At 42.1% G+C, this 52,112-nt stretch overlaps 16 non-coding genes across 16 annotated transcripts; 9 read left to right on the top strand and 7 right to left on the bottom strand.

The window, feature by feature from the left end:
- Nucleotides 1–7,097: 7,097 nt before the first annotated feature.
- Nucleotides 7,098–7,169, top strand: trnaw-cca (transfer RNA tryptophan (anticodon CCA)). Its single transcript has one exon. It is a non-coding gene; the product is annotated as a tRNA-Trp (tRNA).
- Nucleotides 7,170–17,671: 10,502 nt separating this feature from the next.
- trnaw-cca (transfer RNA tryptophan (anticodon CCA)) lies at nucleotides 17,672–17,743 on the top strand. Its single transcript has one exon. It is a non-coding gene; the product is annotated as a tRNA-Trp (tRNA).
- Nucleotides 17,744–20,413: 2,670 nt separating this feature from the next.
- Nucleotides 20,414–20,485, bottom strand: trnaq-uug (transfer RNA glutamine (anticodon UUG)). Its single transcript has one exon. It is a non-coding gene; the product is annotated as a tRNA-Gln (tRNA).
- Nucleotides 20,486–21,977: 1,492 nt separating this feature from the next.
- Nucleotides 21,978–22,049, bottom strand: trnaq-cug (transfer RNA glutamine (anticodon CUG)). Its single transcript has one exon. It is a non-coding gene; the product is annotated as a tRNA-Gln (tRNA).
- A 362-nt stretch (nucleotides 22,050–22,411) lies between these two features.
- trnas-uga (transfer RNA serine (anticodon UGA)) lies at nucleotides 22,412–22,493 on the top strand. Its single transcript has one exon. It is a non-coding gene; the product is annotated as a tRNA-Ser (tRNA).
- An 8,895-nt stretch (nucleotides 22,494–31,388) lies between these two features.
- Nucleotides 31,389–31,461, bottom strand: trnav-aac (transfer RNA valine (anticodon AAC)). Its single transcript has one exon. It is a non-coding gene; the product is annotated as a tRNA-Val (tRNA).
- A 2,228-nt stretch (nucleotides 31,462–33,689) lies between these two features.
- Nucleotides 33,690–33,762, bottom strand: trnav-aac (transfer RNA valine (anticodon AAC)). The gene has a single exon. It is a non-coding gene; the product is annotated as a tRNA-Val (tRNA).
- Nucleotides 33,763–36,076: 2,314 nt separating this feature from the next.
- On the bottom strand, nucleotides 36,077–36,149 carry trnav-aac (transfer RNA valine (anticodon AAC)). The gene has a single exon. It is a non-coding gene; the product is annotated as a tRNA-Val (tRNA).
- Nucleotides 36,150–36,390: 241 nt separating this feature from the next.
- Nucleotides 36,391–36,462, top strand: trnad-guc (transfer RNA aspartic acid (anticodon GUC)). The gene has a single exon. It is a non-coding gene; the product is annotated as a tRNA-Asp (tRNA).
- A 1,754-nt stretch (nucleotides 36,463–38,216) lies between these two features.
- On the bottom strand, nucleotides 38,217–38,289 carry trnav-aac (transfer RNA valine (anticodon AAC)). Its single transcript has one exon. It is a non-coding gene; the product is annotated as a tRNA-Val (tRNA).
- Nucleotides 38,290–38,530: 241 nt separating this feature from the next.
- Nucleotides 38,531–38,602, top strand: trnad-guc (transfer RNA aspartic acid (anticodon GUC)). The gene has a single exon. It is a non-coding gene; the product is annotated as a tRNA-Asp (tRNA).
- A 1,753-nt stretch (nucleotides 38,603–40,355) lies between these two features.
- trnav-aac (transfer RNA valine (anticodon AAC)) lies at nucleotides 40,356–40,428 on the bottom strand. Its single transcript has one exon. It is a non-coding gene; the product is annotated as a tRNA-Val (tRNA).
- Nucleotides 40,429–43,158: 2,730 nt separating this feature from the next.
- trnal-aag (transfer RNA leucine (anticodon AAG)) lies at nucleotides 43,159–43,240 on the top strand. The gene has a single exon. It is a non-coding gene; the product is annotated as a tRNA-Leu (tRNA).
- A 1,566-nt stretch (nucleotides 43,241–44,806) lies between these two features.
- Nucleotides 44,807–44,879, top strand: trnat-cgu (transfer RNA threonine (anticodon CGU)). The gene has a single exon. It is a non-coding gene; the product is annotated as a tRNA-Thr (tRNA).
- Nucleotides 44,880–47,244: 2,365 nt separating this feature from the next.
- On the top strand, nucleotides 47,245–47,318 carry trnat-ugu (transfer RNA threonine (anticodon UGU)). Its single transcript has one exon. It is a non-coding gene; the product is annotated as a tRNA-Thr (tRNA).
- A 1,117-nt stretch (nucleotides 47,319–48,435) lies between these two features.
- Nucleotides 48,436–48,509, top strand: trnat-agu (transfer RNA threonine (anticodon AGU)). Its single transcript has one exon. It is a non-coding gene; the product is annotated as a tRNA-Thr (tRNA).
- Nucleotides 48,510–52,112: the final 3,603 nt, after the last annotated feature.

The following is a 52,112-nucleotide window of genomic DNA, read 5'->3' as shown; positions in this document are numbered from 1 at the left end:
GAAAACCATGTTTCAACTGGCAACCTAATAAAATGGAACTGAAACTAATGATGACTGTGTGTTTACTTTACTAATGACCTGTATGGGACAAGTGGTGAGCAACCCACTTGTCACACACTCCTCTCCCCTCTTAAAAACGTACTCATCAGAGTCAAGCAATGACATTCTTCTTTCCATGTCTGTACCGAACCTGAAAACGATAGGGCTTGTAAAGGGAAAATTACATTTAACCAATGATTTTCATATTAATTATCATGATAAAATCTCCAATGCCTCTCAGATATATGACTTCTGTTCTGTCTATGTGTGTGTTCCTTGATGGGAGACAACGGGTTTGTTATGACACTTCGGTGAAGAACAGATGACGTGGAGCGGACAGAAACAGTTGTCTAAAGCTGTGTTTATCAAGCAGGTCCCAGGTCGAGACCGTAGCCCATCTAGAGACAAGATGTCTTTTTCAGCTGAGATAGAATGACCGGTCAAGAAACTTGACACACAAGGGGCAGGTTCAGAAATACGTAAGAGCTCCAACTGTCTGCCTAAGTTCCACTAATTGTTGTGTTTGAGATTAAACTGTTTTCCAAACAAGGTTTATTTTCCTCTGGGGGGCACTGGATATAAGGAAGTGTATTACGATTGTATTCACCAGAACTGTTGTCACTCTGTAACTTGCATTGTGAGAGCTGTTCTTGTCATTTTTCCAGGCCTGATTTCAACATCTTTGATGCTGCTGGAATAAAAATTAATAAATAAATTATTTGATATTAGTTAACTATAATGGGATATGTAACTGAAGGAAGAATCACCGGGTCGTCATGGATCTAAGAAGAGGGAGCCAACTCGTGAGGATCTGCACCGCCAGTAAACTGTATTTTTCGAAATATCATCCTTCCCTAATGCCTTTGCATCTTGGATGCTTTTCTGTTGTTTAGACATGGCTACATTCAAATAAAGTATCCAAAGTGCACAATACTGCACTGTAATCCGTTCAGGTGTTTACACGAGTTCCTCCAACATGGCCGGGCATCTGGGTTGACACCCAGCGGTGCTGTGGCTTAGTTGGTTAAAGTGCCTGTCTAGTAAACAGGTGATCCTGGGTTCAATTCCCAACAGCACGTTGTTGTTGCAGAGATTACTCTGTTTGCATCATTGCTACCCATTAAACCCTGGTGCAAATGAAAAAGGCTGTTACGTTAACACAGACTAAATGATAAATTAAATTCGAGTTTAAGTCACAAAATACACAAAGTTCATTCATCAGCCATTTCTGTTCATTTGGCCTAAGTATGTTGTTTGTACACTGTGTACACTGTACACTGCAGCCTCTGCTACCTCTTGAGTAAGCCAGAGATCAAGGTTGTCTGATCTGGCCTCTTTTGGCAGGTGATTAACTACGCTGGAAACATTACTGGCCAGTGGCGCAGCTCCAACCCTCCGGAGGCTCGGGCTTGCTCATTAGCTGTGTGGCATTCCTTGATGTTGGCAGGCTCAGGAGGCAGTTATCCACGGCTCTCGTCAAAGTTTTTAATGACATCCACTTAACACAGATAGTGGCAAAATTTCAATCTTAGTATTACTTGATCTCAGTGCGGCATTTGACACGGTAGACCATGACATATTACTAAACCGATTGGAAAACTGGGTAGGACTTTCTGGCTCAGTACTAAACTGGTTGAATCCTACTTACAGAATAGGGATTACTTTGTGACAATAGGTAATTATACATCTGAGCATACAAATATGACGTGTGGAGTTCCCCAAGGCTCTATTCTGGGGCCTCTTCTGTTTAACATCTACATGCTCCCACTGGCCCAGATTATGGAGAACAACAAAATAAGTTACCATAGTTATGCGGACGACACACAAATTTACATAACCTTATCACCAGGGAACTATAGTCCAATACAAAACTGACTAAGTGCATCGAACAAATTAACGGCTGGATGTGCCAGAACTTTCTGAAATTAAATGAAGGAAAAACTGAGGTGGTTGTTTTTGGAGCAAAAGAGGAACAATTGAAAGTCTGCTCTCAGCTTCAAACAACAATGTTAAAAACAACAGACAAAGCCAGAAATCTTGGTGTAGTCATGGACTCAGACCTGAACTTTAACAGCCACATTAAGACAATTACAAAGTCAGCCTACTATCACCTTAAGAATATATCAAGGGTTAAAGGACTTATGTGTCAACAGGACTTGGAAAAACTGGTCCATGCTTTCATCTTCCGTAGACTTGACTACTGTAACGGTGTCTTTACAGGTCTCCCTAAAAAATCAATCAGACAGCTACAGCTGATTCAGAACGCTGCTACTCGGGTCCTCACTAAGACCAAGAGACTGGATCACATCACTCCAGTTCTGAAGTCTTTACACTGGCTTCCTGTGCCTCAAAGAATTGATTTCAAAGTACTCTTGCTAGTTTATAAATCACTTAACGGTTTAGGTCCAAAATACATTTCTGATCTGCTACTACACATGAACCCCCCAGACCTCTCAGGTCATCTGGGACAGGTCTACTTTCTGTCCCCAGAGTCAGAACTAAACAGGGTGAAGCAGCTTTCAGTTTCTATGCTCCTCTATCTGGAATAAACTCCCAGAAACTGTAGATCCGCTGCTACTCTGTTCTTTTAAATCAAGGCTGAAGACCTTTATTTGATGCTGCCTTTCTTAAATGACTGCTCATTTCTTTAAATTTCTTATGCTGCACTGTAACTTTTATTCTTTGTTTTATGTGTCTATTTTTTAACTGTCTATTCATGTGTTTTATCAGTTTTTAATGCTCATGATTTTTAACTGTTTTTACTTGTGTTTTATCTGTTTAACTGATTTGTGTAAAACACTTAGAATTGCCCTGTTGCTGAAATGTGCTATACAAATAAAGCTGCCTTGCCTTGCCTTCCAACAAGACAATGATCCCAAACATACAGCAAAATCTACAAAGGAATGGTTCACAAATAAACGTATCCAGGTGTTAGAATGGCCAAGTCAAAGTCCAGACCTGAATCCAATCGAGAATCTGTGGAAAGAACTGAAAACTGCTGTTCACAAACGCTCTCCATCCAACCTCACTGAGCTCGAGCTGTTTTTCAAGGAAGAATGGGCAAGAATTCAGTCTCTCGATGTGCAAAACTGATAGAGACATACCCCAAGCGACTTGTAGCTGTAATCGCAGCAAAAGGTGGCTCTACAAAGTATAACGCAAGGGGGCCGAATAATTTTTTCAGTTTTTTTTTGCTAAAAAAGTTTAAAATATCCAATAGATTCGTTCCACTTCACAATTGTGTCCCACTTGTGGTGATTCTTCACAAAAAATAAAAATTGTATATTTATTTTTGAAGCCTGAATGTGGTCAAAAGGTTGAAAAGTTCAAGGGGGCCGAATACTTTCGCAAGGCACTGTATGTTTAAAAAAAAAAAAAGATAAATTGTATCTGTGACTGTAAGTATTGTTGGCATATTACAATAAAAATATTACAAAAAAAAGTTATGTAATGTAAGTAATGTAGTCAGTAAAATTAAATTAATTATACCGGGATCCTGTGTGCATTCCATGCCTCTGTGACTTTTGTGATGCCAATCCTAGCCAGCTGGTATGTCTTTGTTTGACACATAATATTTTGATGTTTTGTCATGTTGACTTCCTCTTGGTCCCCAGCTCTACCAAAGCTGTCTTCAAAGGGTAGTTGACTCTGGGATTCACCTACCACCACATTCTCTCATTCACATGGATCTGTGCAGGTTTTTAAGGATAGTGTAAGTCTGCCAGCCTTCATTAGAAATACAATTGCAAGAAACCTGGATTAATTTTTAACAAAACATTCATCTCACCCTTGTGGAGTCTGACGGTAAGGCTGCCTTTTAGTATTGTGTCTGTATTCTGCCAGCTTTTCCTGTATGAATAATGCCAGATAACTCTTTCCCACAGTCAACTCTGACCTGATCCCATAGTCCATAGGAAAGTACAGCAGGTCTGAGGACAAATCACAGACAAACCTAAAATATTACCTAAACATAACATAAACAGCATTGGTCTAAGCCATAAATCCCTAAAGTGCCAATTAAAAGTCCAAAGCATTTCATTTTTATCTAGTTACACACACACACACACACACACACACACACACACACAACACACACACACACACACAAGGCAAGGCAAGGCCAGGCAGCTTTATTTGTAGAGCACATTTCAACAACAGGGCAATTCAAAGTGCTTTACATAAAATCTGTTAAACAGATAAAACACAAGTACAAACAGTTAAAAATCATAAGCCTTAAAAACTGATAAAACCATGAATAGACAGTTTAAAACAAAATAGAAACATTAGGAACATAAAACACAAGAAAAAAGTTACAGTGCAGCATAAGAAATTTAAAGAAATGAGCAGTCATGTAAAGGCAGGCAGCATCAAAAAGGAAGGTCTTCAGCCTTGATTTAAAAGAACTGAGAGTAGCAGCGGATCTACAGGTTTCTGGGAGTTTATTCAGATATGAGGAGCATAGAAACTGAAAGCTGCTTCACCCTGTTTAGTTCTGACTCTGGGGACAGAAAGTAGACCTGTCCCAGATGACCTGAGAGGTCACACACACACAAGGTGGTGTGACACTATGGGCTTTTTTTTTCAGACTTGTTTTAGTTTTGCTGAAGCACATTCATGATCCCTAATACCTTTCTAAACCACTTCCTGGTCCCTGACCCCTGCCCTCAGAGCTGGTAGCTCAGTTCCTCAGCGGAGCAGGTCGGGCCCTCTGCTCTGGCTGACTGGAGGTCGGCGGATTCAGACGAGGAGGCCTCAAAGACCAACTGCTTTTGCAGCATCTGGTCCTAGTCTTCTGGCAGCGAGGCCTCCAAAGACCAACTGCTTTCGCAGAGCCTAGTCTCTGCCGAAGCTTGGCCTCCAGCTGCCGGAGCAGAAACCTGAACTTAAAGACTCAACATGGCTTGTATTATAAGGTCCTCTATGGACGTTTTGTGACCTCACTGATGAGGTCATCGTGAACTCACAGCTGATTGGCCAGTAGTTCTTTAGATGTGTTATAGAATGCTGTGATGTCATACACGTAGACAATTCCAGTCTATAAGACTTATCTCATTATTTTTATTTATTTTGAGGGATGAAAACAAAATATATTGTAATACATTATGAGAATATACACATCACACATAAATGTGTAAATAATTAACGTGTTTAGAGCAGAGATATTTTCACCTGTAGGTCGGTAACTAGTTTATTAAACCAAAACTAGAGTTGTGATGGTTGGAGAAGTGAAAAGACGACCCAAACGGCTTTTATAGTTTTATTTAGTTTCTTTCGACTTTGAATGAAGTGCGTGTTTTACGATGCTAAAATTACTGTTTATTTATGGAGTCTGGTAGATTTAGCAATTTTAATTACGTGGATTTTTTTATGTTTAAAAAAGAATCTTACTCTTCAACAGAAAGGTCGACCTCCTTAAAATCCTTTCCATAAAGTTGTCAACAATTTAGAATAATAATCAGAGCCTCTCAGTGGCAAAACAAGCACTTTTGTGAAGGTATACACTAGGGGGATCCGAGTACCCGGCGAAACGAGTATCTGGTACTGATAAAGCACTTTTGCCAAGTACAAGTATTATCGAGTAATATGAGTCAATATCCATGCTCGGATTGAATAAAACTCCTCAATGGCCGCGCAGCGTTCTGTGATAATCACAGCGCCCCCCCACCCCCCCCGCCTACAAACAAGCTCAGATCAATCACACACACACAGAACATGGAGAAATTCTCTCTCTCTCTCTCTCTCTCTCTCCTGCTCCCTCAGTCAATCAGGTCTGTGGGTCTGTTCCGTTAACGTTTAGGGTTTCTTCAGCTTCAGGTTTGTTTTTAACTTTGGTTTGTAGTCCTCACATAGTAACCAGTAGATTCTGGTGAACGTGGGTTTGTAGTCCTTACATAGTAACCCAGTAGATTCTGGTGAACGTGGGGTTTGTAGTCCTTACATAGTAACCAGTAGATTTCTGTTGAACGTGGGTTTCAGACATGCTGCTTGGTTTAAATGCAACTCCCGTTGCGTCTCTGCCATCAGAATTTTTTTTTTTAACTGTTAGCTGACTCCACACACACACACACACAACACACACACACAACACACACCACACACAACCTGTGTGGAAATAAAAAAAATAAAAAAGACCAAAAACAAAAAAATCACACTGATCGTAAAAAATTTAAAGTTAAAAAAAGAAAGTTATATTGAGTATGAAAACTCTTGTTCATTACATTTTAATTCATAATTGCAACCGCATGTGTTGTATTCATTGTTGCAAAACGTTCTGTATATAGTTGTTTGTTACCATGACAACCACCATTGATCTGAAGCTCATGTAAATAGTTTCTAATCAGCAATAAATATAACAATTTCTGATCAACCCATATCAATTGCATGCTTTAAATAACATACCGGTTAAAGCCCCGCCCATTTCAAGACAAACCGACCACTTCCGGGTTAAATCTAACACTTCCGGTCCAGTCCGAGTACGGATACGGATACAGATAATTCATGTGGTAAACAGATACAGATAAGATAATGCTGTACTCGCTCATCCCTAGTAGATACAAGGGGACTTTTCCTCTTTAACTCATATTGTAGCTTGTTTTGTCGCTGCCGACTGCAGCGTTCTCGTAAGACTACACCAGTGTCAAAGATTGTTATCTCTCAGTCACTTAGACACAAAAACATAGGAAAATAGGGTTCAGGTTTGAAAAATGGAAGGACATCCCTTGAAAGTCCTATATTGTAAAAAATGGAGATGTCTGTGTCTTTATTTGATTCAAAACCAGGCTGATATATAAATACTGTGAAAGTAACAAAACGCTTAATTCACACAGCCAGTTTCTAGAACACTGTGCCTTTAAAGAGACGTCATGACTACACTTTAATGTCAGGGCATGACCTGGAAAAGCCTGATACTATTGTTATGTCTAGGGGGCTTCCAGAGTGATGATGTGTATATGCATTAATCTTAAGAAAGTTGATGTGTGTATGCATTAATCAAAAGAAAGTTGATGTGTATATGCATTAATCTCAAAGAAATTAATGTGTACATACATTAATCAGTAGACCTTGTGGCGCAATGGTAGCGCGTCTGACTCCAGATCAGAAGGTTGCGTGTTCAAATCACGTCGGGGTCAGATGTTTAGGGTGGCAGTAGCTCAGTCAGTAGGGAACCAAGAATGCCTCGGCGCTACCTAGTGTTCTTAAGCAAGGCATTGGTACCCCTCCCAACCTCTCAGGGTGCTGGCCAGCTCTGACATTTCTCCATTTAGGCATGAATAGGTCCTGAGCATGTATGTGTTTTTCAGACCTGTGTGTGATTACTAACAAAGAGTGTAAATTGTGTCAAAAAGTAGTATACATATTACATTAATTTTCAAAAGAAAAGAATGTGCATTAATCTAAAGAAGGTTGATGTGTTGTGCATAATCAAAAAGAAAGTTGATACACTTACACACTGTACTACTACCAGCCTTTAAATATGTCCATAATTTCATTAAACGTGCCCCCCCCATGTGCAGTGATTCCTTCAGAGTAAACACAATGAATTTCATTGCAGTAGATGTGAAAGAAATGCATAAAAGTTCGTTATTCAGCCAGTGCACATACCTCTGGTTATTTCCTGTTTTCTGGTGAAGTCCACACTAGTTGAAACACCCCTTTCTGTCACATCTACAGCAGTGTGTTCATAAGAAGGAATAACTGCACATGGCTAGGCACTGGTAATGACATTTTGAACATATTCAGAGGCTAAAAACAGGTTTAAAACTGTCCCTGTTGAAGCCTGTTGGTGCTAACTCTAGCAGGAGGATAAAAGGGGTAGACACCAGCGATTGGTTTCATTTTTCTCTCCACTGACAGACCTCCTAATGTACAACTACAGAGCTACGTGTTGAAATTAACTGGAATTCTAAGTCCATCTTCTTTAAAAAGATGTCTGCGGTCCCGGAAAATGTTAAAATTGTCAATGAACGCAGAGAATGGACGGTAGATTCAGTTGAAAGCCATTTGTTTACCAGCAGCAAGGTACCGACGGGCCCAAAGGGCTTCAGCCTCTGCTGGGAAGAGGCAAAGCAGCGGGTGTGGGAGAAGTTCGGAGAAGACATGGAAGAAGGACTTTATACTTTACATTGGTGGAGTGCTGGGGCCATCAAGAGTGCCACATTTGCATGTAATGAAAGCTTGTTCACTTTATATGAGTAATGTTGTATGTTAGTGTAACCAGCTACTCAAAGGCTGACCACTTTTATAAGATAACCAATAAATTTACCTGACAATAACAGATATTTCAGCTATCCAGATGTTCGGGATTGGCCAGATCAGAAGATTATAGGTTTGCTCACTGAAGCCAAAGGATTGAATTACCACAGTGAAATAACACACACACATCACAGGAGAAGTTTAACTGTATGTATTAATTGCAATAACTAACAGGTAAGTAGCATAATACATTAACATTATATACATCAATTGAAGTAAGGTGAAAAAGTGAAAAAGTGGGATCCCATATAAAAAAGTAGAAAGAAAATACAAAGTATCAAATAATAAATGTTCAGTCCAGTTTAATCAAAATAAATTAGACCCGGGTCTACTAAAACACTGTTCTCACTTCCTTAAGCGCAAAAAGGATATTTGTCCTCTTTCAAGGAAAATGAAGTGTGCACACAGTTCTACCTGACCCCTTGGCCAAATAGATCAAGTTTCTCCGCTGTAAAGACTCTATGTTGCAACCTCCTGGCTACAACCGGCTCTACATCAAGTGGGCTTGGCTCGCCATCCAGTTTCTCTACGCTCTGCTATGTTTCTCTGTTGATTTCCACCGCCGGTCTAGACTCCACCAGACTGCGATCCCTCAACTTTGAATCGAGCAAAAGAATCTGACCAGTACAATGAGACAGCTCATGAGCTTGAACCTGCCTTCTGAATTAGTCTCTCTCCAGTCTTTCACACTATTTAGTTTACGTCAACAGTCACACAACTTAACATTAGCCTCAAAATGTATAAGTTTATGCTGCTACGATGATTCAGCTTTTCTGGAGTCGCTTCCAGTCTCAGTCAGTACCGCGAACGGCTGAGAGGCGGGCCTAAACACTCTATTGGCTAGGGTGTAGTAACACTCAAACTTTATAGGCTAATGCCACGATAACAATATGCCTTGTATGGATTATGTCTATGTTAACAAGCGATCATGTCAATATAAAGCATTATTTATACTTATATATAGTTATCACATGTATTGTATAATCACTTGTATATATATTTATTACATATTTATAGGACTTATTTATTCTATTTATTGCCCATTTATATGTGGGTTACATTAGTCTTTAGTGTATGTAAGTATATGATTATTTGTTGCAATAGTAAGTTATAGTTGTGTTGTTTGAAAGGCCTTTTCTGCTTTGTATTGATGCCTTAGTTCTTATGTTCTGTTGTACATGCTGTAAATGTGATGTGTTTTGTATTTATGTAAAAAATAAAAATAATGGGAAAATATGTATTAAGTTGTATTAACGTATACATATAAAGACTGATACAAGCCACCCTCTGGCGTGGAGCCAGAACCATACAAACCCAGGAAGTGGACATCACCTGGAAAATATTTCTAGAATATTTAAGGTTGAAAGAAAATGTCAAAAAAAGTGTAGGTGTATCCGAGAAGAGGTCATTTTGACATTAATGTTAATTGTATTTAACATCAGTCCAGCAAATTGAATATAGGTGCCTGTTTATATAAAGACGTTGTTTTACAAACTTTGGCTTTACACAATAAGGTTAGGCATAATATTGGTTTAGCCTAAATTTAGTCTAGAAATAAATAGGGTAACGTTAAGTTAAGGAGGCTGGAATGCCCAAACACGGCAACAAAGTAAGGTTATGTTTACAATGAGCTCCTGTTAAATAGTTTTTATAGGTAAAATTGCATGGTATGCAGTGCCTTATGATGATGTAATTTGAGTGACACTGATATGTTGAGCACACCTTCTCTGTGAGTTTTTTTCCAAGTAGGCCTAGCAGCAAAATCAGTAGTTTTAGTTTTAGTGTTTTCTGAGCCTGTTAGCGCCAAATTGGGTGTAATTGGCAGACAGGAGCAAAATTGCGCGCGTTTCCATTCAACACATAGATCACAGCTGCAAACTTATCTGTAGAAATTGTATTCTGTGATTCCCAATAATTTAACACTGGTAAATAATTCTTAATCTTCACCCACCAAACGGCGCCGTTATTATTTTTACTTTGTCATTTTCATTACTTGAAATGTACAGTAGAATCCTTTTTTAAGGATTGACATGGTCCCTGTTTCTCCTGCTGAAAGCAGTTTGTTATTTACAAGGATTTTAAATAATGAGAGACATGGTATAGATAGGTTTTGATATAGTGAGAATAAAATCTGGAAGAGTCTTTTTACTCTGCCTGTGTGAGTGAGCAGAGAGAGAGAGAGAGGAATAAAACCAACTTACATTATCATATTTGTGTTTGCAGCTGATGCCGTCCAGCATCTATTTAATATCAGAGACTGGCGTTGTCCTGCTACCCAGCTCACCAGGGTACATTGGGGAGATTGAAATATCGGGGAGATATGAGGTTTGTGGAGAGGAAGGCCCTACTGCACCAGTGCCACTGCCAACCCCCCCACCCAGCACAACCTAGTCCGTTCCAATTCGGGACCAGGCCGGTGGCTTCTGCTGTCCGTTCAGGACCAGCGCCTGCACCTGTCTCAAGAAGCTTTTCGAGGTTTGTAGTAACGTAAACCAAATACACCCTCAGAGCATTATTGCAAAGCCGTGAGGGAAAACATAAAAGCATTGTATGGTAACAGGCTAAATGATAAAACAACTCTCCAAATGTATCTCTATCAATCTCTGTTTGTTACTTTCAAAAGGAGCATTTCAATCGGAAGGGTGGAGAGTGGAGTCCTTCGGCTGGACGGAAGCACCCTGTATGGGACATTTATGGAGCGTGAGGCAAATGTGTCAAACATGACTGGTCTCAGAGCAGGAGATTGTCCTCTGTGATGGTCAAGGAAACCGCCTCATTGAAGGCATTGGCACAACAGGTATGTTATTGTAAAAAAAAAAAAAATCCTACTTAATAGTAGTTAATAATTTAATTGACATTACATATCTTGGATATCACTTCTTTTTTTCAATATTGTCTGATTAGCTTGTTTCTTGAATGTTTCCCTTTAATTTTGTAACCTTTGGAATATGTTTTGATATAAGCTAATAATTGTTGCACTCTTTTAGAACTTTTTGCACTCCTGGTTGCCAACATTGGGCTCTCTCTGTGTTGTTGACCAAGACTTCTTACTTCTTTCATTCGGCAAGGTCAGTAGGGAGTTAGTTGTGCCTTTCATCTGAACCACATCAAACTCGCCAAGGAATGTTTAAAATCAAAAAACGTACTGGAATTATCCCCATCATCTTCTCTTTAGGAATGTCGTTCTGGAAGTAGAATGCTCGCAAGATTGTTGCCCTCTGTGACAGTGCCTACCAGGAGCTGATGAGGAAAAAGAGGAGGAGGACAAGGTAAGAAGCACCAAATTTACACCTATTGCAGAATGCAAGACTAACTTCGTTCAACACAAAATAACCTGCAGAGTAAACACTCAGTCTCCACATGTACATTAACATTTTGAATTTCAAGTCATTGAGCCCTTTTCAAAACAAGCAAATTTCCATAGACCAATAAATTAAGTCAAAAACCATCCAGCATTTGAGATGACTTTAAGTTGATAAGTCATTATCAAATTAACTTATTTTAATTATTTTTTGTTAATCTTTGTATTATCCTCTTTGTTTATTGCAGCCTGAGAAAGGGGTCGTAAAAATTGGGGGTTGTCTGTTTTAAATTCTGGTATGTTTAATTTTGATAACCTTATTTATTAAGCTTGTTGCGTTCTTTGGAGGATGAGCTTGATAAGGTTTTGGATCAAATTTAAAACACGTTTTTTGCAACTGTTGTTAAGGAGCTGGTTTTAGAACCATTTCTGCGGGAAAGGGATGAGTGTGAAACAAAAATGTGTTGGGTTGTTTAAATATCTATGGTGGAGTCCTTATGTAAAGTTGGGTTAGGTCATGAAAAACCCCAAAATATAGATATGAAACACAACAGCAAATAATCAATGTGGCTGTTCAGCATGACTTGCTTGAATTGTGTAAAATAACTTTTTTGTACCCCACAGTGGCAGTGATGACCAAACTGTGGGACGGGTCGAGGAGGTGGTGGGAGCTATTACGGAAGCGCTGCGGGACCTGGGGCAATACGCTCGGGCAAACAGGGTCAGCATGGTGGCTCTGACTGATGACCAGGTGGCAGCAGTGGGGTCAACTTTTCAGTGCCTTATATGCAGAGGTTAGTCAGTTGTAAATGATCTACAAACAAGTTATATTCTGCAGTAAAATCAAGTCATTGCATTACCCTCTTCAAAGTCGCCGGTCACATTAAAGGGTTCAACATCATAAACGGACACTGCGCTAAGAAACTTTGTTCAAAGATTTATTTTAGATTCTACTACAGAATCCAGGGTTTCAGAAGAAAACAAATATGTACTGCTCAATTACAGCGAAACGTGCCAAAACATTTTATGTTTAATGTAATCCTGCAGCCATAAAACAATGGCATATTGGATTTTAGTAATTGAATCAATATAAGTGTGATGTAACTTCAGTGAAGATGTAACCAGCAGATATAAAATATAGATGTTACTGTCATACAATATAGAACAGAGATATATATTTAGGGGGATACAGGGGAATGTTTAGACAGGTAACATTACTATGACTACAATTTTATGAAAAGTTAATTATTGCAGTCAATTAGAATACAAAACTATTAACACACTGTAACATTAACAAGTGAAATGACGCAGATGAAAATTGCTTGAGACAACCGTTGCAATAGTAATAAAAATCTTCTGAATCTTGGGTAGCCCTGGTCTAAATCTAAGCGATGTAAACTGGTTAGTTTCTACCTAAAGCATATGTAGGAAACAAAAAAATTAGTTATCCAATTAAACTGAATCATGTAGTTTCAATGAGATTCATAAAGTTGTAACAGAGTTTTCAAACACTTTAGTTCTACATTAAATAAAATTTTGCAAGATGTTAAATGTCGGGAGTTAATATACATTTTTTTAAATAATTTAAAACATTAACAGTGGTGTAAACGGAACAATATTTATACGTATTGTCCTTTATTTTGAAAGGTGTTTGATTGGCCAGTTTGTTGTCAGTTAATGTTGTCTGTGGTGAATGGTTGTGAGTAAGGAAGTGAATGTGTGAGGGGGGGGGTTGTTTTTTTTCCTTTCCATAAAGTTGTCAAAAATTTAGAATAATAATCAGAGCCTCTCAGTGGCAAAACAAGCACTTTTGGAGTATCCGGTACGGATAAAGCACTTTTGCCGAGTACAAGTATTATCCGAGTAATATGAGTCAATATCCGTGCTCGGATTGAATAAAACTCCTCAACTGGCCGCGCAGCGTTCTGTGATAATCACAGCGCCCCCCCCCCCCCCGCCTACAAACCCGCTCGGATCAATCACACACACACAGAACATGGAGAAATGCGCTCTCTCTCGCTCTCTCTCTCGCTCTCTCCTGCTCCGTCAGTCATTTCGGTCTGCGGATCTGTTCCGTTAACGTTTAGGGTTTCTTCAGCTTCAGGTTTGTTTTAACTTCGGTTTGTAGTCCTTACATAGTAACCAGTAGATTTCTGGTGAATGTGGGGTTTGTAGTCCTTACATAGTAACCAGTAGATTTCTGGTGAACGTGGGGTTTGCAGTCCTTACATAGTAACCAGTAGATTTCTGGTGAACGTGGGGTTTGTAGTCCTTACATAGTAACCAGTAGATTTCTGCTGAACGTGGGGTTTGTAGTCCTTACATAGTAACCAGTAGATTTCTGGTGAACGTGGGGTTTGTAGTCCTTACATAGTAACCAGTACATTTCTGGTGAACGTGGTGTTTGTAGTCCTTACATAGTAACCAGTACATTTCTGGTGAACGTGGGGTTTGTAGTCCTTACATAGTAACCAGTAGATTTCTGGTGAACGTGGGGTTTGTAGTCCTTACATAGTAGGCTCGTTCGAGATGAGCCAGGTCTGCGCAGAATCGATCACCGGCGATCAGCGCCCGTTGCATGCTGGTTAGATTTGTGTCCGACTTGATCCCGACTTGCTCTGACGTCATGCACACGTGGGCAACGGAAATCTCACGAGAGCAAGGCGGCGCAGTTCTGAGACGCAGGCGGCGCAGTTGCTTTTCACCGACTGCAAGAGCCAGGCGGACCCAGGCGGACCCAGAGCATGCTGGGAAACGCCGGCTTCTCAGCTGATTTAACAGCTGATTGGTTTACAACATGATGACGTTTTATATAAACTTTTTTATCGTTTTTGAATCGGAGGGATTTTAATTACTATTTGTCTGATTTAAAGACTTATTCTGTCCAGAACACATGCTGTGTGGCTGATAGAGACGTTTAGAAGTCAGACAGACTAATCTGATAAGATCATGTATCATCTACAGTGTGTTGTTCATTAAAATCAGTAACAGATCTCATGTAGAGCACTTTGCCAGCTACTCTGTCATAATTAAAACAACTGGAGACTGTGTACAAGCTGATATGTGGGTCTGATTATATTTTATTAAATCGGAATCGCACCACAGTGTTTTCATCACTTCCTGTCCAGCCTGAAGGCGGCTGGAATCGGCTGGAAACTGTCCAACTTTACCGCAGCTTTCTGTCACCGCCCCCCGCTGCTGCCGCCTGCTCTCGTCCACTTTCCAGGCGAGGCGCAGTTCATCTCGAACGAGCCTACTAACCAGTAGATTTCTGGTGAACGTGGGGTTTGTAGTCCTTACATAGTAACCAGTAGATTTCTGGTGAACGTGGGGTTTGTAGTCCTTACATAGTAACCAGTAGATTTCTGGTGAACGTGGGGTTTGTAGTCCTTACATAGTAACCAGTAGATTTCTGGTGAACGTGGGGTTTGTAGTCCTTACATAGTAACCAGTAGATTTCTGGTGAACGTGGGGTTTGTAGTCCTTACATAGTAACCAGTAGATTTCTGGTAAACGTGGGGTTTGTAGTCCTTACATAGTAACCAGTAGATTTCTGGTGAACGTGGGTTTCAGACGTGTTGCTTGGTCTCTGCCATCGGAGATTTTTTTTTTTTAACTGTCAGCTGACTCACACACACACACACACACACACATTTCACACATACCTGGTGTGGAAATAAAAAAAAAAAAAAAGAACAAAAAAAAAAAAAAATCACACTGATCATAAAAAAATAAAAAGTTAAAAAAAGAAAGTTATATTGAGTATGAAAACTCTTGTTCATTACATTTTACTTCATAATTGCAAACGCATGTGTTGTATTCATTGTTGCAAAACGTTCTGTATATAGTTTGTTTGTTACCATGACAACACCATTGATCTGAAGCTTGATGCTGTCATGTAAATAGTTTTCAAATCAGCAATAAATATAACAATTTTTGATCAACTCATATCAATTGCATGCTTAAATAACATACGGTTAAAGCCCCGCCCATTTCAAAAGAACCCGACCCACTTCCGGGTTAAATCTGACCATTTCCGGTTTAGGCCCCGCCCAGTCCGAGTACGGATCCGGATACAGATAATTCATGTGGTAAACAGATACAGATACAGATAACGCTGTACTCGCTCATCCCTAGTGTATATGCATTTATCAAAACAAAAGTTGATGTTTATAAATTTATCAAAACAAAAGTTGATGTGTATATACATTAATTAAAAAGAAAGTTAATGTGTTTATGCATTAATCTAAAAGGAAGTTGATGTGTATATTTATTGATCAGTAGACCTTGTGGCACAACGGTAGCGTGTCTGACTCCAGATCAGAAAGTTGTGTGTTCAAATTATGTCGGGATCAAATGTTTAGGGGGGGCAGTGGATCAGTCTGTATGGAGTTAGGTTGGGAACCAGAGGGTTGCTGGTTTAAGTCCCCATGTGGACCAAAGTGTGGGTTGGTGGCTGGAGAGATGCCACTTCACCTCCTGGGCACTGCCAAGTGCTCTGAAGCAAGGCACTGAACCCCCAAACCGCTCAGGGTGTTGGACCACTTCGATATGTCAGTTTAAATAACCCTTTTGTTGTAAGAGAAATAGTTTAATTTGTTATGAATCTATTTTGTAATTTTACACGTTTAAAAATATCAGAAAACATATTGATATTGCAGTTTTCATAATCAATATTGCAATATCACATTTTGTCAATATCGTGCCGCCCTAGTGTGTGTGTGTGTGTGTGTGTGTGTGTGTGTGTGTGTGTGTGTGTGTGTGTGTGTTGGGAGTGGGGCTGCTAAATGTCAAGGGCTGGGAGGAGATGGATGCAGAACAACGTGGTAGTACAGTGTGTGTCTGTGTGTGTGTGTGTGTGTGTATGAGTGAGAGAGAGAGACAAATAAAAAAAGCTTCAAGTAGACTCTTATAATATAATCATTTTTTTTCTATAATTTAAATTAAAATATCTGACTTTACTGCCACTATCTGTTTCTGCTTCTCTACCATATTTATAGTGTGTGATTTGCATAATACCAATCATAGCCTACATCACATATAAAACTACCTCTGTCTCTGTTCTGTTTTTAAAGACACAACATTAGGTTTTTCAATCAGATTGATAGTCAAACTGGAAATGTCCCCGTGTTTCTCCATTTTCAGGGATTATGTTCCCAGTTTTGATCTCGGACGTCTGGTGACTTTATATCATATCAGAATATTCTATTACTACCCACTATGAATATTAAAATACGCCTAACCATGTGTCCTGTATCATAGCTACATGTATGACCTTTGCAGCAAAAGAACGTGTGAAAATCAGTTTGGTATTCAGTGAGGTTGATTGGTTGTTTAGAGGCTAAAAACAGGTTTAAACTAACTGTCCCTGTTTAAGGCTGTTGGGTGCTAACTCTAGCAGGAGGATAACACGGGGTAGACACCACCGATTGGTTTCATTTCTCTCTCCACTGACAGACCTCCTAATGTACAAACTACAGAGCTACGTGTTGAAATTGACTGGAATTCTCCTTTAAAGAAAAGTCTAACTGCTTTAAAAAGATGTCTTAATGCACCTCTCCATATTTCCTGACATTTACCGTCACAATCAGATATGTCACTGTAAAAAATAGAATGTTGGCACATGTAGGGAGCTGCGTTGGGAACCGGAGGGTCGCCAGTTCAAGTCCCCATGCGGACCAAATTACGGAGTGTGGTTGGATGCCACTTCACATCCTGGGAACTGCCAGATACCCCCCCAACCGCTCAAGGCGCTGGTCCAGCTGGCAGCCCACTCACTCTCACATCTCTCCATTAGTGCTTGAATAGATCCTGAGCGTGTGTGTGTGTATTTCAGGCCTGTGTGGGATTACTGAAAAAGTGTACACAGAGTGTAAATTGTAATTTCCCCACTGGGGATCAATAAATATTATAGATGAAATTATATTAATCAAAAAGAAAGATTATGTGTATGTATTACTCAAAAAGAACGTAGAGGCATATAACGTATAGGCATATATGCATATGTGTATATGCCTTAAAAAGAACAGATATGCATTAATCAAAACGAAAGTTGATGTGTACATGCATTAATCAGCAGACCTCGTGGCGCAATGGTAGCGTGTCTGACTCCAGATCAGAAAGTTGCGTGTTCAAATCACGTCGGGGTCAAATGTCCTTACTGCAGTTTGTGTGTGTATTTCAGCCCTGTGAGTGATTAGTAACTGAGTGTAAATTGTAATTTCCCCACTGAGGATCATTAAGTTATTTTAATCCAGTGGTTCTCAACCGGTGGGGCGCGCCCCCCTCTCTCCTGGGGGGGCGCGAGTAGACTACAGGATGGGAGGTGAAAAAGACTGCTCAACCACGGGAGCTGCCGTGAGCCCCTCTCCCGTCCAAAAGCACTCACAGTTAGCAGTAGCCTCGCGCAGCAGGCACAGCCTGCAGTCAGAGCAGAGAGAAGACACACACCCCTCCGCGTCCAGGCTAGGGTGACCACCCGTCCCGCTAACGCGTGCGCGCACAGCGTTTGAAGCCCAATTCATACGTCCCGCAAATTGAGACCGTGTCACGCATAATCAATGCTTGCTCAAAAAAAAAGTTGGTCGCTCTATCTTGGAGCCCGAGGCAGCCAAACGAACAACTCGTTCGGGATGAACTGCGCCTGTAAAGTAGACGAGAGCCGGCGGCAGCAGCCGGTAGGGGGGGGGACAAAAAGCTGAGGTAAAGTCGGACAGTTTCCAGCCAATTTCAGAAGAGGAGGTGACAAAAACACTGTGGTGCGATTCCGATTTAATAAAATATAATCAGACCCACATATCAGCTGGAACAGTCTCTAGTTTTAATTGTAGCTCTCAGAATGTTCTACATGAGATCTGATGCTGATTTTAATTAACAACAGACTGGAGATGATCTGTGATCTGAACGGATTTAGTCTCTCTGACTTCTAAACGTCACTATCAGCCAGAATGTACAGAATATGACTGTAAATCAGCCAAATAGTTAAAATCCCTCCGATTCGTTGTCATGACAGCGCACGCACGTGCATACCAGACACTGGGAAGGGACTTTTAGGAACGCGCTTTCCAATTCAAAAAATGGAGAAAGAGCCCGAGTCTGAGCAGTCTGAGGCCCCCCACCATCAGTTAAAAAGAGAAGGTGGGTACAAGGAAGACTGGGAAGACTCTTTTGTTTAAACTGTTCCTGTGGTGTTGAGAAACTACAATTCCTGTTAGTCCTATAATTTTATATTATGTATTTAAAGTGAATAAATTGTAAGGAAATATAAAATTAAATAGCTAAAGTAAATCGTAAGTGGAAGTGCATCTGTCAATTATATTATAATTGTATGAATGTTCAAAATATTAATCTTTATTTAGAAAATACACATTGGTTGGCCTATTCATGAGCTTACATCAGCAGTTACACATGTTCAGGGGCATAGGGCATTATTAATATACCATGTAAGGTGGTATGTGCTAGAAATGGGTAAACCAGTATTAGTGAGTCTGCTCGTGGGGGGGAGGGGGGGTAGGCACCGCTGCGCCAGGCAGTGTCCCACATTGTCCCTCGGAAACATACCACTTGTCCCCCCTTGGGCTTATTAGCAGGTGGTCACCCTATTCTTAAGTAAGTTTTATCTTGAAGCTTTTGAGTGTTCTTTAGGTTTTTATCTGCTTTAACTATTACCGGACAGCGGGGGCACGGAGCAGAGCAGAGCGGCCGTTAGGGAGGAATCCTCCTCCGTGTTCAGCTCCCTTTTGAACTGGCGGCAAAAATCTTAACGTTGGAACTTTATGATGAATAGAAATGTTGACAGGTTGATTTCTGTTAATAACAAACACAACTATAGTCAATAGAAAAAAACAAAATATGACAAGCCATCTTGGTTCATCTTTCCACTGTTCCTACAATCACCACTGGTTGGAAACTAAAGGATCCAAACTCAAAGGATGTTCCTCTTTAACTAAAAGGTCTATCTCTGTAGGGATCCATCCCATAATGTTGTCACACACTTAGAATAATAATCTGAGTCTGTCAGCAGCAACAACACAACCTTTAGTGGATGCTGACTTTACCTTTAAATTAGGAGTTTAAACAGAGACACAACAGGAAGAATAAATCCATCAAATCAAGTCCCCAATAATCAGCATGTGGCCTTGTTTTATTTCAGGTAGTCAGCATGGAGCTGTTCCACATTCCCAGACATTTAAAACAAGTCAATCATTGGCGTTATTCTACGAGTCAGATGAATAAATCAGCTGTTTGCTATTTGAGCTGCTCTGTTTCCTGCTGCTCCGTCATTCTTTAGTGTCCTCTGGAAACAGGTTGCTGTCCTTTATGTTTCTTTTGGATGACATCATCAGTGTCTTTGCTTTAGTCTGAAGAAACTCCAACAGATTTAAAACCACATGCAGTCACAGAAAAAACAAACAGGGAATAGAAAATGTCAGACAAAGAATATGAAATGAAAAGTCCCCAAAGTAGGAAAATATAATGTCAATCTACCAAACAGCAATAACTGGAGAGCATCCAATTAAACATGGCCGACTTCCAGTATGTCGGTAATGAAGAGAGGAATGTTTGGACATATTACAGATTCATTTTATTTTTATTTAACCTTTATTTAACCAGGAACAATCCCATTGAGCTACAGTAACTCTTCTTCCAGGGAGTCCTGCCAAGACCGGCGGCAATAAGTTTCATAATACATAAAAGACAGGACAATGGTTCCATACTACACCACAAATCTCTATAGATACTACAACACAAACAAGATACTACAAAACAAACAAAATACTACACTTAACTTAAGCCAATGCATACATGCAACTTAAAATCAGGTTCCACTGAGATTTGAACTCAGATTGCTGGAGTCAAAGTCCAGAGTGCTAACCATTACACCATGGAACCCTTAAAAGTGTTGCAAGGGTTTGCCTGGAAGTTTCTTTCATAATATCCACATGTATGCTATTGAAGGCACACAACAGTGACAATGAAGATGAAAAAGCAACAATTGCTTGCCAACTTAAGTCATTTAGTTAGCTAAGCGTTCAGAGGATGTGGGAAAAGGCAAGTCAAGAACAGGTTTTGAAGGACTTGCCACAGACAGTGAATACAGCAGTAACTATGTCTACTGTGTACAAACACATGGTAACTTTACATCTGTTGACAATAAAGATTCTCACAAAACGCTGCACTTGCAATTGCGTTTCTTGGGCACATTCATGTCCTCTTACATACAAAGAACTGATAAATTCTTTAATCACGATATCATGTGTCAGACATTAGTTCCAGATGAAAACACTGGTTGTCAGAAGTGGGATTTTAACCCACGCCTCCAGTGGGGACTGCAACCTGAACGCAGCGCCTTGGACCGCTCGGCCATCCTGACTGATCCAACAGATGTTCAGTAGGACCTGTTTAAAAATTATAAGATAGTGAATTAAACATGTCACTCTATTGTAGGTTCTCAGTCATCCATGTCATAGTTAACAAGGGAAGGTTTCTCAACTGTCAGTCCAAATATATGGGTGTTCATGGAGACATGGAAGAAAGTCACCATTGTGGCAATGTGCTTGACAATGGCATGGCATTGCGCGTGATGTGAAGGGAATGTGCAATACAGGCCAAATCCTATGGTGGGAATCAAGATCCACCAATGTTTCTGTCCACAATGTCCACCTGAATCCAGAAATGTCCCTGCCAGATGGGAAATAGACTGACAATTGGGTCAACATTGTGCAATTATCTTCAAAATGTCCAACTGAGTCCACAAATAAACCTGCCAGATGGGAAATAAACTGATAACTGTCTTCATGGTCTAAAAGTGTCATATATTGCCGTACAATTCCCACAATGAGTCCAGATGTGTCCGTTTTGGTTCCTGATCCATGCTATTACCCCAAAAGTGCACAACTAGGCCAAGGGACATTGGACTTGGTAAAAGGTCCTCCGCAGAAGTTTTGTCTCTCATCCAAGAGACTTCTTTAGTTTTTACACAGAAAGGGTTTGACACAGTGCCCACTCCCCCACCCATATCTGACAATTGAAAGCTGTGGGGAAAGGGGGGTTCCAAAGCTAATAGACCATTCAACAAGCAATTCTGATGCACTATACTGGCCCATTCAGGATGAACACTGTATACTCTGACTGCAGCAACACAAGTTCAAATTTCAATGATAGCTTATTTTTATGGTGATTATGAGACTGAATACAAAGTGTGTATCCCCATGTAACTCAAAGCCTATCACTTCCAGTCAATACTGTCAAGTTTGGAGCTCCTTCTGATTACATTAACAACCAGGTGACTCCTCAACATGCCCCCACCAACATAAGCTTACTTTAAACTAGATGTGGAAAGTTGAAAGGTTGAATGTTTTCACCTGTGCTGTGGCTTAAAAACAGGTTCCACCGAGATTTGAACTCAGATCGCTGGATTCAGAGTCCAGAGTGCTAACCATTACACCATGGAACCGTCAAAAGAGTTTGCTAGGCAGTTTCTTTCATTATATCTACATGTGTGATATTAAAGGCACACAACAATCACAACAATTAAAATATCACGCCCATATATTTCTCGTTTTGAGTCCTCGCCCCTACTATTTACGACATGGCCAGACGTAATCCGGCTAAGAAGCAGCACTTTTCACAGGTGGAGATTGAAACCCTGACATCTCAGTTTAATTTGCAGTAAAGTATACACCTACATGTAAAGTGTACCCATATTTAAATAAACACACGGTAGCAAAGTTTATGCAGTGTTTTTTAATTTTACTCGTGTTTTTTTCGTGAGTCAGTGTAAATATTAGTGCAAATCAGTATTGCACTGCTTTTCAGGTTGTTGTGGCCGAGTGGTTAAGGCGATGGACTTGAAATCCATTGGGGTCTCCCCTCGCAGGTTCGAATCCTGCCAACAACGAGAGGCGCTGTTTAATTGTGGTCACACATCTCATTATGACAAACGGCAGATGTGCCTTCATGGATAACACTATAATATCAAATAGTTACTGGAAGCTGCTGATGCATCTCTGAGCATTTATTTTCATTCTCAATGCACAGATGTGTTGCAGTTGATATGGCTTTGGTTCCCAGCCAGTAACTTTCTTTGAGTGACGTTACTTGCTTTATTCGTCAAGAAGTAACCAGAAATGTTACTCTCCCAACCCGGTTTGATAAAACATTAGATCACTGTTATATCGCACAAATAAGGGAACATAACAATCAATCAAGCTGCCTCCATGAGGATCCACAGACATAGACATGTTCCACCACCCGCAATTAAGCCTGTCTCCTCAGCTTCTAGACGCCGCTGCATCACCTCGCATCTGCGTTTGTGACAGTTTCTCACAGTTAGCAAAGCTCACATAAAGCAAATGCTTGTGGCTCAAAGATCGAGCTCCCTGGAGTGATCCAACTCTGGGATTTATCCTTCTACAGAAGACCATAGAGGCAGCTTCTCCAATTTCTGAGTAACAGGAAAATAGCCTGATAAGCATACATGTGCAGCACGACCTCAAAAGGCCATAAAGCAAATGCTTGTGGCTTAAAGATCAAGTTGGCGCTCATAATACATCAGCCGGGCGCAGTCTCTGTGGCGCAATAGGTCAGCGCAGTCGGCTGTTAACTGAAAGGATGGTGGTTCAAGTCCACCCAGAGACGATTGTTGCTTAAATAACCTGGAGTTAGCCAACTCTAGAATCTATGAGCTCAAAGATAATCCAAGTGGCCTTATATCAGAAGGTACAGTTCTGCAAGCCATGTACATATTGACCTTTGCAGTCATTGGTATGCAGGTCACTTGATGTAATACAAGCAATTACATAAGGCCCCACCCCACAGTTTAGTGATAGGTGGCGGCAACTGTATGTCAATGATCAAGCTGGTTGCTGTGACCAAGAAACCACCAGCAAAACGACTGATACATCATCAGTTCCAGAACTTTCTTGGATGCCAAATATTTGAATTCAAAGTCAGATTTCAATTGACATGTAAGAAAAAGGCAATGCACGTCCAGCTTCTACATTTCAGCATGAGTCAGCTTCCCCAATTTCTGAGTAACAGGAAAATAGCCTGATAAGCATACATGTGCAGCTCAACCTCAAAAAGCCATAAAGCAAATGTTTGTGGCTTAAAGATCGAACTCCCGCTCATAAAACATCAGACATATGCAGTCTCTGTGGCGCAATAGGTCAGCGCAGTCGGCTGTTAACCGAAAGGATGGTGGTTCAAGTCCACCCAGGGAAGTTTGTTGCTTAAATAATCTGTAGTGAGCCAACTCTGGGATTTTTCCTTCTGCAGAAGACCATAGAGCAGCCCAAAGATAACCCAAGTGGCCTTACCTCTATTAGAAGGTACAGTTCTGCAAACCATGTACATATTAATCTTTACGGTCATCAGAGATGGGAAGTAACAAAACACAAATACTTCATTACTGTACTCCAGTTGAATTTTCAGGTATTTTTACTTTACTATTTTTTTTGGGCGACTTTTTACTTCTACTCGAATATCGGTACTTTCTACTCCCTACATTTTACAAAATTGGCTTGTTACTTTAGTTTTGTACTAAAGGTCGTCTATCAGGTGTGATTTGGAGTCCATGTCGGAGAATAGCGGGACACCCGCCTCACGCCGCGAGCGGGCGCACACGCCACACGGAGAAAAAAGTGAAAAAAAAAAAAAAGAGACTAGCTGTCCGGAGGATATCAGCTGAGAACGTGTGCGTCTTTGAGAACTGTAAGTCATATAACTGATGTTGTCAGTTCATGTAAGCCTGTTGTTGTATTGGTCTGTAGTTCTGGTACATTTAAAAGTTAGCTTGTTTACGTTCTTCTACTGTTGGCTAGGTTACACCTGGCTGTTGATTCGATATAATGGCGATTGTTGAACGTCCTTGCTCATTAAGATAATGTAATTAATAGTGGGTTCATTGTTATTATTTACTAGCATATATGATTCCTTGTTATTTATTTATTTTATTACCACACACACAGCCATAGCAGAGCTACCCCCCCCCCCCCCCATGTTTATCCTGATGCTTGATTGTAATAAAGCATCAACAGAGAGAAGTTGTCTCCATCTGTGTTTTAACAGACACACCTGGGACCAAATTGGAAACCAGAATCAGCTTTAAATCCAGTCCTAATCTAGTCCTCAATAAATTTTAAATAATTTCACTGGAGTTAGTTATTATTTTTGCATCATCAATACCAAATGAATCTAATTGAATGGCAATATTCACGGAATTCTCACAAAATCACATCTGAATTCATATCTTGATACTTGCGTGAGAATCTTATTAACCTGGAGTCCCAGTCTCTGTCACAATAAATAGGCTATATGTTTATATATGTTTTAGGCTACTTTTACTTCTATACTTTAAGTAAATTGCTAAGCCTTTACTTTGTTACTTTTTTACTTGAGTTCAGAAGTTAAATCAGTACTTACCAGAGTATTTATTAAGAAATTTCTCTCTACTTCTACTTGAGTAGGGGAAGTGAGTACTTTTGGCATCTCTGGATGTTACAGTATTTCTGAGTTGCTAAAACACATTTTTTGAACATTTCTCTCGCTTTCCCAAAACCTTAAACACAAATCACCAAACTTAAGCTACACTGTCAAAACCTTTGACTTGTCTTGCTATATCAAACAATTGCTTCAGAACTATGTTATCTTTACCCAAAACCAAACACTGTTTTCAGATATCACACACATCCAGCTAATGCATAAAACACTACACAGCAGTCATTACACACTACAGAGATAAATGCAAAACACTGCACTCAAAGCAGAGCAGGGGAAAAATTTTATATATTATGAAGTGCTTGCACAATCCTGCACACAAATAGTCACAAACAAAATATGCAGCAGATCGATAGCAATGTCTTGGAATCATTCTGCCTCAGCATCATGCCTCTGGGCATGGTCAGGCCACAGGACCTCATCAACGTCACAGGCAATCCTGTCCCTTGCTAAACAACGGGGAAAGAATCCTTTAGCATGACGAATCCAACCTTGAATCGATTCCACTCCAATGTTGTCACATGCTGCATCCATTGACTGAAGGAGATTTTCCTGTGCATAAGGAGTTCTGTCATAGACCTTCCACCTCCATGCAGAAAAAATTCTTCAATGGGATTAAGGAAGGGCGAGTATGGTGGGAGGCACACATTTATAAAACGTGGGTTATTTTCAAACCACTCACGGATTCTAGGACCACGGTGAAAGTTCACATTGTCCCAGATTACCACGTACATGGGATGCTCTGCCTGCTCATCACCTCTCTCTTCACGTCTCAGTAATACTTCCTGTAGAGCATACAGAAGCGTTATAAGATGGGCAGTGTTGTAAGGTCCTAAAGTCACATGGCGGTGAATAACCCTGTAGCTGCTGATGGCAGCACATATGGTCACGTTGCCACCACGCTGCCCTGGCAACTCGACAATGGCTCGTTGACCAATAATATTGCGGCCTCTCCTTCTCCTCTTGGTGAGATTGAAGCCAGCTTCATCCAAGAAGATGCACTCATGAGGCCTCTCCATGGAATCCAGTTGAAACATTCTCTATAGAAATGAGAAAAAGTTCATTTTTTATATAACGTAAATGACATAGCATTCCAGGCTTCATGACTCTGTATACATGTGCTGCATTACATTCAACACAGTAAAGATGTACAGTAACTCAATAGTGCTTTATAATCTCTGGACATTACGTATTACTTACTTGTACATATTGATATCGTAGCTCTTTTACCCTCTCAGAATTTCTCTCAAATGGTACTCTGTAGACTTGTTTGAGACTTATCAAGTTGCGTTTCAGGACACGGTCAATTGTGGAGAGACTCACACTGTTGATTCCTTCAAAGTTCTCGTTGTCTTCCTCAACACGCTGTTGTATTTCTCGCAGACGAATGAGATTATTTTGAAGGACCATATTGACAATAATGGTCTCCTGCTCTTGTGAGAATATACCTCTCCTTCCACCGGCATGTGGCAGTCTTTCAATTCTAGCAAATAAAACATCTTGTTAGAATTGTACAGACAGACCTAATGCAACGTAACCAAATATGTAAAATACATAAAATATATATTTTCATGTAATACTATTACAGTTTTTTTGGATTGCTTAAGCACGATTTTCAAAACAGGGCCCGTGTTTTCAAATCACTACACACAATTAGCACAACCACACACCCAATTAGCAAAACACTACAGATCCTTTGCATAGTTAAACACTCTTGTAAAAACTATACACTTCTGTTTAAAAACCACACTTTGTTACCATATGAAACATACACGTTTCACATTACTATACTCTGTTTGCACGAGTTACACTCTGCTGTGATAAACCTAAAACACTTTTAGCACTTCTACTTCCCTATGATTAGAGCTGGCTACCATCAACAAAGTACAAATATAATGTAAATTCACCAAACACTACACAAGACCAATGTTGCAGACTGAAGAAACTCATTTGTTTCTCAACACGCCCAAAATGTTGACATGGAGATTCATAATACTGTAACAAAATGTCACTTTACGTATTGTACTGTAAGTTTACTGTAAAAAAACAAAACACTAGACATTGTCTCTTCGCCTAGCTGGATCTGGCCAGAGAATTTCATCAACATCGCAGGCAATGTTGACATTAGCAAGACACCTTGGAAAGAAACGTCTTGAATGACGAATCCATCCTTGCATTGCTGCTACCTCCATCTGGTCACAGGCCTCCTCCATGGCTTGGATGAGGGGTACCTCAGCTTGGAGACGGAGATCATATACCTTCCACCGCCATGCCGAGAAAAACTCTTCTATAGGGTTGAGAAATGGAGAGTATGGTGGAAGATATAGGACGGTGAAATGTGGATGTTGCTGAAACCAGTTCTGAACCAGAGCAGAGCGGTGGAAAGACACATTGTCCCAGACAACAATGTATTGCATATGATCGATTTGATTTGCTGCTGTTATGTTGTGCAATTGGTCCAAGAATGTAAGTATGAGTGCTGTGTTGTAAGGGCCCAAATGGGCATGGCGGTGGAGGACCCCATTCTGTGTAATGGCTGCACAGAGTGTTCTATTACCCCCACGTTGCCCTGGGACATTGACTATAGCCCTGTGGCCAATGATGTTTCTTCCCCTCCTTCGTGTTCTCGTCAGGTTGAACCCAGCCTCATCTACGTAAATGAACTCATGCTGGATCTCCTCTCCATCCATTTGTAAAACTCTCTGAAGAACAGTGTCAGGCAAAATTGTGTTCAGTGTAGATCTAGTATACATATTACAGTACAGTAAAAGATTATGAGACAGTATGCAAGATCACAATGCTTAGGTGAATACATACCTCTGCATAATCATGCCGCAGTCCTTTCACCCTTTCGGAATTGCGCTCGAAAGGCACTCGATAAATTTGCTTCATTTGAATATGGTTTTTATTAGGATGCGTGCCAGTGTTGATGTTGAGACCTGATGGATATTGTTGAAACCGACGTGGTTATTGACAATGTTAGCTTGGAGCTGATTGAGGGTTATAAACCATGTTTACTACCTCCCTCTCTGGTCTGTGAACAGAGGAGGCCTTCCCCCTCGTCGTTCCTGACCCTCAATCCTATGTAGAGAAAAAAACAGTAAACAATAGTACAGTCATTTCACAGGAAAAGGTAACAGAAGTGCTGATGCATAGAATACAGTACTGGAAGCAGCTGCTGAAACCGTGCAGATGTTTTTGATGTGATGATATTTTTACAATACCTATTTTCCAGTCGAAATGTTCTTATCACACTTGCCCCTGTGTATGGGCTTAGATCTGGCTGTCCTCCAGTCCAGCCTCCCTCAGCGTCAGGCCGGGGTCCACAACGTGGTCAACCAGTGTTGATCTCATTTGTCAGATTCGGTCCTCTTTGAGCACCTTCTCGTCTTCCTCTTCCTCTTCCTCTACATCCAGCGTGGCCTCCATCTCTTCCTCTTCCGTTGATTCCTCCTCTGTTGATTCCTCTTCCTCCCCTTCCCTCTTCCTCCTTGTATGTATGTCTATGAGACAAGGTCCCTCAAGAAGGCCCAGTCAGTCCTAGCCGACCCGAGTCACCCCCTGAACAGCTGTTTCATCTTGTTGCCGTCTGGCCGGAGATTCAGTCTGCCTAAATGTAGGACAAACAGACATAAAACTCTTTTGTCCCAGCTGCTATAGGCTTTTTCAACAAGTCAATGTGAGGTGTGGTCTTTGTTTTTGTTGTCTTTGTATTTTATTTTTAGATGTATGGCTGTTGTTTTGTATAACCTGTGTGTTACATGCTGCTGCACAACAAATTGCCCCTTGGGGATAATAAAGACTCTTGAACCTTGAACCTTGAACCTTGAACCTTCTCCTCCTCCTCCTCCTTGTCCTCCTCCTTCTCCTCCACCTCGTCCTCCACCTCGTCTAACTATTTCTCTGACTCTTTCCATTGTGCTTGAAGACCGATGAACTCACCTGCTGCTTTTTATAGTGCTTATACACCTGATTGGTGTGTCTACAATTAAGCAAACAAGTGTTTGCACACCTGATGACTGTGTTGAATCAGTTGGTTGAAGGTGCGGTAATTTGACAGTCAGTTCTTTGGTATTGCAAGGAAGTGACTTCATAATAGATGTTTGTGTGTAATGTATGTTAAGTGTGTTTAGTGTTTTGCAAATCACTGTGTGTAGAGTTTTGCAACAAGTGTGAGGTTGACAATGTGCTTATAGTTGTGCAAATATGGGCTGATGTTTTGCTTGTTGAGTGTAAGGTTTTGCTAGTAGTGTACTACTTTTAACTGTAGTGTGTAAGCAATCCAAAAAAACTGTAAAACAAGCAGCATGTCTGAAACCCACGTTCACCAGAAATCTATTGGTCACTATGTAAGGACTACAAACCCCTCGTTCACCAGAAATCTACTGGTTACTATGTAAGGACTACAAACCCCACGTTCACCAGAAATCTACTGGTTACTATGTAAGTACTATAAACCCCACGTTCACCAGAAATCTACTGGTTACTATGTAAGGACTACAAACCCCACGTTCACCAGAAATCTACTGGTTACTATGTAAGGACTACAAACCCCACGTTCACCAGAAATCTACTGGTTACTATGTAAGTACTATAAACCCCACGTTCACCAGAAATCTACTGGTTACTATGTAAGGACTACAAACCCCACGTTCACCAGAAATCTACTGGCTACTTTGTAAGGACTACAAACCCCACGTTCACCAGAAATCTACTGGCTACTATGTAAGGACTACAAACCCCACGTTCACCAGAAATCTACTGGTTACTAAGTAAGGACTACAAACCCCACGTTCACCAGAAATCTACTGGTTACTATGTAAGGACTACAAACCCCATGTTCACCAGAAATCTACTGGTTACTATGTAAGGACTACAAACGAAGTTAAAAACAAACCTGAAGCTGAAGAAACCCTAAACGTTAACGGAACAGATCCGCAGACCGAATTGACTGACGGAGCAGGTGAGAGAGAGAGAGAGAGAGAGAGAGAGAGGGAGAGAGAGAGAGAGAGGCCGAGGGAGCACATTTCTCCATGTTCTGTGTGTGTGTGATTGATCCGAGCGGGTTTGTAGGCGGGGGGGGGGGGGGGGGGGGGTGCTGTGATTATCACAGAACGCTGCGCGGCCAGTTGAGGAGTTTTATTCAATCCGAGCACGGATATTGACTCGTATTACTCGGATAATACTTGTACTCGGCAAAAGTGCTTTATCCGTACCGGATACTCGTTTCAGCCGGGTACTCGGATCACCCCTAATATACACATCAACTTTCTTTTATATTAATGCATATACATATCAACTTTCTATTTGATTTATCATCACCATTCATTATGACATCATCTTTCTTTTACATGAATGCATACATACATCAACTTTCTGTTTCATTAATGCATATACACATCAACTTTCTTTTAATGATATCATCACCATTCATTATGTCATCATCACTATTCATTATGACATCAATTTCTTTTTAATAAATGCATATACACATCAACTTAATTTTTGATTTATGCATACACACACCAACTTTATTTTAGATTAATTCATACACTCATCAACTTAATTTTTGATTTATGCAAATACACATCAACTTTCTTTTTATTTTACGCATATAAACATCAACTTTCTTTTTCATTAATGCATATACACATAAACTTTTGTTTTGATAAATGCATATACAGATAAAATTTATTTTTGATTAATGCTTAAAAAACATCAACTTTCTTTTAATAAGTGCATATACACATTCAATTTATTTTTTATTAATGCATATACACATCAACTTTCTTTTAGATTTATGCACATACACATCAACTTTTGTTTTGATAAATGCATATACACATCAACTTTCTTTTTCATTAAGATAAGATGGTGCTTGAACATGAAGAGCTTTGTAGGTGAGAAGAAGGATTTTAAATTCTATTCTGGATTTTACAGGAAGCCAATGCAGAGAAGCCAAACCAGGAGAGATGTGATCTCTTTTCCTGGTTCCTATCAGAACACGTGCTGCAGCATTCTGGATCAGCTGAAGAATCTTTATGGACTCTTTTAAGCAACCTGATAATAAAGAACTGGAGTAATCCAGCTTAGAAGTAACAAATGCGTGGACTAGTTTTTCTCCATCAATTTTTGACAGGATATTCCTGAATCTCTGAATGTGATGACTACTTCACTGGGGAAACTTCGGTAGGCCTGGCCACGATTTCACGTCAGGGAGATTTTTCCGTGAACGTCATGGAGAGTTTAACTTCGCAGAGTTTGATTGTGCGAAGTCAATACAAACAAAGAAATGTGTTTCCGCCCTGTTTCGAACAGGGGACCTTTCGCGTGTTAGGCGAACGTGATAACCACTACACTACGGAAACTGACAAAAACCATTTATTTTGCATATTTGTGGGAAAATGCACCATTTTTATTTTACTGCAAATGTTCAAAAAGCTACAAAATAGAGATTTTAAAATAGATTCAGTCACAGATGCTTTGTCATGGATTTAAATGATAGCAAATATGTAGTAAACCTAAATATTTCTACATGCATTGACTGTGGTCTGAATGTTGGAATAGCGCCACCTATTTCTTGATGTGCCAAATATTAAGCCTGGGCATTCCTCGTCAGTATAATGGACAGTATCTCCGCCTGTCACGCGGAAGATCGGGGTTCGATTCCCCGACGGGGAGATTTTTCTACCAGCTAACCAATGCAAGGCCTCGAGGAAGTCCCGGCGAACGCGTGGGACTACTCGGGAAAGTGGGCCTTGGCTCAAGCTGTGTTCAGCATGGAAGGAGAACTCCTGATCCTAAATGGGAATATTTTCAAGCGATTGAAAGAGCACAACTCCTGGACGTGAACAAAACGTCACAAGGTGCCGCAGGAGTTGGGAGAGTGTCAAGTCTAGCCACCTTGGAATTCCATTTATGCTCTTTGCAGACTATGTGGTTCATTTGGCTTTATCAGGCATTGATCTACAGCTTCCACTGGGGTGAATCATGAGGGGGAAAGCGTGCCTTGGCTCAGGCTGTGTTCAGCATGGGAGGAGAACTCCTGACCCTAAATGGGAATATCGTCAAGCGATGGAAAAAGCATATCTACTGGACATGAACAGCACCTCACAAGGCGCAGCAGAAGGTGGGAGAGTGTCAAGTCTGGGCACCTTATAATTCCTCTTCTGCTCTTTCCAGATTATGTTGTTCTGTGGGCTTCATCAAACAGTGATCTACAGCACCCACTGGGGCAGATTGAAGTCCAGTGTCAAGCATTCGTAATCAAAGTCAGCCCCTCCAAATCTCAAAGCTCAGGATTTCTCCCATCGGGTTGGGAGTCAATTGCTGTCCCAAGTGAAGACGTTCTTGTATCTCAAAAGCTTATTTCAAACAGTGCAACTTGTTCCAACACAAAAACCACAATACTACTGAAACTTTGGATGGTCGCCTCCGCCTCTCACACGGAAGACTGGGGTTTTATTTCCCGATGGGGAGATCTGTCTACCAGCTGCTAATTATTTCCCAAGGCTAAATCGACACTAGTATCATCTGCCAGAGTAGTTTGGATACGAGGCCCAACCATAGCAAAAGATATGACATTTTTTAAGAATGTATTATAGTGGATATACTCCAAGAAAGACAAAGGTTTTACAAAAGGATTGAGAATGATCCTGCTATCAAAGATATGTTTTCAGTGACGATATGATCACCTACTTCAGGATCCAGGAACGTAGGCAGACAGCAGGAACCTAAGACGGATCCAAGAATGTAAAACATCAACTATGAGGCTAGGAAGTTGAGGTTCAGGTAATTTAATTCAATTCAATTTTATTTATATAGCGCCAAATCACAACAACACTTATCTCATTGCGCTTTTCATAAAAGAGCAGGTCCAGACCATCTTCTGTGATGTTATTTAATGAAACCGGAAAATTCCCACCAAGAGCAAGCACTAGGCGAAAGAGGCAAGGAAAAACTGAGCCAGCACTAACTATAAGCTTCATCAAAGAGGAAAGTCTTAAGCCCACTCTTAAATGTGGAGATGGTGTCTGCCTCCTGAACCCAAACGGGAACCTGGTGAGGAGCTTGATAGCTGAACACTCTGGCTCCCATTCTACTTTTGGAGACTTTAGGAACCACAAGGAACCCTGCATTCTGGGAGCTCAGTGCTCTGGTGGGGTAATAAGGTACAATGAGCTCTTTAAGATAAGATGGTGCTTGAACATGAAGAGCTTTGTAGGTGAGAAGAAGGATTTTAAATTCTATTCTGGATTTTACAGGAAGCCAATGCAGAGAAGCCAAACCAGGAGAGATGTGATCTCTTTTCCTGGTTCCTATCAGAACACGTGCTGCAGCATTCTGGATCAGCTGAAGAATCTTTATGGACTCTTTTAAGCAACCTGGTAATAAAGAACTGGAGTAATCCAGCTTAGAAGTAACAAATGCGTGGACCAGTTTTTCTGCATCAATTTTCGACAGGATATTCCTGAATCTCTGAATGTGATGACTACTGCACTGGGGAAACTTCGGTAGGCCTGGCCACAATTTCACGTCAGGGAGAGTTTAACTTCGCAGAGTTTGATTGTGCAAAGTCAATACAAATAAAGAAATGTGTTTCCGCCCTGTTTCGAACAGGGGACCTTTTGCGTGTTAGGCAAACGTGATAACCACTACACTACGGAAACTGACAAAACAAATTTCTTTGGCATATTTGTGGGAAAATGCACCATTTTTATTTTACTGCAAATGTTCAAAATGCTACAAAATAGAGATTTTAAACTAGATTCAGTCACAGATGCTTTGTCATGTATTTGAATGACAGCAAATATGTAGTAAACATAAATATTTCTACATGCATTGACTGTGGCCTAAATGTTGGAATAGCGCCACCTATTTCTTGATGTGCCAAATATTAAGCTTGGGCATTCCTCGTTAGTATAATGGACAGTATCTCCGCCTGTCACGCGGAAGATCGGGGTTTGATTCCCCGACGGGGAGATTTTTCTACCAGCTAACCAATGCAAGGCCTCGAGGAAGTCCCGGCGAACGCGTGGGACTACTCGGGAAAGTGGGCCTTGGCTCAAGCTGTGTTCAGCATGGAAGGAGAACTCCTGATCCTAAATGGGAATATTTTCAAGCGATTGAAAGAGCACAACTCCTGGACGTGAACAAAACGTCACAAGGTGCCGCAGGAGTTGGGAGAGTGTCAAGTCTAGCCACCTTGGAATTCCATTTATGCTCTTTGCAGACTATGTGGTTCATTTGGCTTTATCAGGCATTAATCTACAGCTTCCACTGGGGTGAATAATGAGGGGGAAAGCGTGCCTTGGCTCAGGCTGTGTTCAGCATGGGAGGAGAACTCCTGACCCTAAATGGGAATATCGTCAAGCGATGGAAAAAGCATATCTACTGGACATGAACAGCACCTCACAAGGCGCAGCAGAAGGTGGGAGAGTGTCAAGTCTGGGCACCTTATAATTCCTCTTCTGCTCTTTCCAGATTATGTTGTTCTGTGGGCTTCATCAAACAGTAATCTACAGCACCCACTGGGGCAGATTGAAGTCCAGTGTCAAGCATTCGGAATCAAAGTCAGCCCCTCCAAATCTCAAAGCTCAGGATTTCTCCCATCGGGTTGGGAGTCAATTGCTGGCCCAAGTGAAGACGTTCTTGCATCTCAAAAGCTTATTTCAAACAGTGCAACTTGTTCCAACACAAAAACCACAATACTACTGAAACTTTGGATGGTCGCCTCCGCCTCTCACACGGAAGACTGGGGTTTTATTTCCCGATGGGGAGATCTATCTACCAGCTGCTAATTATTTCCCAAGGCTACATCGACACTACTACATCTGCCAGAGTAGTTTGGATACGAGGCCTAACCATAGCAAGAGATAGACTTAGACTTAGACTTAGACTTAGACTGAATCTAGTTTAGACTTAGACTTAGATATGCATTTTTAAAGAATGTATTATAGTGGATATACTCAAAGAAAGACAAAGGTTGTACATAAGGATTGAGAATGATCCTGCTATCAAAGATAGGTTTTCAGTGATGACATGATCACCTACCTCAGGATCCAGGAACGTAGGCAGACGACAGGAAGCTAAGAAGGATCCAAGAATGTAAAACATCAACTATGAGGCTAGGAAGTTGAGGTTCAGGTAATTTAATTCAATTCAATTTTATTTATGTAGCGCCAAATCACAACAACACTTATCTCATTGCGCTTTTCATAAAAGAGCAGGTCCAGACCATATTCTGTGATGTTATTTACAGAAACCCGAAAATTCCCACCAAGAGCAATCACTAGGCAAAAGAGGCCACAAAAAACTGAGCCAGCACTAACTATAAGCTTCATCAAAGAGGAAAGTCTCAAGCCTACTCTTAAATGTGGAGACGGAGTCTGCCTCCTGAACCCAAACTGGAACCTGGTTCCACAGGTGAGGAGCTTGATAGCTGAACACTCTGGCTCCCATTCTTCTATTGGAGACTTTAGGAACCACAAGGAACCCTGCATTCTTGGAGCGCAGTGCTCTGGTGGGGTAATAAGGTACAATGAGCTCTTTAAGACAAGATGGTGCTTGAACATGAAGAGCTTTTTAGGTGAGAAGAAAGATTTTAAATTCCATTCTGGATTTTACAGGAAGTTAATGCAGAGAAGCTAAACCAGGAGAGATGTGATCTCTTTTCCTGGTTCCTATCAGAACACGTGCTGCAGCATTCTGGATCAGCTGAAGAATCTTTATGGACTCTTTTAAGCAGCCTGATAATAAAGAATTGGAGTAATCCAGCTTAGAAGTAACAAATGCGTGGACTAGTTTTTCTTCATCAATTTTCGACAGGATATTCCTGAATCTCTGAATGTGATGACTACTGCACTGGGGAAACTTCGGTAGGCCTGGCCACGATTTCACGTCAGGGAGATTTTTCCGTGAAGGTTATGGAGAGTTTAACTTCGCAGAGTTTGATTGTGCAAAGTCAATACAAATAAAGAAATGTGTTTCCGCCCTGTTTCGAACAGGGAACCTTTTGCGTGTTAGGCAAACGTGATAACCACTACACTACGGAAACTGACAAAACAAATTTATTTGGCATATTTGTGGGAAAATGCACCATTTTTATTTTACTGCAAATGTTCAAAATGCTACAAAATAGAGATTTTAAACTAGATTCAGTCACAGATGCTTTGTCATGTATTTGAATGACAGCAAATATGTAGTAAACATAAATATTTCTACATGCATTGACTGTGGCCTAAATGTTGGAATAGCGCCACCTATTTCTTGATGTTCCAAATATTAAGCTTGGGCATTCCTCGTTAGTATAATGGACAGTATCTCCGCCTGTCACGCGGAAGATCGGGGTTCGATTCCCCGACGGGGAGACTTTTCTACCAGCTAACCAATGCTACAAGGCCTCGAAGAAGTCCCGGCGAACCCGTGGTATACTCCGGAAAGTGGGCCTTGGCTCAAGCTGTGTTCAGCACGGGAGGAGAACTCCTTATCCGAAATGGGAATATTTTCAAGCAATGGAAAGAGCACAACTCCTGGACATGAACAATACGTCACAAGGCGCCGCAGGAGTTGGGAGAGTGTCAAGTCTGGGCACCTTATAATTCCTTTTCTGCTCTTTCCAGATTATGTTGTTCTGTTGGCTTGATCAAACAGTGATCTACAGCGCCCACTGGGGCAGATTGAAGTCCAGTGTCAAGCATTCGGAATCAAAGTCAGCCCCTCCAAATCTCAAAGCTCAGGATTTCTCCCATCGCGTTGGAAGTCAATTGCTGTCCCAAGTGAAGACGTTCTTGCATCTCAAAAGCTTATTTCAAACAGTGCAACTTGTTCCAACACAAAAACCACATTACTACTGAAACTTTGGATGGTACGCCTCCGCCTCTCACACGGAAGACTGGGGTTTTATTTCCCGATGGGGAGATCTATCTACCAGCTGCTAATTATTTCCCAAGGCTACATCAACACTACTACATCTGCCAGAGTAGTTTGGATACAAGGCCTAACCATAGCAAGAGATAGACTTAGACTTAGACTTAGACTTAGACTGAATCTAGTTTAGACTTAGACTTAGATATGCATTTTTTAAGAATGTATTATAGTGGATATACTCAAAGAAAGACAAAGGTTGCACAAAAGGATTGAGAATGATCCTGCTATCAAAGATAGGTTTTCAGTAATGATATGATCACCTACCTCAGGATCCAGGAATGTAGGCAGACGACAGGAAGCTAAGAAGGATCCAAGAATGTAAAACATCAACTATGAGGCTAGGAAGTTGAGGTTCAGGTAATTTAATTCAATTCAATTTTATTTATGTAGCGCCAAATCACAACAACACTTATCTCATTGCGCTTTTCATAAAAGAGCAGGTCCAGACCATATTCTGTGATGTTATTTGCAGAAACCCGAAAATTCCCACCAAGAGCAATCACTAGGCAAAAGAGGCCAGGAAAAACTGAGCCAGCACTAACTATAAGCTTCATCAAAGAGGAAAGTCTCAAGCCTACTCTTAAATGTGGAGACGGAGTCTGCCTCCTGAACCCAAACTGGAACCTGGTTCCACAGGTAAGGAGCTTGATAGCTGAACACTCTGGCTCCCATTCTTCTATTGGAGACTTTAGGAACCACAAGTAACCCTGCATTCTTGGAGCGCAGTGCTCTGGTAGGGTAATAAGGTACAATGAGCTTTTTAAGACAAGATGGTGCTTGAACGTGAAGAGCTTTTTTAGGTGAGAAGAAAGATTTTAAATTCCATTCTGGATTTTACAGGAAGTTAATGCAGAGAAGCTAAACCAGGAGAGATGTGATCTCTTTTCCTGGTTCCTATCAGAACACGTGCTGCAGCATTCTGGATCAGCTGAAGAATCTTTATGGACTCTTTTAAGCAGCCTGATAATAAAGAACTGGAGTAATCCAGCTTAGAAGTAACAAATGCGTGGACTAGTTTTACTTCATCAATTTTAGACAGGATATTCCTGAATCTCTGAATGTGATGACTACTGCACTGGGGAAACTTCGGTAGGCCTGGCCACGATTTCACGTCAGGGAGATTTTTCCGTGAAGGTTATGGAGAGTTTAACTTCGCAGAGTTTGATTGTGCAAAGTCAATTCAAATAAAGAAATGTGTTTCCGCCCTGTTTCGAACAGGGGACCTTTTGCGTGTTAGGCAAACGTGATAACCACTACACTACGGAAACTGACAAAACAAATTTATTTGGCATATTTGTGGGAAAATGCACCATTTTTATTTTACTGCAAATGTTCAAAATGCTACAAAATAGAGATTTTAAACTAGATTCAGTCACAGATGCTTTGTCATGTATTTGAATGACAGCAAATATGTAGTAAACATAAATATTTCTACATGCATTGACTGTGGCCTAAATGTTGGAATAGCGCTACCTATTTCTTGATGTGCTAAATATTAAGCTTGGGCCTTCCTCGTTAGTATAATGGACAGTATCTCCGCCTGTCACGCGGAAGATCGGGGTTCGATTCCCCGACGGGGAGACTTTTCTACCAGCTAACCAATGCTACAAGGCCTCGAAGAAGTCCCGGCGAACCCGTGGTATACTCCGGAAAGTGGGCCTTGGCTCAAGCTGTGTTCAGCACGGGAGGAGAACTCCTTATCCGAAATGGGAATATTTTCAAGCAATGGAAAGAGCACAACTCCTGGACATGAACAATACGTCACAAGGCGCCGCAGGAGTTGGGAGAGTGTCAAGTCTGGGCACCTTATAATTCCTTTTCTGCTCTTTCCAGATTATGTTGTTCTGTTGGCTTGATCAAACAGTGATCTACAGCGCCCACTGGGGCAGATTGAAGTCCAGTGTCAAGCATTCGGAATCAAAGTCAGCCCCTCCAAATCTCAAAGCTCAGGATTTCTCCCATCGCTTTGGAAGTCAATTGCTGTCCCAAGTGAAGACGTTCTTGCATCTCAAAAGCTTATTTCAAACAGTGCAACTTGTTCCAACACAAAAACCACATTACTACTGAAACTTTGGATGGTACGCCTCCGCCTCTCACACGGAAGACTGGGGTTTTATTTCCCGATGGGGAGATCTATCTACCAGCTGCTAATTATTTCCCAAGGCTACATCGACACTACTACATCTGCCAGAGTAGTTTGGATACGAGGCCTAACCATAGCAAGAGATAGACTTAGACTTAGACTTAGACTTAGACTGAATCTAGTTTAGACTTAGACTTAGATATGCATTTTTAAAGAATGTATTATAGTGGATATACTCAAAGAAAGACAAAGGTTGTACAAAAGGATTGAGAATGATCCTGCTATCAAAGATAGGTTTTCAGTGATGATATGATCACCTACCTCAGGATCCAGGAACGTAGGCAGACGACAGGAAGCTAAGAAGGATCCAAGAATGTAAAACATCAACTATGAGGCTAGGAAGTTGAGGTTCAGGTAATTTAATTAAATTCAATTTTATTTATATAGCGCCAAATCACAACAACACTTATCTCATTGCGCTTTTCATAAAAGAGCAGGTCCAGACCATATTCTGTGATGTTATTTACAGAAAACCGAAAATTCCCACCAAGAGCAAGCACTAGGCAAAAGAGGCAAGGAAAAACTGAGCCAGCACTAACTATAAGCTTCATCAAAGAGGAAAGTCTCAAGCCTACTCTTAAATGTGAAGACGCAGTCTGCCTCCTGAACCCAAACAGGAACCTGGCTCCACAGGTGAGTAGCTTGATAGCTGAACACTCTGGCTCCCATTCTACTTTTGGAGACTTTAGGAACCACAAGTAACCCTGCATTCTGGGAGCGCAGTGCTCTGGTGGGGTAATAAGGTACAATGAGCTCTTTAAGATAAGATGGTGCTTGAACATGAACAGCTTTGTAGGTGAGAAGAAGGATTTTAAATTCTATTCTGGATTTTACAGGAAGCCAATGCAGAGAAGCTAAACCAGGAGAGATGTGATCTCTTTTCCTGGTGCCTATCAGAACACGTGCTGCAGCATTCTGGATCAGCTGAAGAATCTTTATGGACTCTTTTAAGCAGCCGGATAATAAAGAATTGGAGTAATCCATCTTAGAAGTAACAGATGCGTGGACTAGTTTTTCTGCATCAATTTTAGACAGGATATTCCTGAATCTCTGAATGTGATGACTACTGCACTGGGGAAACTTCGGTAGGCCTGGCCACGATTTCACGTCAGGGAGATTTTTTTGTGAAGGTTATGGAGGGTTTAACTTTGTAGAGTTTGATTCTGCGAAGTCAATACAAACAAAGAAATGTGTTTCCGCCCTGTTTCGAACAGGGGACCTTTCGCGTGTTAGGCAAACGTGATAACCACTACACTACGGAAACTGATGAAATGCATTTATTTTGCATATTTGTGGGAAAATGCACATTTTTTATTTTATTGCAAATGTTCAAAATGCTACAAAATAGAGATTTTAAACTAGATTCAGTCACAGATGCTTTGTCATGGATTTGAATGACAGCAAATATGTAGTAAACCTAAATATTTCTACATGCATTGACTGTGGCCTAAATGTTGGAATAGCGCCACCTTTTCTTGATGTGCCAAATTTTGGGCTTGTGCATTCCTTGTTAGTATAATGCACCGTATCTCCGCCTGTCACGCGGAAGATCGGGGTTCGATTCCCCAACGGGGAGATTTTTCTACCAGCTAAACAATGCTACAAGTCCTCGAGGAAGTCCCGGCGAACCCGTGAGTCTACTCGGGAAAGTGGGCCTTGGCTCAAGCTGTGTTCAGCATGGGAGGAGAACTCCTGATCCTAAATGGAAATATTTTCAAGCGATGGAAAGAGCACAACTCCTGGACATGAACGAAACGTCACAAGGCACCGCTGGAGTTGGGAGAGTGTCAAGTCTGGGCACCTTAGAATTCCGTTTATGCTCTTTGCAGACTATGTGGTTCATTTGGCTTTATCAGGCATTGATCTACAGCTTCCACTGGGGTGAATCGTGAGGGGGAAAGCGGGCCTTGGCTCAGGCTGTGTTCAGCATGGGAGGAGAACTCCTGACCCTAAATGGGAATGTTGTCAAGCAATGGAAAAAGCATATCTACTGGACATGAACAGCACCTCACAAGGCGCAGCAGACGGTGGGAGAGTGTCAAGTCTGGGCACTTTGTAATTCCTTTTCTGCTCTTTCCAGATTATGTTGTTCTGTTGGCTTCATCAAACAGTGATCTACAGTGCCCACTGGGGCAGAATGAAGTCCAGTGTCAAGCATTCGTAATCAAAGTCAGCCCCTCCAAATCTCAAAGCTCAGGATTTCTCCCATCGGGTTGTGAGTCAATTGCTGTCCCAAGTGAAGACGTTCTGAGCAGTCTCTGTCGCGCAGTAGGGCAGCGCAGTCGGCTGTAGGAAGGATGGTGGTTGAAGTCCACCCAGGGACGTTTGTTGCTTAAATAACCTGGAGTGAGCCAACTCTGGGATTTGTCCTTCTGCAGAAGACCATAGAGCAGCCCAAAGATAACCCAAGTGGCCTTACCTCTATTAGAAGGTACAGTTCTTAGTTTTTAATGTCATTGATATGCAGGTCACTTGATGTAATACAAGCAAATACATAAGGTCCCACCCAACAGTTTTGTGATACGTGGCGTGCAACTGTATGTCAATGATCAAGATTGTTGCTGTGACCAAGAAACCAGCTACATCATCATCATGGGCGGCTGTGGCTCAGCGGTAGAGCGGTTGCCTGCCAATCGTAAGGTTGGTGATTCGATCCCCGCCCCTGCAGTCATTGTCGAAGTGTCCTTGGGCCAGACACTGAACCCTGAGTTGCCCCCGGTGCTGCGCATCGGAGTGTGAATGTTTATCTGATGAGCAGGTGGCACCTTGTACGGCAGCCCTGGCCACAGTGTGTGAATGGTGAATGTATCCTGTAGATGTAAAAGCGCTTTGAACAGCACATTTACATCATCATTTAGCTATTGCTCCCCAACTGTTGCTGTATGTGGACTGTGGCTGCTGCATCAGTGAGCTGTCCAGCATACCGCAGACAAGGTTTGGGGAGTGGCCAGACCTCCACATATGGCTGGATATCTGGTACTTCATGCGAAGGCTGGCTGTCAGGGGTACCACTGACACTCATTCCCTCTACCCCACCTTCATGAGCTGTCTCTCTGCTGCATATTTGAGTGGGATGCAGGGGACCTCTCTCTGTTGCGGCGGGCAAAGACAGAGCAGCTCAGGCAGGAGGGTGTGCCAGCCATGAATGATCGTGCGGTGGATGCAAAGATCAGTAAGAAGGAGCTGAGCCAGTACTGTCTCAAGAGGACACGTGGTGAGGAGGCCACCATCTGTAGGAACTGGGAGGGGCAAATGGGAGAGACCTCACGGGGATGCCACTACTGGACCAGGTGCGCATGGAGCGCATCTGGCGTGTGCAGCAACAACACGTCAAGTGCATCCACGACCTGCCTGCCAGCTTCATACAGAGACGGGTACCACCAAGAAGGGGGGTGTTGTCCTGACCAAGTATTGCTGTGCCAGAGGGTCCACGTCTCTGGAATCATTTCATTGCCACCTGAACAGGTTCATTCTGTCTAAGTAGTATGTGTTTCATGATTGTACTTTTGTTTTTGAATGTTAAATGGACATATTTTAAAGAATAATTTTAGCACTGTGCGGGAATTTGTAATCAAAAACATGACATTTCCCATTTTGACAAACTGTTTTGATCACTTGTGGTATTTCAAAGAAGTCTTTGGTCTTTGACAGTTACCTGTCAATCTAAAACTGTATATCCTATTGTCTCTGGAACAATAGTTGGCAGTTGGAGGAGTAATGGCTCTTTACAGTGAATATGCAAAAGAAGATGTTCACAAATTCAGGCCAGGTAAATGCTCAGGTAAATGCTCAGGTAAATTCATACAGACTTAAACCTGCTCACTTAATGCTGGTTACAATATTCTAATAATCAACAATGCCACAGAAAAATGACAAAAAGTGATAACATTTTTTAATAAAGTATTGACTTTTGCCTTGCGAAAGTTTTGTTCCAATAACATTAACAAGCATACGGTCCCTGTGTGTGTCACAATGTGGTGAGCTGTTACACGCAGGTAGTGTGGCCGAGTGGTCTAAGGCGCTGGATTAAGGCTCCAGTCTCTCTGGAGGCGTGGGTTCAAATCCCACCACTGCCATTTGCGATTGTTACGTAGCTTGAAGACAATAAATATGATGAGCTGTAACAGTTATGTAGAACTCTAATGATATAACTCAATGCCCTGTTTGCAAATGTTTAATGTGAAATAGTCATTGCCAAAATTGTTAACTGTGACAAGGCGCATGTCGGTCTAGCGATGCGCTACCTGTACCATCCTCAGACTGGAGGTATACAGTATGTTATATGCCTGTAGATATTAACGTGTTCATACGTTCTCTTAACTTTCATAGCGGCGAGTATCCCCACACCCGCCCGGCGCCTCACACCCTGGGCAACTCCGGAGTAGGACAGAGTCCAACCCCTATCCAGGAGTATGGTTCCAGAAGCAAGACTGTGCGTAGAGGTAAGCCCCACCAGATCTAACTGGTAGCGCTCCACCTCCCGCACAAGATCCGGCTCCTTCCGCTACAGAGAGGTGACATTCCACGTCCCCAGAACCAGCCTCTGGCGCCCGGGTCTGGTCTGTCAAAGCCCCTGACCTTTGCTGCCACCCATGTGACAGTGCACCCGACCCCATTGGTTCCTCCCACAGGTGGTGGGCCCATGGGATGGAGAAAGAGAAGCCACGTGGATTTTTTGGTTTTTTGGGCTGTGCCCAACCGGGCTCCGTGGCAAACCCGGCCCCCAGGCGCTCGCTGACGAGCCCGCCGTCTGGGTCTAGCTCCAGACAGGGGCCCCGGGCTTCCTCCGGTCAGGGTCCCTTGATCTCTTCCTCGTTATATCATAGGATTTTTGAACCATTCTTTGTCTGGCCCCTCCCCCGAGACCACTTTGCCATGGGAGACCCTACTAGGAGCACAAAGCTCCAGACAACACAGCCCTCAGGTTCATAGGGACACAAAATTCTCCACCACGATAAGGTGATGGTTCCCGGAGAGGCACACAACACCTCCTTGAGTACGTTTACCCTATATAATCTAAATTTACAATGAGCTAGTGAAAAGGGTTCCATCCATACATCTTCGTCGACCAGCTCCAGTAGGGGACTGGACAAACTTCCCTTTTCCGAGCGACTGGGGGATCCTGAGGCGTTCCCAGGCCAGGTTGGAGATAAAATCCCTCCACCTAGTCCTGGCTTGTTAAAAACAAGTGCTGAAGCTGTCATTCCATGTCTCCCCTGTCTCTCAGCCCAAGAAGGGTTTCCGCATTTACAAAGCCTTCACAGCAGCTCGTGTAGGCTTGACGCATCAATCCTATCCAGTAGCCAGTCTGCAGAAGAGGTATAAGTACCTGGCAGGTCTCTCCCTTCAGCAGTTTGAGAACGCCAGCCCACTCCTTCTCATTGGTGCTGATCATCCACATCTCATCACCCCCACCAGGTGGTTTAGGCATCTGGTAAGGATGCCTCCTGGGGGCCTCCCTCGGGAGGTGGTCTAGGCATGTCCAGCTGGGAGGAGGCCACTAGGTGGAGGGATTATATCTCCAACCTCTCTGAAAAGGGAAGTTTATCCAGTCCCCTGCTGGAGCTGGTGGACGAAGATGGATGGATGGAACCCTGTTCACTAGCTCATTGTATTCTTGCATGACAGGCCAAACTATCACAGGCGCTGTAGCTTAGTGGTTAAAGCGCCTGTCTCGTAAACAGGAGATCCTGGGTCCAAATCCCAGCAGTGGCTGATTATCACTTACAGTACCTGCACTACAAAGAGTTTATCAATTTGTTTTTGCTGTAGTGATTAACAAGCATTATTTAATTTTTCCCAGTTTTGGCCTGTTGAAGGCCAATAAATATCAAAAGGGAAATTAATTGAAAACATTTGTTAATGTTTTTAAACCTTGTTTTGTTGGGGCTGAACGTGGCCCAGGTGTATACCAGTACCCTGTGACATCACTGTTGGGTGGGGTTTCAGGTGTGTGATGCTGACTGAGGTCAGAGGTGAAATAAACTCTGGGCGCTGACTGCCTGATTTTAATGTCTTCGAAGCTGCTGTAATAAAAAATGTATAAATTGTTTATTTGATATTAGTTGACTATATCGGGATATGCAACTGAAGGAACAATCACCGGGTCGTCATGTGTACAAGAATAGGGGAGCCAACTCGTAAAGAGCACCGCCAATAAATCGTAATTTCTCGAAATATCGTCCTTCCCTATATGCCTTTTCTGTTGTTTAGACATGGCTACATTCACATAAAGTATCCAAAGTGCATAATTCTGCACTGTAATCTGTTCAGTTGTTTACACAGAGTTCCATCCAATATGGCCGTGCATCCGGGTTCCCACCCAGAGGTACTGTGGCGTAGTTAAAGTGCCTGTCTAGTAAACAGGAGATCCTAGGTTCAAATCCCAGCAGCACCTTGTTGTGGTAAAGATTACCTCTATTTGCATTTCATCCCCAGACTTGTAATTAAGTTGCCTGCCAATCAGATGGTGTTGTGGGCGGGGCATTAATTCTGATTCAGTGGTGAGTGAAATGGAGCAGTTTGACAGACATAGACCTGTAGTGGAGCACAAGTAGAGCATTTATTAATTAATTAATTTCATTAGTTATCAGGCAAATAAAACACCTTGTGGGTATTTTATTGGTGTTCCTGTGAAATGTAACATGCCATTTTCATTTGCTACCAAGGCTTAACAGGGATTGGGTAGACATGATGATGGGATGCAAACAGAGGTAATCTCTCCAACAACAAGGTGCTGCTGGGATTTGAACACAAGATCTCCTGTTTACTAGAGAGGCACTTTAACCAACTAAGCCACAGCACCCCCACGGGTAGTTTGAATATTAAGTCTTAATTTGTCTTTTACCTTGCATAAACTAAACTATACAGTATACTGACTGGCACTATTGGGAGTAACATGTCACAAAAGTAATGCAAATACAGTAATGTATTCCTTTTTGCTGTAACGCAGTAATATAACGCATTGCTAATTAGATAAAAGATGCTAATATTAGCTAATTGCTAATAGAGGTAATCTCTGCAACAGCAAGGTCCTGCTGGGATTTCAACCCAGGATCTCCTGTTTATTCTTGCAAGACAAAAAGTAAGAATGAATAAATAATTAACAACAAGTGGAACCAGTAAAGAGGTGCTGTTGAGAGACAGTTGTATCTCGGATGATGTCTTGTGACTCGTCAAACTCTGGGGTCAAGGTAAGAAGGCGACTACTAGATGGGACTGGCTTACCAGCTCTCAAGCGACGCAGCTCTTCTAGGAAGCTGTCCCTTTGGGCTCATCAGAAGATGATGGTCTCTGCTTTCTGGTAATCTGTGGCCGTAGGACTACTATGCTGGTCCTCCACCCTGTGAAGCTCCTGCTCTGTAACATTGATGAGTTCCCTCCAAATGTTACACTTGTCCGCATCTGGAACTGGAGAACTAATGCTGTGGAAGCAACTCCACAGAAGATCAACGTCCGGCGTTCTGATACCTCTTCCTCAGCTGAGGTGGTCGGTTTCACGGGCTAGGTGTCTGAAGCGTGGAGCAGGAATGGAGGGTCTTGACTCCAACTATTTGGCTCTGTGAGATCGCTCAATGTCTTTCCTCTTGTGATGTCATCTGTAGGATTCCTCGCTGAATCCACATAACGCCACACACAGAGGTCAAAGAGCGCATCAATCCTATCCAGTGACCAGTCTGCAGAAGAGGTAGAAGTACCTGGCAGGTCTTTTCCTTCAGCAGTTTGAGAACGCCAGCCCACTCCTTCTCATTGGTGCTGATCATCCACATCTCATCACCACTATAGAGCCAGTGAAGCTCGGTCCACCAGGTGGTTCAGGCATCTGGTAAGGATGCCTCCTGGGGGCCTCCCTCGGGAGGTGGTCCAGGCATGTCCAGCTGGGAGGAGGCCTCAGGGAGGAGCCAGGACTAGGTGGAGGGATTATATCTCCAACCTGGCCTGGGAACGCCTCAGGATCCCCCAGTCGCTCGGAAAAGGGAAGTTTGTCCAGTCCACTGCTGGAGCTGGTGGACAAAGATGGATGGATGGAACCCTGTTCACTAGCTTATTGTATTCTTGCATGACAGACACACCTGTCACAGGCGCTGTAGCTTAGTTGGTTAAAGTGCCTGTCTTGTAAACAGGAGATCCTGGGTCCAAATCCCAGCAGTGCCTGCTTAACACTTAATACCTATGTTATCTACATTACAAATAGTGTATATATTTGTAATTTATTTTTGCTTTAGTGCTTAATTTTGCCCAGTTGTGGCCTGTTGAGGGCCAATAAATATCAAAAGGGAATGGGATTGGACCCATTTTTTTATGCTTTTAAACCTTGTTTTGTTGGGGCTGAACGTGGCCCAGGTGTAAACCAGTACCCTGTGACATCACTGTCGGGTGGGTTTCAGGTGTGTGTTGCAGACTGAGGTCAGAGGTGAAATAAACATGAACTCTACCAGCCAAGGCACTTTGGGCGCTGACTGCCTGATTTTAACGTTTACGATGCTGCTTTAATAAAAATTAATAAATTGATTATTTGATATTAGTTGACCATCTCGGGATATGCAACTGAAGGAAGATTTACCGGGTCGTCATCTAAGAATAGGGGAGCCAACTTGTAAAGATCTGCACCGCCAATAAACTGTAATTTCTCAAAATATCGTCCTTCCCTATATGCCTTTGCATCTTGGATGCTTTTCTGTTGATTAGACATGGCTACATTCACATAAAGTGTCCAAAGTGCACAATACTGCACTGTACTGTTTAGTAGTAGAGTTCCTCTGTTACGACCCACATATGGCTAGGGTGGGGGACGCAAACAGCATAAAACAATAAAAACCTAGGACAGAAAACAAACTGTTAAATAAGGCAAATTTATTGTGACCGCACAACAAAGGGCAACTAAAGATTATCTTCAAAAGGAAGACGGCAACAGGCACAGGTATTTCAGGGATTAGATCAGAGTAGGATCAGAGTAGGATCAGAGTAGGATCAGAGTAGGATCAGAGTAGGATCAGAGTAGGATCAGAGTAGGTCACACAGCAGCTCCCACTATGATGGCTTCCACTGAAGCCTCTCTCTGTCTCCTGCACACAGCCATGCTGCCTTCTTTTAAGGTGTGGGACACTGATCAGCTGATCAGCCTCAGCTGCACCATCATTAGCAGAACACACCTGCAGAGACTCACACACACACCTGCAGAGACTCACACACACACCAGCAGAGAATCACACAGCACAACACGGCACGTGACATCCTCCAATATGGCCGCGCATCCGGGTTCCTACCCAGAGGTGCTGTGGCTTAGTTGGTTAAAGTGCCTGTCTAGTAAACAGGAGATCCTGGGTTCAAATCCCAGCAGCACCTTGTTGTTGCAGCAATTACCTCTGTCTGAATTTCATCCCCAGACTTGTAATAAAGTTGCCTGCCAATCAGATGGTGTTGTGGGCGGGGCATTGCTTCTGACTCAGTGGTGAGTGAAATGGAGCAGTTTGACAGACATAAACCTGTAGTGGAGCAAAAGTAGCACATTTATTAATTAATTGAATTAGTTAACAGACAAATTAAACACCTTGTGGGTATTTCATTGATGTTTTTGTGTAAATGTAACATGCCAGGGTAACTTAACAGGGGTTGGGTTGACATGATGATGACACGCAAACAGAGGTAATCTCTGCACCAAAAAAGGTGCTGCTGAGATTTGAACCCAGGATCTCCTGTTTACTAGAAAGGCACACCAACTAAGCCAAAGCACCTCCACAAGTAGCTGTCCTGTTAAGTCTTAATTTGTCTTTTACCTTGTATAAGCTAAACATACAGTATACTGACTGGCAGTATTGGGAGTAACAGCTTAGCTCGCCTAGGCTTGGCGGATCAATCTTCTCCAGTAGCCAGTCTGCAGAAGAGGTATAAGTACCTGGCAGTTCTCTCCCTTCAGCAGTTTGAGAACGCCAGCCCACTCCTTCTCATTGGTGCTGATCATCCACATCTCATCACCATAGAGCCAGTGAAGCTCGGTCCACCAGGTGGACCAGTCACCATTCGAACCAGACTGGGGGGGAACGCTTCAGGGCCCAGCACGGATCGTGGAGCAACAGCTACGGCCACAACAGTACCTTCTGACGTCCACTGTTCCTTCCAACATGGAGCTCTTACAGAATGTCGAGAATCTCTGCCAGCTGGATGCGCTGCCACACAGAAATGAGAAAGTGGTGACCAGGTCAAGACAAGACCAGGAGGCAGAAAGTCTGCTTGAAGAGAAAACTACGTGTGTGGAGGTGGACGGAGTACTCCGCTATGCAACACCACTGCTCCGTAAGAAGGACATGCCCGCTTTCATGCTCCTAAAGAGGCAGTGTACCAAGAGAGGTTAGCCAAGGATTCTGATCGGGCCATGGCCTACAACGAAGAGATACAGAAGTTTGTTCAGGCAGGCTCCGTGATCAAGCTAGAATCCAGTGCACTCACCCAAGACAGGGAATCGTGTTACATCTTGCACCACATGGTGAGCCACAATGGGAAGAACCGTGTTGTGTTTGATTGACTGTTTGGTAAGAGCTGCCTAAAATGCCCATTCACTAACTGTGGACTAATGACCCACATTTATCCCCATAACGTGTTTTATTTGCCTGATAACCGATGAAAGTAATTAATTAATAAGTGTGCTACTTTGGCTCCACTACAATCTCTGTCTGCCGGATTGTTCTGAGGGTGAGATCTTCGATTTCTCTATTCAGTCCAAGCTTCTTTGCTGCTGCTGGAAGAAGCATTGGGCGCTCAGACCCATCATCTAGTATTGCGTAGGTGTCCAGGGTGTGCTTACCGTTATGCAGGATCACTCTGATGACCTTCAGTAGCACCCGGTTGCAGTCGATTGGTTGATCCAAGTAGAATACTCCAGCAGCTGTGTTTATGAGGCAACTCCTTTCTGTTGGCTCCTCCTTTGGTGTTCTACCATTAACATCATGAAGGACTTGCAAATGTTTTCCTTGACAAAGACCACAAAGTTTCTTGAGCGTACACTGTGCTGCCTGATGTGACCTTCCACATGTTTAAATGTTTCTACGTGGATAACTGCCTCCAGAGCCTGCCAACATGAAGGAATGCCAGACAGCTAGTGGAAAAGCTACAGGCTCTCCTAGCCTCCGGAGGGTTCGAGCTGCACCAGTGGGCCAGTAATGTTTCCAGCTTGGTAATCACCTGCCAAAGGAGGCCAGATCAGACAACCCTGAGCTCTGGCTTACTGAAGTAGGTAGGTAGAAGGTAGCGGAGGCTCCATTGTACAGTGTACAAAGTGTACAAACAACATAATTAGGCCAAATGAACAGAAATGGCTGATGAATGAACTTGGTGTATATTGTATTTTAAACATGCATTTTATGTGTTTCCATATATTATCTTAAGTCTGTGTTAATGTAGTGTTTCTTTGTAAATGTAACATGCTTTTTTTCAGGGCTTAATGGGGAGACATGATGATGGGACACAAATAGAGGTAATCTCTGAAACTTACCTTATCTTATCTCTGAAGTTACCAGCATCCGATACAGCACGAGAAGGAGAAAAAACAAGAATACAACACAAAAAAACACAATGATCATGATGCACAGGACAAAACACAGTACATGAAGGGATTTTTTGAGGTGACTGGGGGTGTGAGATGAAAGAACAAAATTAAGGTCCCAGAGGAAGTCAGGTCGGAGGGGGGTAGGGATAGGGACGGGGTGTGTATGTGTGTACGTGGGTTTGTGTGTGTATGTGGATCTGTGTGTGTGTGTGGTGAGGTGTAGGGCGGCGGACTGTCTGTGTTGTTGTTGCAAAGAGTTCATTTCAGTCCGGCCTTGGAGAGATAAAGACGCAGGACGAGATAGTGAGGCCAGCTGCAGGTTGTTTTTCCAAAAAGGTGGTGGGGGGGGGGCATAAAAGGGTGGGGTGGGGGGGGGCATAAAAGACAATCAGTTTAAATTCAATTTAGGTTTATTCAGTGGCATTGTCTGAATCAGTGTCCGCCAATCTCTCTCATCCTCAGCAACATCCATGGGTCCAATTCATGTATGGATTTCGACATTTCTTCTATCTTCATTGTCAATCCGGTGATTGCACGAAGCAGATCCACCAACTGAACCCCGATGGCGTCCATCCTCCTCTGAGCCTCTACAGCCCGGTCTGAGATGTTATGACACAGTTCACCGTTCTGATCAGCCCTCTGATGTAAAACCTTCAGCTTTTCGTTCAATACATTCAAACCCTCTTAAAGTTCCCCAGACAGCCTTGGGGCACATTTTCTGGTTGCTGTCTTACCAATTTTACAATGATTTAGGGAGATTCCAAGTCCCATGACCAGAAAGCCTCCCAACAGAATTCCAATTATCCACAAATCTTCTACATCTTCCATTGTCAGATCATCCAAGCAGACCGCTAGCCAATTCTCCCAAGAATCGCGAGCGTGGTCTGCAGCCTGCTGGCCTTGTTTAAACATAACAAAAAACTCAAACATTAAATTTGTCAACAACAAGTGAAGAGCTGTCATTCCGTGTCTCCCCGGTCTCTCAGCCCAGGAAGAGTTTCTGGATGGATGGTTGGAACCCTATTCACTAGCTAATTGTATTCTTGCATTAACAGGAGATCCTGGGTCCAAATCCTAGCAGTGCCTGATAATCAGTTAATACAAGAGTTATCTCTACTAAATAGTGTGTATCTTTGTTTTTGCTAAGTGATAACAAGCTTACTAAATTTGCCCAGTTGTGGCCTGTCGAAGGGCAATAAACATCTAAAGGGAAATGATTGATTGATGTAAATTGAACCCCATTTTTTAATGCTTTTAAACCTTGTTTTGTTGGGGCTGAACATGGCCCAGGTGCACACCAGGACTCTGTGACATCACTGTCGGGGGGGTGTGATTTTTAGTTGTTAATGCTGACTGAGGTCAGAGGTGAACTAAACATGAACTTTTACCAGCCAAGGCACTTTTGG

The sequence above is a fragment of the Etheostoma spectabile genome, unplaced genomic scaffold, assembly GCF_008692095.1.
Source record: "Etheostoma spectabile isolate EspeVRDwgs_2016 unplaced genomic scaffold, UIUC_Espe_1.0 scaffold00018599, whole genome shotgun sequence".
NCBI lineage: Eukaryota > Metazoa > Chordata > Actinopteri > Perciformes > Percidae > Etheostoma > Etheostoma spectabile.
Note: the sequence above shows the minus strand (reverse complement) of the source record. Positions and strands in the feature narration are given on the sequence as shown.